General features: G+C 45.0%; 1 protein-coding gene across 1 annotated transcript; it reads right to left on the bottom strand.

Moving 5' to 3' along the window:
• Positions 1–22,827: 22,827 nt before the first annotated feature.
• On the bottom strand, positions 22,828–65,684 carry HSD11B1 (hydroxysteroid 11-beta dehydrogenase 1). Its single transcript, XM_080941477.1, has 7 exons — positions 65,535–65,684; positions 43,095–43,205; positions 42,266–42,396; positions 41,033–41,144; positions 40,738–40,923; positions 25,083–25,226; positions 22,828–23,336 (listed from the first exon to the last, which is right to left on the bottom strand). Exons 2-7 carry the CDS (start codon positions 43,177–43,179, stop codon positions 23,119–23,121), a joined length of 876 nt encoding a protein of 291 aa, XP_080797603.1. The 5' UTR covers positions 43,180–43,205; positions 65,535–65,684; the 3' UTR covers positions 22,828–23,118.
• Between the last annotated feature and the right edge of the window lie 1,430 nt (positions 65,685–67,114).

The raw sequence follows: 67,114 nt of genomic DNA, 5'->3' as shown, positions 1-67,114 counted from the left end.
GATGGAGATAAAACTTCCCTTGAAGGGGCATGAGCCTTAAAAGATAACACCCACACTATATACCCAGCACATGACATATGATAAACAGCTTTTAAAAAATATCAGATATAAAAATATCGTAGTTATCATGGCTGGCACTGGATACTGAAGACTTGGTGATGTGAACCAAACATCCTGGCAAAGCCAGACTCCAGGACTGAGAGTGTTCAATTTGCCCTCTGATTCCCCTACTCCCTTCTCTCAGTTCTAAACAGGCCTTGTAGCTCCATCTTGGAATAATTTTACTGCTGTGGTTCCTGTAGTCTCTGGGTTTGGGTTACAAGGACAAAGCACTTCTCTGTGGTCTGGATGCAATCTCTGTGGTCTGGATGCAACCATCAACTCGATTAGGTCAGACAGGAAGGCAAAGAACACGTAGGTGAAGGATGGAGATGCCATTATAAGTGTGAGGGCTTAGGCTCCCTACTGTGGGGCTTCATACTAGAGGGAGCTCCCTGGGTTACAGATCCTCCTGCCTTCCAGATGTGAAGAAGAAAGGTCTAAGGGGCTGAGGGCAGGCCTGTTATTGATGTCTCTCCTTGTTCTCCATTGAGCTTGTTTGTAGCTTCACTGAAATATGGCTGTTTTACTCTGCATCATTAGGAAGTTGCAATGGCCCCCTAGAAAGAGGAGTCTCCAGACCCATAGCCTTCTACACCTGCTGGGGTGTGACATGATCCTTGTATGGAATGACACAGCCTTCTAGGATGTTGGAATCACACTGGCTTGCTTAAACACAAGAAGCCCTGTAGAAGGTCTGATAGACAGGGACAGGTTATAGAAAAAAAGGAACTGGCCCTGTAGTTCAGAGAAAGGTCACAAGCTACTGCCCAGGATTTCTGTAGTCTCTGAGGTACCCCTTGCCAACAGGAAAGGGCCTAGTTAGAGCTCGGAGGAAGGGCTGGCACTGGCTAAGGAAGGCTCTCCTTCCTGCACAGGGAGGCAGTAGGGCACTGCCCCTCACCTACAGACATGTTGCTGGCTTTCCACATTTTTGCACCTACCTCCTGGCTGTGTATGAAGAGGAAATGATGGGCGGCTTCCTGCATGGATCCGAGTTCTCAGCAAGTGCTAAAGGAGGAGGGCCTGTTACAGGGATCCTTGCATTGAAGGGATTGGGTAGGACCATCTAATTCATGTTACGGATGCGGAGCACACCAACACCAAGGCATGCGACTCACACCTCATCTAAGCCAACAGACAGAACAGAGTTGGGAGCCTGGGGACTCTGGCACAGGACCCTTTCTTCGTCATCCAAACCCCAACAAGTAAATTCTCCTGCTGCTACGCAGGAGACTGGCATGGTAGAGCATATTCTGCCCCACCCTAAGTCAACAGACCCAAAACCTGAATCCCAAAGCATCTTTCTCCACAGTTACCTCAGGTCCCAGGTTCTGCCTTGAATGTCTCAAGAGAGCCTTCAGCCCTTTCTAGGTCTCTTGGGTCTCCGATGGCTGGGGAATCTGCCAAGCCGAGGTTCTAAGCCCCCTCGTTTTCTTCTTATACTGAATGTTCTTTTCACACAGCAGTCTACTGAAACAGGAAACACAAACCACAGTGCTTACAAGCCTCAGTTCCTCTCCTTACCCTTAGCAATTTGAGAGGGCCCCTGCACCCTTGGGGCCTCCAGGGCTGGCGAGGAAGTCCACCCAGGCACCCACTCTCCAACTACCTGATTGGTCTGCTCTCTGGCAGTTTCAACTCAGTGTTCATTTCCTGTGGTTGGTGTTGTAGCTCAGTAGGTAGAGTGCTTACTTGCCTAGCAAGCACAAAGCCCTGGTTTTAATCCCCAGCATTAAAAGCCAGCCCTGAAATCCCAGCATTGAAGAAGTAGAGGCAGGAGAACCAGGAGGTCAGGATCATCCTTAGCTATATATTAAGTTCAAGGCTAGCCTGAGCTACATAAAATCCTATTAAATTTTTTTTTTCAGGGATGAATTCTGGGCTAGAATTCCTTGCCACTTCCCTGGATAAGACCCAGTAGGGATGTTCCACATACCATTGAGCTGTTTGGAGTCTCTCTTTCATTTAGGTACCTCTTCCCGATGTTGACATTGGATAGTCTCCTGTGGTCTGAAGGACTTGTATGATTTGTGGAGTTTCAGATCCTTGAGGGCATCCTGGATTCATTTCTTTATGAGGCAGTGTGGAGGTGTGTAGTATGGGTGGCTAGATGTCAGAAGGCAGATAGCCAGAAGAATCTGAAAAAAATCCCAGTGAAATCGTGGAGAAGATCAAAGGGAACTGATCCATTAAAAATAAGCTATTACAAATGGGAAATTCCAGAGCAACTCAGGATCGATAATCAGGAAACTGAGTTGGTGCAGATTCATGGACAGCTCTGGAACCTTCTGAACAAGCCACTCGGATTGGAGGTCAGATGGTTGAGGTGGTTATTGTGACTGTTCAGTTTGACATGTGTGAGGCAGGCGTGAGGCAGGTGTGAGTTAATGAGATGTTCAAGTAGCTAGGACAAGTTTGGTTAACCTGCAGATTTACCACAGTCCTCTTCATGACTGCTACCTTTTCATTCTCTGAAGAGAGAAAGGCAAGAAGCAGGAAGGAAGGAAGCACACAGTCAGAGGATTCTTACACTAGAACCCAGATCAGGGAGGTGCCTAGGGTGAGAGGGAGGCAGGAGATTGTATCAGAACTGCTATAGATTCTCTGGACTTTACTAAAAACTATATAGAAATGTATACAGAGATCAACATCTTTTTTAGGGCTTGGCACTCATTGGGTGCTACACCCATGCTACTGTTTACCATAATATGTTTATGCTTGCTCGAAGTCACGTGGCATGGGTGCATGACTGCATGGGTGCATGGATACATGAGTGCATGAGTGTATGGATACATGGGTGCGTGGGTACATAGGTGCATGGGTGCATGGATACATGAGTGCATGGATGCATGGGTGCATGGGTACATGGGTGCATGGGTGCATGGATACATGTGTGCATGGATACATGAGTGCATGAATACATGGGTGCATGGATACATGACTGCATGGGTGCATGGGTGCATGGATACATGACTGCATGGGTGCATGGGTGCATGGGTGCATGGATACATGAGTGCATGGATACATGGGTGCATGGATACATGACTGCATGGGTGCATGGGTGCATGGATACATGACTGCATGGGTGCATGGATACATGAGTGCATGAGTGTATGGATACATGGGTGTGTGGGTACATGACTGCATGGGTGCATAGGTGCATAGATACATGTGTGCATGGATACATGAGTGCATGGGTGCATGGGTGCATGGATACATGACTGCATGGGTGCATAGGTGCATGGGTACATGACTGCATGGGTGCATAGGTGCATGGATACATGTGTGCATGGATACATGAGTGCATGGGTGCATGGGTGCATGGATACATGACTGCATGGGTGCATAGGTGCATGGGTACATGACTGCATGGGTGCATAGGTGCATGGATACATGTGTGCATGGATACATGAGTGCATGGGTGCATGGATACATGGGTGCATGGATACATGACTGCATGGGTGCATGGATACATGGGTGCATGGATACATGACTGCATGGGTGCATGGGTGCATGGATACATGTGTGCATGGATACATGACTGCATGGGTGCATGGATACATGGGTGCATGGATACATGACTGCATGGGTGCATGGGTGCATGGATACATGGGTGTATGGATACATGACTGCATGGATAAATGGGTGCATGGATACATGACTGCATGGGTGCATGGGTGCATGGATACATGAGTGCATGGGTACATGGGTGCGTGGGTACATAGGTGCGTGGGTGCATGGATACATAAGTGTATGGATACATGACTTCATGGGTGCATGGATACATGACTTCATGGGTGCATGGGTGCATGGATACATGAGTGCATTCTAAGCCCAAGTAATTTATTCTAGAATAAAGCTTCGGGTACTTTTATTAGTATATTAGTGGTATCTGAAGTATTTGATGTAGTTTGGATCCCCCAAAGTCCCACAGCTCAGGGCCTGGCTCCTCACCTCAGTACTGCTGGAAGGTGCTGGAATCTATGGGATGGGCTTAGTGGGAGGCAGTTAGACGGTTGGCAGCGTGTCCTCTGAGGGGAGAGTCCATCCAGGCTCTTCTCTCCGCTTTCCATTTCCTAGTCATGAGGTGAGCTTTTGCCCTGCCACGAAGTTCTGCTGTGCTGTTCACCTCACCACAGGCCCGGGAATGTCTGAGGTAACTGATCATGGACTGAACCTTCCAAACTCTTCTCTCTTCATAACTGATCTTCTTGGGAGTTCCTTAAGGTGAGAGAAAACGGACTGACAAACCCTCAGTGTATCAGGAGGTCTGGGGTGGGCAGGCTGCTGTTAGTCTGTCGAAGATGTTGCTCTTTGGTCTTTCAAAGGCTTTGCTGGTCACGATTTAATCAGATATCCACACACCTAAGCAGTGGTCCAGCATCCACTCACCGGGAGGGAGGTAAGGGTCTTCCTCTCCTGTATTGCAAGGTTTCCTGATATGTTACACGGAGTCAGTTGCATTTCACATCTGTGGCAGAACAGACACTCATCCCTCCATGTGGTCTATGTGGGCCTTGTTGGTGGAGTGCCATTTAGACCTAAAAGTCTCAGTTTCTACGTAAGTAATGTTCACCGTAAGTAAGATCTGTGCCTGTTGTATAAATTCTCTGAGGTGCCTGTTATAAAGAACTGTTTACTATCCACCTAACATGCAAGAGGCCAAGATTCATCTGTAGTACTATGTAAATTGGGTGTGGTGGTGTATGCATGTAATCCTAGAGCTCTGGAAGTGGAGGCAGGAAGATTAGGAGTTCAAGGCCATTCTCTGCTATGTAAGGAGTCTGACGCCAGCCCACATACCCTACATTAAAAAAATTACACCAGAGCCTGAGCTACAATCTTGCACAAAGCTCACTGCAACTTCACACACAGTCATACACATACCACATACATATATACATCCAGTAACACACACACTTGGATGCATGCGTACACACATGTACATGCACATGTATGTAGAAACACACACACACACACACACACACACACACACACACACACACAGTAGCTTCTGCAAGGGCATCTTCCCTGTTTAATCTTGGTTAGATTCCACCCTTGTCATTAACTTTTGCCACTGGAATAATTTAAGAGATCTTGTCTAATCTCCATTTTGTTTTTAAAGACTCTGCTTGATTCACTTCTAATTGCCTTGAGTTTTACTGTGGTACATGTGTTCCTGCTTTCTAACTAATCTCTCTCTGCTTCAGTGCTGAAGAACTGAAGTCTTGCCATAATGCCCCATGACAGGATCTGCTCTTAGGGCCTAGCATTGCAAAGGGCAAGTTACTTTTTGTCCTAGGCTGATAAGAGGATTTGCTGGTCACTATTTAATCAGATGTCACTAGGCTTTAATTTTAACATTCTTCGAGATAAATCCTCAGGCCTAGGGAGGAGTTTATCACGTATGGATGGGTCTACACATATGTAGTAACTGACAGAAAAGTGAGGTTAAGGTAGGCTGACAAAGGAGGCCTTCCAGCCAACACAGGACAAACTGCTCTTAGTTTTTAGAGCAGCTCAGAGTCTTTCCTCTCTCCTCTGTTGCCAGGAAGTCACGAGTTAAGATTTTCCCTCATCCCGCAGGGCTGTTTTCTACACTGGAAAGTGTCCGACCTTTTCAGGGTGCAGCCTAAGCTCCCACCTCTTCTTCCAGGCAGTGTGAGCTAACATAAGGCAATATCATTCCTTACTTAAGGACATATTTATATAAATTACCAAGTTAGCAAATCATCCCTTAATTATCATCAAAGGTATGAAGTGCTTCTGCTTGTTTGCCTCGTAAAAGCCATTTATTCCTGCAGTTTTTGAGATCAGAACCCCCACTGGTGGCTCAGAGTCCCAAGGACTCAGCAGAGGTGACTGCTTGTGTACTGTCTGATTCTAGAGACCTGGGCTCCAGAGTAAGATGGTTATTTAGTAGTGTGGTCACTATTTATCTGAGAGGCCCAACTTGGGTTAAACTATCCTAAGTATGTTACAAATGGTGCCCCACTCTGGAGGGGGTCTCTTCCTCCCAAGAGCCTTTTCTACTTTTTGACACACACCTTTCAAATCTGTTCTTATTCGGCATGCTCTGTCACAGATGTCAGTGCAGGGGAGTTGTTCTAAACCGACCCACTGAAGGAAATGTATACTGCACTGTCAGCCTATGGGAGAAGGCCACACACAGGAAACTGAGTATAACATAGCACCATTAAAACATTTCTTCTGATAATCTCATATAGTTCAAGGTGGTCTTAAACTAAACTTCTGGTCTTGCCAAGCAATGGGATTATAGGTGTCCACCACCACGTTTGACCCTAAAAGATTAAAAAAATTCTATTGCCCAACACAGTTAAGTTCCCTTCCTTTCTTGTCCTGTTAGTTTCTGTCTACAGTTACCCACTTAAAAAAAAAAAAGTGGGACCCATCATTGTGTGTTTTTTTTTATTGTTGTTGTTTAAACTTGGTACCAAGTTATAAATATATTTCATGTCTCCATAATTTCACCATTAGGGCTGTTTAATGATTTCTTTATTATTGGAAAGATGTCATGTGCCCCAGCATCAACTTGTGGTAATTATTAAGCACTGGAAAATCCAACACAAACAAAGCTTAGTTCACACCGTTAAGGTGAACATGAACTTTGATATCCTAAGGGTACAGAATTTTCCCTGTATAGTGTAGCAGGATTCATTTACAGAGCACCCCTGCCTCTTGCTCTCCAAGTCTCTCTTCCACAGCAGTGGCCCGGGACGTAGATCGCTGGAGAGTTGTACTATTTCAGCCGGACTAGCTTTACCACAAATGCTCGTTCAGAGGGAAAAACATTCAATCTCTCTGCTGCTTAGACTCCTTCACTGCTAAGTGGTCATATCAATAACATTGGCATGGATTGGGGTATACTTTTGGGGCAGGGTGGGCTCAGCCCCAGGTCTGGGGAGACTGTATTTTACAGAGATTATAAGTATATACCACCATGTTTGGCACTAAAAGATTTTAAAATTCCTACTGCCCGACTACCTTAGGTTGCTACTAAAATGATGCCAGCACACTCAGTAGAGGCTGGGGGAACATTGCAAGTGAGTAGTGCTTGTCCAACCTGCATGATGTTCTGGTTTTAGTCTATGACACCACCTGAGCTGATATCACCACATAGCCTATGACCCAAGAGTCTAGGAGGAAGGAGGATCAGATTTCAAGGTCATCCTTAGCTACAGAGGGAATTTAAGGCCAGCTTGCTCTTCATGAGACCCTGTCTCACAAAACCAGCCAACCAACCAACCAACCAACCAACCAACCAACCAACCAACCAACCAATCAACCAACCAAAAAGCAAGCAGCAGTCAAACACAATACCACTATAGTGATACCTGCAGTTGGGACTGTTGGCTTGTGACTTAACAGTCATAGTGAGAGAGGCACCCTCCTTCAGATCTCCAACACTGCAACAAGGAAGGAGCTACCCAAGGAAACTAGTGCATTTTGTCTGTACTTTTTAAAAATTATTTTTTAGTTACCTCATAGAGAAATGGTCTGATTATGATACACACAGATAGATGTGTGTGTGTGTGTGTGTGTGTGTGTGTGTGTGTGAGAGTGTGTATGTTTGGTTGCTTTTTACTTGATACAATGTTGTAAGTATATAGATAGCAGATAAAAAAGAGAATTTTAAAGCGGTCACCTGAAAGATTAATAAGCAGGCAGCCTCTCACTTCATAGGATGATGACAAAAGTTAAAGCGATTTTTTTTTAAAGTTCATCTAACACAACTCAATTAACCACGTTCCTTCTTTTTTTTCCTAGACAGGGCCACATGTGACTCGGTCCAGCGTCAAACTCACTGTATCACCAAGGAATTGAGTCTACGATTCAAATCCTCTCAAAAATCAGATTGCAGGTGTGCACATGACAGCAGGCTTTATGTGGTGCAGGGGATGAAACCAGAGCTCTGTACTCTACCATCTGAGTCACCCCCCTGCTCCCTGGCTAAGATTTTTAAAGGACATGTGCCATATGATTGTATAAAAAAAAGAGATATTCCTAGTGTCCCAGTGTCTAGATTTCTAGATTCCAAGTTTCTCCTGTAGAACTTGTCTGCAGGAGTCAGATGAGGTAAAGCTTGGGAATCTTGACAGGAAGACACACAAATAACTGTTGGGCAGGCAAAGGGAGTGAAGAGTACTTTGGCCAGAAGAGGTGGGGTAGGGGAATGTGCTTTGTCCATGGGAAATGGCACTATTAGGAGGTGTGTCCTTGTTGGAGGAAGTGTGTCACTGTGTAGGTGGGCTTTGAGGTCATCTCCTAATGCTCAAGCTCCATGCAGTGTGGAGAAAGAGTATGTTCCTGGCTGCCTTCAGATCAGTATGTAGAACTCTCAGCTCCTTCTCCAGCCTCAAGTCTGCCTGGATAATGCCACGTTTCCCATCATTTTCATACTGGACCAAAACCGTAAGCTAAGAGCTGCCTTAGTCATGGAGTTTCTTCACAGCAATAAAATCCTAAGACAAAGATGCTGGCAGAGGAACGCAATTCCATGTCCTTTGAGAATCATAAGGAGAGCAAGGGGCCTGGGATGTGCCTACAGATACCCAAGGTCCCCTTGTCCCCAAGGTTGGTTTTCCCAGCAGAGAACTTGTCTCTGCTCTATCCCTCATCCTTTCGCCAGGCCCAGTGCCTTTCTCAGAGTGCCAGTAAAGATTGCTATTAATCAGGACTAGTTCCCACAGCTCCAAGCCAATCTCCTGGGTGGCTGGGACAGGGCAGATCAGGGTATTGGGGCTGATTCTTCCTCCCCAGGTCTGGTTGTGGCCCACAGACCATGATCTCTGCTTGGGCTCTGGCTTGAATAGTGATGATGGCCTTTCCAGAAAGCTCTATATGCTGTGATGCTGCCTACCTGCATGCAACCACTGGGTGGTGCTGCTGCCCCTGTCTGCACGCAGGAGGCCAGTGATAGACCAGGTAGTTAAGGCCTTGTGCTTTGGGTGTGGTGGTACTCTTGGGGGTTCATTCTTGAATCCGTTGCCTGCAAGTCTATCCAAGCAAGAGAGCCTTGAAATATTCTAGCCAGTCACCTAGCAGAGACTCAGGAATACTATTGTTTGCTCTGTCATTTGTAATACAGTGTGGGTGGTTGTAGGACTTTTTGGCACATCCTCAGTTTAAGAATCCATTTGTAGTCATTGTTTTTAATAGCTGAGTAGTATTCCATTGTACTCAGCTATTAAAAATAATGACTTCATGGAATTCTTAGTCAACTAGTAAATATCATCCTGAGTGAGGTAACCCAATCACAAACACACACACACACACACACACACACACACACACACACACACACACACACACGGTATGCACTCACTGATAAGTGGGTATTAGCCCAAAAGCTCAGAATACTCAAGATACAATGCATAGACCACATGACGCTCAAGAAGAAAGACCAAAGTGCAGATGCTTCAGTCCTTCTTAGAAGGGGGAACAAAAATATTCTCAGGAAAAAATATGGAGACAAAGTTTGAAGCAGAGACTGAAGCAAAGGCCATCCAGAGACTGCCCCACCTGGAGATCTATCCCATATACAGCCAACAAATCCAGACAATGTTACTGATGCCAAGAAGTTCATGCTGACAGAAGCCTGATATAGCTGTCTCTTGAGAGGCTCTGCCAGAACATGACAAATACAGAGGCTCACAGCCAATCATTGAACTGAGACCAGGGTCCCCAATGGAAGAGTTAGAGAAAGGATTGAAGAAAATGGAGGGGTTTGCAACCCCAAAAGAACAACAATACCAACCAACCAGAGCTCCCAGGGACAAAACCACTATCCAAAGAGTACATATGGATAGACTCCAACTGCATATGTAGCAGAGGATGGCCTTTTGGGCATCAATGGGAGGAGAAGCTAAATGGGAGGAGGTCCTGCTAAAGTTTAATGCCCCAGTGTGGGGGAATGTCAGGGAGGGGAGGTGGAGGAGCACCCCCATAGAAGCAGGGGAAGGGTGATAGGATAGGGGGTTTATGGAGGGGAAACCAGGAAAAGGGATAGCATTTGAATTGTAAATAAAATGTATCCAATTTAAAAAATCCATTTGTATATTGGGTGAGGATGTGGTTTAGTTGGCTGAATGTTTTCCTAGCATTCAAGAGGTCCATCCTGAGCACTGCCCAAGCCAGATGTGAAGATGCTTGCCCATAACAGCATCCGCTCACAAAAGAGCACAAGCACACAGGCATATGGTATCTCCACCCAACTCTTTCAGTTAATACACTTTGAAACCGGCTTGGGGGATGCTCTAGAACCCCTTGACCCTGGTGTTTTTCAACCTCTCTTCCTTCCAGGGAGTTAGTTTTGGCTTTCAGTTTCCATGCAGTCACTGTATGCTCTCCTAGCCCCCGTGCCTTTTTTCTAAACATTAGTTACAGTTTCTGTGCAAAAGTCAGATCACCTCTACTGGGGCTAAACTGCCCCTTCCAGGCACAGAGGAAGATCTTGGGAAGTCATACAAACCAGACCAATCTTGTCATGTTTGCCCCCCCCCGTACTTTTCTACCCCATTAGAGAGGCCCTGGTGCACATTGTACACTCTCCAGTCAGATAATGTTGTTAAAGCTGGCTTTCCTTGTAAAGGTACCTGCACAGGCAGAGTCTGTACTAAGTACTGGTATGTGTTTCTTCTGTGAGTCTGCCTCCCTCATGTCCCCAGCAGAGATCCCAAGAACTCTGAGGTGTAGTAGCTTTCAGGCTTGCTCACCCTGCATGACTGAGGTCTGTCCCCCTTGACTTCCACCCATGTCAGTCTGGGGCTAAACCGAATTGCTAGGCAGAGGTTCACATTGAATCACTATTTATACAAGTCTGTGGCGACCTGTGCAAGTCCATGTTTCTCCTGCTTGTTTGCCTGTCCTTGTTTGCTGTTCAAGTTGACAACAATGGCTCTGCTTTGAGTCATGTGACTTCCACGGCCCTTACCTTTTTGATCGAGACATTTTTCTGTGGACACATGACTGTTCTCTGTCCTGTCGTGAGGGTCTGTTGATTTCCTGTTGCACCTGTCCTGGGTGGTACAGTGGGTGGGTGAGGTTGTAGAGAGACCTGCAGACCACCCCACCTGCCCTCCAGTGCAAGGCATAGGTAGGCAGAAGACACTTGCTTGCTACCTTGCCATGCAGTTCGGACTGAAGATGTCAGGGGCCTACCAGCCACGTGAGCAGCCTGCAGCAGGAGCCACCACAATGTGAGTATGCGGTGGTCAGCCCAGAGAGAAAGAGGTGGACCTGGAGACTTGAGGGTGGACAGGAGAAGGCTGCTGTGATATGGCCATCCCTGCTACCTGGGACCGTGGTGAGGTCCCAGCATGAGCTGCCTCAGAGAGCCATGCCTCCATCTGTGGCTACACAGCCAGCATAAGCAATGTCAGGGGTCCGTGTTGTTACCACTAAAGAACATGGTCAGGGCAGCCACTGGGGATCACGTGGATGTCCAGGGACTTTGCATGACTGTCCTTGTTCCTTACTGGTGACTATGCTCTGGAGTGTTGGCTCCATCTCTCAGTGGAGGCCGCACACCTTGCTTGGCCAGGAGAGCAGAGCTGACCCAGGATGTTGGGGGCACAGGTGAGCCAGCCCGGAGGGCGAGAGTATGGGAAGCTGGCCCCACCACTGTTCTGCCGTGAAGTGTCATGGATGTGGGTTGATGACCTCTCACGCCTCTTCCCTCACCACCTGTGGCAGTTGGAGGAGATGACCCTGGGGTCATGAGAGCAGGTGAGCTGGCCCTGCCCCCCACTAGCTGCATCACTTGAGAGAGTGGGCCCTGCATCTTGTCTGGGCAACACAGTGGAGCTGGCTCTGGAGGTATGGGTGTGTATGCGCTGGCCCCGAGGGCACCACCATCTTAAGAACAGAAGAACAGGAGGATGCATCGGGTGACGTAGCCTGAGCAATGCCAGAGAGCTCGTGCTGGTGGCGTGGACAAGGGAGAGCTGGCAGGCTCACCAGCTTAGCAGCCATCCAGGCCCGGATCCAGGGTTCCGAGTTGGGCCACCCCAAAATTGATATCATCTCCATGACACAGGGTGACAACAGGATAACTGGGAGGAGTCCTGGCGAGGATCCAATATTGATGATGTGACAGAGGCCAGAGGTTTCTAACCAAACTAATGTCTCATTGCAACAAACATTTACGAGTAAAGATGTGTGGGCAGAGGAATATACTGTGGGGCAGTCACATGGTGACATACTACAGCTTCTATGATGAGATGTTTTCTACGGTGTGCGTGTGTTTGCACGCACACACGCTTTATTTGGGGGTAGTTATAAAGGCAAAGGACAGATATGAGGGATTGGGGAGATGAGCAGGACTGAACTTCATGATGGGGAAATCACAAAGAATCAATAAAAAGATTCCTGGGGTGGAGGGAATAATTTTGAACCAAAAAAATTACTTTTTTCTACAGCAATACCAATTCTTATCGAAAGTAATCAAAGAAAAATCCATATGTTTATAAAATAAATCTAGTTCTACCAGGGAAACTGTATTTGAAGAGTATTTATTGGTATTTTAAAAAATGAATTCGATTGTAGATGTTTCAAAGAAAAACCAAAACCAGATGACAAAAGACTTTGAATAACTTTGAGGAAAATTCTTGACAGATCTTCAGCAACTACAAGAAAATAGTTATTTTCATGACCTAAAGGACTTTTTTTTTTCTCTTAAGACTTATTTATTTTATTTATATGAGTGTGCTGTCTTCAGACACACATCAGAAGAGGGCATCAGATCCCATTACAGATTGTTGTGAGCCACCATGTGGTTACTGGAATTGAACTCAGGACCTCTGAAAGAGCAGTCAGTGCTCTAACCACTGAGCCATCTCTCCAGCCCTGACCTAAAGGGGTTTCAGGATAACAGGGATGACCAACAGCATTACCTCAGGGCTGTCAGACTTCTGCAAATTTTATGTGAACTTTACATTGTGTTTTACCTAAACATTTATGTCAACAACCTAGGTCTTGCCTCGCTATAACTTTTATTTATATTTAACCTTTATTTATATATTTTTTATTTATGCCACCAAAACTTTTATTTAAAGTAGATCAACGTTAAAAAAAACTTGTTCATTGAGACATGGGGAACTAGACTCCATGATCTAGGCTTACATCACTGTCGCACTATTCAGCTTTTTAGAATATTTTAGACTTTGCTCTGATTGTAGCAATGTTTACACATACATCCCCCCCCCAGGACTCATCATCCTCTGCCAACTTCTCAGAAGGCATTTTTTTTTTTTGAAAAATATCTCCAAAGTTAAAAGATCAGGTTGTGCGTGCGCATGCAAGTTGTGCCTGGGTGGGGCACGGGGATTTGGGGGTGAGTGAAGCCGCCTTACGTGGTGGTGTGGTGGCGTACATATGTCACACATTTATTGAGACTCATAGAACATATAACAAGAGAGTGAGTCCAAGTGTGAGTTTCGCCTTTACGGATGTGCTGATAATCTGTGAGACTTAATAAAAGGGAAGGCTTGGAGTTGGGGTGTATGGGAATGTAGGGTTATGCTGTAAACCCCAGCCTTAGCTTAAGGCAACATCTATTTACAAAGACATAGACTCTCTGACATCCTTGGGTCCTTACAGACCTTACTTACCAGTTACACACAGGCCAATTTCGAGCTACTTGGTCCCTCCTTCCTTCCTCTCCTAAATCCTGGGATTACAAGAAGGAGTATAGCCTTGCCATACTTGAGGCAGTTTTAATACAAGGGCTTTGGAGACATATTCAAAGCGTAGCAGCTGTGCTGGGGGTGGGTCTGAGATGGTGGCCTAGAGCAGTCAATTGGAGAACAGTGGCCCAGAAGCTCTAGGGAAAGGTTGGTGGCTAGGTGAGAACTCAGGGTCCTAAGGAGTAGCCATTTGTGAGAAGCTGGTGGGAAGCTGTGAGTCACCCCCTCAGGCTCCCCTTTTACCCAATGCACATGATCTTTGATGCGTACTGTTTATTCAGAAGAGGGAGGAGCCACAGTTTTCCAAGAACAGGCTGAGACCCAGCACAGCCCCCAGCATGTGCTGACAGCTGGTGTGTTGAACATGCTAGGATCCCGAGAACTGTCCTTCTCGGCCTGTATCTCCCCGTGCTTGTGGTTGTTATGAAATAAGTCTCAGTTTATTATGAGTTGGGCATGAAATGCCCCCGTAGGCTCGTGTTGACAGCCTATGCTCAGCTGCTCGTGCTTTTTTGGGAAGTGTTGGAATCTTGAGTAGGCGAGGCCTCGTCGTCGGAGGGAGCTGGTCATTCTGTGTCATGCGGCAGCGTCAGATGTAACCCAAGCTGAACTTGCTATGTAGCCAAGGATGACCTTGAATTCCTGACCCTCTGGCCTTGACCGCCCAATGTTGAGATGACACTTGTGCCTGGATTGAAGGGCACCTCTTGTCCCTGGCCTCTTTTATGTATGGTTTCACGGTGGGTGAGCAGCTTCACTCCAACGTGCTCCTGCCATACCGCTCCGTGTCACCACAGCCCACTATCAAGGGCCAGGTGCTGTGGATATGAACTTCTGAAGTTGTGCATCAGAACAGCCTCTAGCTCCTCCTCCTGAAGCTCCTCCTCCTCCTCCTCTAGTTCCTTCTCCTCTAGCTCCTCCCCCTCCTCTAACTCCTCCAACTCCTTTCTTCTCCATTCTCTTCCTCTGTTTCCAGCTCCTCCTCCAGTTCTCCTCCTTGAGCTCTTCCTCTTCTTTTCTTTTATTTCTTCTTCTTCCTTCCCCTCCTCCCACACCTTCTTCTTGAGACAAGCTCTCACCATAGCCCAGCTGGCCTTGAACTCCTTGTGTATCTGGAGTGCCTTGAACTCCTGATCCTCCTCCCCCACCCCGCTAATCCCCCCGTCCCCCCTCCCCTGCAACCCCCCCCATCTCCACAACCCTCTCCCCTCCTCGCCCCCCTCCCCCTTGAGTGCTAGGATTACCGGCATGTGTTACCATACCCAGTTTTCTGTCCTGTGCTGTGTCACATCGATGAAAACCCAAACCTAGGAATGCTTGCACCTGTACAGCTGAGCCTGGGAAACTAGAGCCAATGAGAAGGAAGCAGGCTCACTCACGGGCTAGCATTGTGGAAAAGGCTCGGAGGGCCTGCTAACCTTTTAGGTCCTCTTTAAACTCCATGGCACAGAGGTCTTTTATTCAAAGCAAATGTTACCTTTAGTGAAACTGTTATTTCTTTTGTGTCTCTGTGTGTAAAACTATCATTTTTCTTTATTATTAATGATTATTAGTATTTGCTATTTTATACATGTGCACAATGAAATATAGTGATACCCTATTGATTTCCAACTCCAATTACTCTGTATCTTACAAAATGTTCCCCTCGTTATTTCTTTGTTGTTGCAATATTGAAGCTTTAATTAAAAGGTTAGTTATCAAACATGTCTCAAATTAGCAAGACTAGCATACAAAAATTCTAGTAATTTCTTACTTTTTTTAATAATTAGTAGCATGACTATGTTTGGCTGACCTATTATTTCATTTTCTAGATCTCTTACTTTGCTTTCATTATGAAACTGTTATTTCTTAATAGTTAACGTAATTTCTTAGTACAAAGAAACTTTTTGTTAAAAATATATGGCCGGCCTTAAGGTACAATCAGCCTTGTACATGATAAGTGAGGGGAAAAGGAAAGGGAGGCTCTGAGAGATGGGGTCAGGAGGGAGCACCGTGGAACCACGAGACCATCTCCCAATGTCTCTCATGAGCAGCCAATGTGAGACTCACCTTTTCTTTTCTCTGAAATAATAATTAGATGCTGTGTTGCTCACTGATATTTTCAGTGGGAAACAAATTACTTCTAGAGCCCACAGATCGAGGTTGAGCTTTTGTACCAATTTCGGTGAGAGTTGAGTGATAAACATCAGGGTTTCATGTGACATGGGAGGTGCAAGCTGGCATCTTCACATACAGGTCCCTATGGTAACACAAACTAGGAAGGACAGGTCCCTTCAAGTAGCACCTGTTCTGTGACAAGGGCTTTTGTGGGCTGGTACTGATGGAGCTCTCACACCCACACTGAGAGATGAGGCTGATAGCTAAAGGGCTGGGAAGCAGATTAAGAACCGAATAAAGACTCCGAAGAGGATTTCTCAGGTGGTATATAGTTCAGATGGTAGAATCTTGTCTGACATTCGAGAGGTCATGGTCTTGATCCTTAGCACCACACACATAAGACATGGTGGTGCACCATGTTGGAGGCAGGAGGATCAGAAATTCAGTGTCATCCTTAGCTATATAGCCAGTTTGAGGATATAATGGTCTAGAGAACCTGCCTCAAGAAGAAGAGGAGGAGGAAGGGAAGAAGGAGAAGGAGGAGGAAGAAGAGAAGGAAAGAGAGGAGGAAGAGGGAGAGGAGGAAGATAAAGAAGAGGAGAAATAAGAGGAAGAAGAGGAGGAGGAATAAGAATAAGAGGAAGGAGAAGGAAGAAGAGGAAGAGGAAGGAGAGGAAGAAGACAACCACCATCCGACTGCCTCCTGTGGGCTACCTGTTTCCTAAGTGACTATCCATCAAACATAGCTGATGTGTAGCTTATACAGGCAAGAACATGCCATGCGAGAGTTCAAGGCCAGGTTTGGTCTTGAGGCTCTGTGATGGCTGGATAAGATCACAGTGGAGTAGATTGGGACTGGTAAGCCCAGGGCAGTCAAAGCATTGGGTTTAATTAGCTTTATTCTTTGACAATTTCATATATATATATATATATATATATATATATATATATATATATATATGTATATATATATATATATATATATATATATATATTTTTTTTTTTTTTTTTTTTTCATGAGCCACCGAGTTTAATCAAGGTTGCCCACATGGGCATGGCATGGGTGTGGAGCTCTGGACTTGAGCACAGTGTGCTCAGAAGTAAGGTACACCACTGAAGACAGTGCCCTGTCCTTCCTTCAGCAGCCATCAGCAGCCAACAGTTCCCCTATGACCCATCCCCTATGAATCTTGAACGTTGATGGGCCTAGTTCTGTGCAGGCCCCATGTAGACAGCTGCCGCTGCCAAGAGTCAATGAGGGTAGTAGCCATGTCATGCCCAGAAAAATGGCGTTTCACAGTCCCCTTTCCCATCCTCTGGCTCTAACATTCTGTCTGCTCCATTTCGCATTGTGGTCCCTGAGCCTTGGAGGAGGTAGAAACACCCCATTTAAGGCTGAGCATTTATCAGTCACTTATTTCCACCACTGGCTAGTTATGAGTGTGCCTTACATGTTGCCCTCTCCAGAGAAGAAGCTTTCACTAAGGCTAAGATCACCACTAATCTATGGCTATAAACACTTAGAAGGATGTTTGACAACATCTTTATTTCAACCCCCCCCCAGCTGTGACCTTTAGACCAGCTTTGGAATTACCAGGCATGGATTCTCTCCCATGGACCAGGCTTCAAATCTAATCAGAAAGTGATGGGTTACCTTCACAATTGTCCTGCTACAACTACACTGTTGGGCACATCTTGCTTAGCAGGTCCATGTTATAACCTGCAGGGTTCATAGCTGGGCAAGGGTATTAATGATTTTCCCTCCACAGCTCTGTACACAGCACCTTCTTGCACTATAAAAATTCGCCAGTAGGGAGGAAGTTTCTAGATCAGTTGCGGCTTGATTTTTCTAAGCGTATTACACAAGAGTGTGGTGTCTTCAGCAACAGAATCTTCCCTTCCGATATAGTTCTGGTGGGCAGCATAAGCAATGGGAACAGGCTGTGTTGTTTGGGGGAACTTTGGGGGTATCCCTGAGCAATAACTCATAGGGAGGTGTCCTACACTTATGCTGAAAATTCCAGATCTTCAGGAGCAACAGTCATTCGTTGCTTCCCACTGAAAAGTCGAGCATTTGAAAATGGGCTTGCAACATTGATCTTCCTGGACAAGAGTATCCTGCTATGAGAGAAAGTATGCTGATAAAGATGGTGGAATTTTAATGGCATGCTAATGAGAAAGGCAAGCTGTGGGGTGTGGACAGTTTCATTCTCAGACCTACTTTTTGACCCTTCCTTCTATATTCTAGGGAAAAGCCTCATTAAGAAAGGGATTAATTGCTTCTGTCAGGTGTGGGGCAACACATCTGTTAGGGTTCAGAAGACAAAGGAGATAAGGTGGGGAGTTAGAGACCAACTCAGATTACAGATATAACAAGACTCTGCTTCAAACAAACCACAAAACAAGCAACAAAATAAAGCAAGGGGCTGAAGAAACAGGTAGTGTTTCTCAGTGGTTAAGGTAATTTTTACTTGCTGTCTGTCTGTCTGTCTATCTATCTATCTATCTATCTATCTATCTATCTATCTATCTATGTATCTATCTATCTATGTATCTACCTATCTATCTATCTATCTATCTATCTATCTATCTATCTATCTATCTATCTATCTATCCACTGTAGCTGTTTTCAGATACACTAGAAGAAGGCATGGGGATCCCATTACAGATTCTTGTGAGCCTGCTGGGAATTGAACTCAGAACATCTGGAAGAGAGCCATCCCTCCAACCCCACTTGTTACTCTTGAAGAGGATTGACTCCCAGAACCTGTAGCAGCTTTTAACCATTTGTAACTCTAATTCCAGGGGATCTGATGCCTTCTTCTGACCTCTGTAGGCACCAGTGGTACATATACAAATATTGGGTCTTGTCTTTTATCTTCTATTGTCACCCTAAGTGCAGCCCCCAAGACCTGGAGTCTGTGCATAGCCTCTGGGACCCTGTCCCCAAGTTAATTCTGATTGGTGAATAAAGATGCTGACAGCCAATAGCTGGGCAGAAGAGACATAGGTGGTGTTGAGTTTTCACGGGCTTAGAGAGAGAAACCACAAGGAAAGGAGAAAGAAGAGAAAGGAGCTGTTATGGAAGAAGAAAAACATGCAAGAGGGGAGAGAGAGAGACAGACACAGAGAGAAACAGACAGAGAAAGAGAGAGACAGACAGACAGACAGAGAGAGATAGAGAGATATATAGAGAGGAGGGGCCCCATTATGGTGTAGGGATGCAGGGAATGTGGCCCTGCGGACTGGCCAATTGAAGCTAAGAGCAGCCCAGATGAAACATAGTAAATAGTAAGAAATACATCAGTGTTATGGACAGAGAAATGGATTCTAACAGCACGAAGGGTGGGCAGCTGCCCAGCTCTAGTGCTGCAGTCTTAGTTAGGGTCTTACTGCCATGGACAGACATCATGACCAAGTCAACTCTTCTAAGGACAACATTTAACTGGGGCTGGCTTACAGGTTCAAGGGTTCAGTTCATTATCTTCAAGGCAGGAGCATGTGGCAGCATCCAGGCAGGCATGGTGCAGGCAGAACTGAGAGTTCTACAACTTCATCTGAAGGCTGCTAGCAGAGTACTGGCTTCCAGGCAGCTAGGATGAGGGTCTTAAAGCCCATACCTATACCCACTGCAACAAGGCCACTCTTCTAAATAGTGCCACTCCCTGGGCCAAGCATGTACAAACTATCACAGCGGACTAAGGAATATTTAAAAATATAAAAGGCTGTGTGTGTTTTTCATTTAGGAACATAAGTGGTTAAAGGTGAGGAAGAAACCCTGGGCCAGGATTTTTAATATTTTCTACTATACACACGTAGCAAAATATACACATAAAGTAAAATAAATAATAAAGGGTTCCAGGGAACTGAGGAACACTTACTGTTTTTGCAGAGGGTCTGAGTTTGGGCTTGATTCCCAGCACACACACACACACACACATGCACACACACATGCACACATACACACTCATGCACACACACATATACACACACATGCACAACACACTCATGCACACACACACATGCACATATACTCATACACACACACACACACACACACAATGGCTCACAATCATTTGTTACTTTGGTTTCAGGAAATCCAATACCCTCTTCTGGCCCCGGAGTGGACTACATGAACATATAGGCAAAATACCCACATACATAAATAAGTGCTCCTAGAAATTGCTTTTAAAAGAAAAGACTTTTCGCCTACCTCCAAGCAGATTCTGTCCCTGCTTGGTCTTGACTTCATCCTTTAGGAAAGGAATCTGTGCCTTGCCTCCTTGCTGTGAAGGGGAATCCTCATCGACCCACGAGTTTCAGGACTGATTGGTGCAATGGTGTCAGTTCTGTTACTGGGATAAGCAATCTCTTTCTGATGGGATTTGGAGCCCACATCAAAGGTGGGAATTCATGATGTCTGATTTCGTAAGCGAGTCAAAAGTCTGTGGCTGAGGAGGTCACAGGTCCTAGTGGGGGAATTGACAGCTGTGTTTTGCTAAGTGGATATGATGCACCTACTGAACTGCCTCCTAAATAACCATGTTTATCCTCACAGACCTGTGCTGTTGCCGATTGGTTACCGTCGAGACTTGTTAACTGGCCAAAATGCTGTGCCACTGCTCTGGTGCCCAGAATATCAATGAAGAACGGGCAGGAACGTGGTTAGAGCCATAGCGTAGCATGGAATGTTGTAAAATGATGTCTTTCAGTGGTGACATGGCTGTGGTACTCTTGAATTCATAGCAGCTGCCATTTCCTACAGGATACATGACTGATACTGGGCCTGACAGCATCAGCCACGGAAGGAGGAAGGGCTTACAAGAGGAGAAGCATTTTTTTTTTAAAGTGGGAAGAATTGAAGTGGGATGACCAGTAAGATGCGCATGCTCCTGCAAATAACTCTTCCTCACAGTTCTGTAGGCAGCTCTGATGAAACTCACTGGTTCATGAGAGAGAGAGAGAGAGAGAGAGAGAGAGAGAGAGAGAGACAGACAGAGAGAGACAGAGAGACAGACAGAGACAGACACAGAAAAAAGAAATGAAATCATAAAGGGGTAGTTAGAAGGAAGAAGGCAATTAGGGGTGGATATGATTAAAATATATTATACACACGTGAGACCATAGTGTGCTGCTGTGGGCAGTTTGTGCTTGTGGATTGGTACATGATCTAATCAGGACCCAGACTTTACATTGGTCCACTTCTTCATACACAGTGCAGTTGGAGCCTTCCTGCTGACTTGCACAGACAGGACCTCCCTCTAAGAAGAGACCATCCCTATGCATCCTCTCTTCTCCCTGTCACTGGAGCTGGCAGGCTTAGTTGGTTTCTCTTCTTCCTCCTCCTTCATACCTCCTGCTTCCATCCTTCTCCTCCTCTTCCTCCTCTTTCTCTTCTTTTAAATTCAGCACAAGTTCTTACTGTGTAGCTCAAGATGACTTCCAACTCACCGTCCTCATGGCCCCATGTCCTGGGAGTTCAGATGACAGCCACACTTGACTTTTGATATGCTCTGAAATGTTATTCTGTGTAGGCATTGGAATTTGAAGGTAGATGAATGGAATTTCCCCCAAGCTCTCAGATTCCAGCATCCTTTACCAGGGAAGCCCCAAGTTTGGGAGAGTTGCATTTTTTGCTGAGTGTATAAGCCTTCTCACTCCCCTAGTACTTTAAATTACTCACCAGCCTGCTTAGCACCCAGGGAGGCTGACCTGAATGTCCTACAATCGTCTATTCTTTTGTGTCGCCCACGAATGGGGAAGCACTGTCCAGGGGTGACAGGGAGAGGAAGGAGGGAAGTCATGTCTTTGTGCCCCCAGCTTCGAGGACCTGAGTCGGTGACTGATTCCTCCTGGGACTATTACAGATCCTGTCATGTGACATACTCCAATCTTTCTGTCCCTGGGACACACTTCTCCTCTTGTTTCTACAGGTGTCTCTGTGGAAGGTGCTGGAGCTGACTGTAGACACTGCGCAGTTTGGACTTCCACACTTCTTTATGCTTCTGTGGGTTACACCCCCTTGAAACTGTTAAATCTTAAAACTCATGTGTGGTGTGCCCGCAAACACACACCCACACACCCACACCCACACCATAGCTCCTGGTTGCCCTGAAACTTGATCCATAGACCAGGCTGTCCTTGAACTCAGAGCTCTACCCACTTCTGTCTTCCAAGCACTGGGATTAAAGAAGTGCCAACACCACCTGGTCTGAGAACAACTTTTGAGTTTTCCTCTTTTTATTATGGTTTTGGGGTATTAGGATAAGGTTGTGATGCTTGTATGGTAAAAGTGCTTATCAGCCAACTGCATGGCCCCTGGGACCCTTTTATTAAATGCCACAGAAATCATGCATCAAGAGGTACCATCTCTTACTTGTTGTGTCCTGACCACTCAAAGGGCTTTGTGGAATGGTAATATGGCTGGTGTTTGTTTCCCACTGCACTGCTGTCACATGATGCTCAGCAGTTATTTGGTGAGTATTTGTCAAGTGAGTGACAGGGTCTGAGCTCCGATTCCTCCACTCCATCCTTCAGATCCTCACCTGAGCATACTGGCCATGCATGGGTGCCAAGTGAACCCTCGGGACTGTTAGGTTAAACAGCATAGAGCAGGCTAAGTCTGTGACTTTGTATTCCCAGGAGCTCCAGCTTTCTGAGCTGCCTCAGTGGTCCATGCCCAAACGAGCAATGTGTGGATGTGTGAGGAGCATCTGAAATACACAGAGACAGTAAAGACAGGGTGCTTGCCAAAAAGAAGGGTGATGTCATGTCTCTAACTCATAATAAGTCCAGACCACAACACAGGAAATAAATGTGGGAACTTTTCGTTTGTTTAGATTATGGTTTTAAAAGAAGCATGTTGAATAAACTCAATACATAGTTACCAGCTTTGCATTTACAAAGTTGATATTACCTTTATTATACTTAATGTTACATTAGGCAGGATTGTTTTATCCTGTATGAGGTAAAGTTGATATGACTACTGTGTATGTCTATCCATAGTTACAATCAAGTTCACAACCGCAGGCTCCAAAGTGGTTTGTGATATTTATTATAGTTACATTTTCACTGTGTAAGTGTTGCAAGAATTCCTCATAATGAGGTGTACCTCCAAAATTTGTGTATCGCTGAAAAGATGCTTTTGTGGGTAGGGTTCACAGAAATATCAGGCAAGAGTGTTTCAAGACCCTTCACCAGGCCTCAGGAATTCCTAGTTGCTTACAAACAGGGCCCTATCATAACTCCGTAATGTAAGAAATTCCATGATCTTCCTTCCCGGGTTTCCAAGCAAGACTGGGGTCCAAGACCAGCTGTCATAGTATACCTCATCTTTGCGAAGAGCTGTGCCTTTGATGATCTCCAGGGCGCACTCCTCCTTGGGAGCAGCTGATTTGCGGAGTATCCCAGAGACTTCATTCATAGCTGTTTCTGCAGGCCACAGGAAGGAATGGGTTAATCCAGGGTTAGCGGAGCTTGCGTAACAGAGACTCATAGACCTTTACACGCTCATGTCTGAGTCCCACAGTCCCTCTGAAGACCCTTAGACAGCTGGGTACGTTCAGTGTTGACAAAAGAAGACTGGCTGGCAGAGGTCTGCCTCCCTGGATGGGGATCTGCAGGGCAGGTGACATATTAGGCGTCCAAATGAAATGTTCTCTGAGTGTTTTGGTTGGGGTGGCACATTAACATGGGGTGCAGAATGGGGACTAAATAGCTGATGTGAAGTGTAGATGGCAAAGAACATGTTTTGACAATGACCCACTGCTTTGCAGAAGGCAAAGTAGAACTAGGCTTTGAGTCCCTGTCAGCCCTGACCACAGCCACAGAGAAAGGGCTGCTGGGAATTGTCTCTTCCTGTGGGTCACATCTTTCAGATGCACCCTCCCCTTTATCTCCATGTCACCTGGGTTCCAGTTTGTTTTATAATCACTACTCAGTTATTCCTTTAAAAAATAAACCAAAGCAAGCAAGCAAACAAAAAAACCCCCCAAAAAAAACAACAAAACAAAAAAAACCAACCAAACAAGGTCTCATGTACCTCAGGCTGTCCTTGAACTCACTATATAGCTGAGAATGACTCTAATCCTTTTGTATCTACTTCCTGAGTGCTGGGATTACAGGTATGTTCTGTCTTACATAGTTTATGTGGTGCTAGGAATTGAACTCAGTTCCACATGAGTACTAGATGAGCAGTCTACCAGCTGAGCCACCGCCCCAGATCCTCAGCTACTCCTTAAACAAAAGTTTTTCACAGTCCTAGATGAGTGTTTTAGATAAATGTATAAATGCTGCACTCACTGTCTCATTTCACCCCTCACCTTTTACCCCTCACCTTTCACCCCTCACCTTTCACCCCTCATCTTTCACCCCTCACCTTTCACCCCTCACCTTTCACCCCTCACCTTTCACCCCTCACCTTTCACCCCTCACCTTTCACCCCTCACCTTTCACCCCTCACCTTTTATCCCTCACCTTTCACCCCCTGCACTCACTGTCCCATTTCACCCCTCACCTTTCACCCCTCACCTTTCACCCCTCACCTTACATGAATCATCTCATCATTCATAACCCTGCACAATGCCAGAATTGGGCACCATAGATGCAGTACAATGTCACTGGCTGTTTTTGTTTGCTTGTTTGTTTTGTTTACCAGCGTCCCCTGGCTAGTGCCCAAGAGCACACTCAGTACTAATTTCTCCCACTTATTCATTAGTCTGCGAAGGTTCTTTTCTTGCTTCTCATGGCCTTGATTCTTTGAACAGAACCAATCGTTCTTTCTAAGGAACACAGTTCAGTCAGATGTACACCCTTCTCAGTGTATCACATTGAGAAGCTCATGAAATCAACTTCTGTAGAGTCCAGTAAGAAAAGTTCGTGGGTGGGTGTTGGGTATCATTTATAGGATAGCAGTGGTCAGGGGGAGGTCACATGGGCATAAGGAGCTCAGAGTTCAGTATGCCCCGAGAATGCAAAGAACAGAAAGGAGACTCAAGATTGGCTCGACTCCCCTAGTGACAGAAGTGCATCGGGGAGTGATAGGGCTGACACTTCTAGCTCTGGTCGCTAATGTCTTGCCACCGAGAAGGTACCCTCAGGGAGACGGGACCCTTCTTTTCCATGTGGTAAGGTTGACAGACCAACTTGGGGTCACTTATTCCAGGGTCTTTTCCTTACCTGTGTCTATGAGGCCAAGGATACAGAGAGTGATGGACACATTGACCTTGGTCATTAAGTGTTCTTTTCTAATGGTGGAAAAGAATCCATCCAGAGCAAACTTGCTTGCAGAGTAGGCAGCAATCATAGGCTGGGTCATTTTTCCTAAATGATAGATTTTAAAAAAGTGTGTTATTATGGCTCTACTTTGCCCTTAGACAGAGCAGGGCTTGGCTAGGAGGAGTCTGGCAATCTTGAGGAGCATATTACCCACGGAGACTCCAGTTTCTCATGATTCTCTAAGTTATCCTATGGAATTGCGTCTCTGAAAGGATAGAAATTAAGTATTTGGAGGTGTGGTAGTTTGAGTGAGCACCCACCATAGGCTCATATATTTACATACTTGATTCCCAGTTGCCAAAATGCTTGGAAGGATTAGAAGGTGTGGCCTTGTTGGAGTAGGTGTGTCACATGGGGTGGCCTTTCAAAACCCCAGGCCAGTCCCATTCCCCCTCCCCCCAAGTTCCCACTCCTTTCTTGCCTGAGGATTGGGGTGCAAAGCTCTTCAGGTGCTACCTCTCCAGCATCATGCCCGCCTGCTCCCCCACACAGATGATAGTGGGCTAACATCTGAAGCAAGCTCCCAATTAAGTGCTTTCTTTGAGAAGTGTCATGCTGGTCATTGTGTCTCTGAATAGCAGTAGAATGGTAACTTTCAACACCTGACAGCTGTACTCAACCCTCACTATAGATGGACCATGTAAGAGAAGACTCCTGGCACTGCCATGACTCCATTCTTTTTACTCAGGACCACTGCAGGAATGGGCAGTTTGGACCAATGAGATGAGGGAAACTGTTGGCGTGTCTCAGAGAATTCTTTTCCCTTCTGGGGTTTCTGGAGGGTGACAGTCCTCTTTCTTTCCCCATGGGTATGTCGTGCATTTATCTGGGACTAGAATTGCTTCAGCTAGCTCCTTGTCTGCTGAGGGGGACACACACACAGAGGCAAGAGGGGCCAAGAGGCCCGTGGGGACACAGCCCAAAATGGGTCAGCTGCGAAGCCTGCCCTACGTCGGAACTCCAATTTTGTCAATAATCTTCATAAATGTTTAAGAAAAAATAGATCCAGAATATTCCAGGAATAGTACATGCTTAAGATATGAGCTTTAGAGAAGGTGGTCTGGGTATAAATCCCAAGTCTGGTATTGCTTAGCTACAACTTGTGGATAATTATTGAGCTGAAATAACCATGTAATACACTTAGCACAGAATCTGACTCATCAGGAAAATGCTGTTGTTGTCAACAGAATTAGTATTCAGATCTCCAAGAAATGTATGAGCTGTTCAAAAAGTCATGTTGGGACAAATAGCTAATTACTCAAGAGAACAAAAAATGCCACTCTAATAAATGGATTCAGACTATGATGTGGGAAGTAAGATGTCCAGTAAGAGAAGGGTGAGTGAGTTCTCATCTCAGGGTATAGTTCAGCAAAACAGGCACACACAGCGAAAGGAAGAACGGGAGAGTGGATGTAAGACTTGAAAAACGGCCAGGTGCTGGAAACACCCACCTTGTCTCTTTTTCATGCTGGTCTTTCCGAGGCTTCCAGCCACAGGCAGTGTGTATACCAGCTTGAACACATGCCACAGCCTCTTTCAAGAAATCGGAATAAGTAACAAAAGGATTCCAATTACCGCTGCTTGGTTCTGAGCAGAAAGGTTATATAAGGCTTGGACTGAGAGCTGCACTTCCAGGCTCGGGAAGGGTAAGTCCGTAGAGGCTGCTGCTCTTGTGGAAGGCAGGGATGTGGAGCAGAGAACCACAGAAGCTGGGCTTCAACAGGTGCTAACTTTCTTTAAAGCTTATTGTATATCTCATTTTAAAGTTCAAAGGCTGAGTAATTGCTCAAGGTTGAAAGGTTGGTGAAAAAAAGAAACAACAAGATTCAGATCTGTTTCTAGGGGCCCACAGTCTGACACTTGGATTACAGCTTCTGTACAGTTGCCTCTATTTTTCTTTTATTATTGTTGTTGTTGTTGTTGTTGTTATTGGCATTGCCGACACATTTTCCAGAAATCATGTGTCAAATCTAATTCCAGCCCCATAGTATTGTTAAAGGTCCCTTTGATCTGATGTTTAGGCCCCAGATAGGCCAACTTTAGGACTACAGTATTATTTTCACTTTCAGTCTGACAGATGAAGGTGTCCAGGCTTGTGACTCTTAGCCCTTTAGATTTGCTTCCCAGGGCATTGTAACAAACCAGTCACCACAAGCGGGATGCCATCACAGTCCAGTCCAGTGGTTCTCAACCCAATGCTTTCTAATTCTGCAGACCCCCAACCACACAACCGTTCCTTTGCTACTTCATAACTGTAATTTGCTACTGTTATAAGTTGTGATGTGAATGTCTAATATGCAGGATATCCGATAAGCAGCCTGGAATACACTGTTAGGCAATTTCCCACCCACAACCCGTACCAATAGGATCGATATTACACAGACATGCCCAGAGGCTCCTTCGGCAGGTAATTCTAGATTCTATCAAGGCAGTGACTAACATTTACCATCACATGGATATAAGGTGCCTTTAAATGTAAAATAAATTACAGAATTATTAAGCAAGGGTAAGGGCAACTGGAGCACAGGAACAAAAGCAAGGGAGGGTGAGCATTGTCATAGCCCCTTCCCTACATTTGGAGCTTAGAAACACCTGGAAAGCCAAAGTTATTATTTCTGCACTTAGAAAGATAAAAGGCCTCACTTCAGCTTAATTACAGAGCACAACCCTTGATTTTCAGAGCTTTAGTCCCCCCACCCCAGAGATTCCTGATTTAGGAATTGCTGTTAATGATTATGAGCCAGAGGACCATAAAAGAAGGAAATCTGGAGCAGATCACAAAAGCAGGAAAAAGAAGGCAATCTCCTGGCTTCCAGCACATTCCAACACAACCTTGGGTATTTAATTAAAGTCTGCTTCCTATGCCAGGAATTATTCGTAAATATTTTCCCACACGACACATCACATAAACCACACATAGTAGCACACATGAAATCCCAGCACTCTGGAAGTAAACCAGGAGGACAGGGGTTCAAGGTGCTTCTCAGCTACATAGCAGCACAAGGCCTCCCTGGGTCACACAGAGAACCTGGATTTTCAAAGGCGTTTGCCCTTCCCAGCTTTCTGACATGTTGTAATATGTTACTAGATACAAATGTGGAAGCTTTGTCACATAAACTGATTAGCATTGTGTGAGAAAGTCTTTTTGCTTAAGTTAAGCTGCACATCTTGACATTTTAACTAGCCAAGTGAGAGCATTCGTGAGACAGGAAGCGGAAAGAAAAGGGTTGAATCATGTCAAAGTCACCAAGTCACACGCATGTTATGAGAAGGACAGGTTCCCACAGAACAGGGTTGGGTAGGCAGCATAGGAAAGGGTCACCTTGCTCCTAATAACACCCTGTAGGAGCTACTTGTCTAACTGCCAGTCAAACACCTGCCGGGATCAGAACCTCATTAACAGAGGTAATTTGTAAAGAGATTGTCCTGATATGCATGAAGCAGTTCTAACAGCGAGGGGCCGAGAAGCCCTTAAGTTGTTAGGCTCAAGGTCAATTTCTAGTTAACACAGAAGCAGGACACATGCAGCTGATGCTCTTCCAGGAAGGTTTAGACACAGGTAGAGCCACAGCGACTATATTTTCTAGAGCAAACTAGGGACAAGGAGTCTGACATGCTTGAATGCAAATGTGATCGTGAATGGGACAAAATTCACGATTAGAACTATCCCCCAAACACTGGGTTCCAGTCACTGCAGAGTAGCCAGAGCTGGGGAGAGCTGGGGAGAACTGGGGGGAGCTGGGGAGCTGTGGAGCTGTGGAGCTGTGGAGCAGGGGAGGGGGGAGGGGGAATGGGTGGGGGGGAGAGCAGGGAGCTAGCCAGCGACAGGCTGTGCACACAGGCTCCGTAGAACACCAGAGGTCAAAGGGAGGCTTGGAGTGCAGTGTCTAGGAGGATTTATAGCTCAGGCCATGGAAATGTGGTAGACTTCAAGCAGGAACTTGCCTAACCAGTGATGTGGTTCCTTTGCTTGGGTCCCTCTGAAAGTCTGAAGAAAAGCAGGAGTGTAGCTTTTTAGCCTAGGTTGCTTTGTTTTTTTTTTTTTTTTGAGTATCCAATTAAAGCAGTTGAAAAATGTACCTTTGAAATGGAAATCATTTGAAAATTCAGCGAGGAAGCTGAGGAAGGAAAAGACAGATGCAAAGCACACCTGGAAACTACTGGGGATTGGAGTGTTTACCACAAGGATCATCAAAGAGCCTAGAAGAAAGCCCATAGAGCTTATCACCACGACTTCCACTCACTGGGTACCTGGGGCAAACACTTTTTTCTTTTGAAATAATTTCAAACTTTTAACAAAGTTGAAGGAGTGTGCACACGAGAATTGCTTTTTCTCTGAGCCCTCTTTTAGACAGAGTCCCATATACTTCAGGCCTGAAACTATTACGTACTGGGGTGTCCTCTTGAACTCCTGATCCTCCTTCCTCACTCCCAAGTCCTGGGGTGGCAGGCCTGCACCACCACACATGGCCTCTGTGAGCCCTTTGAGAGTAATCCCCGTAATTGAGGTCAGGACCAAAGCCGTGTCCTGCCACCTTGAATACTCCAGTGTCCATTCCTTCTACACAGGGACATTATCCTGATTGGTCATACTCTGAGCACGGCAGGGAAGTTTTCCATTCAACTCTTAGGGCTTCTGAAATAACTAGTAACAATGTGGGTAGTTTAAGAGAGCAGAAATTCTCACCCTTGTGGGCTGGAGATGTGTGAAATCCGAGTCCGGAGAACCATTTCCTCTTCAAAAGCTCCAAGAGAGGATATTTTTCTGGATGCCATCATTGCTGCTGGAACCCCCTGCTCTGGTCTGTGACTGTATGTTCATATGTCTTCTCTTCCCTCAATCTTTAGTCTAGCGTCTCTCATGGGGTGACTTAGTACTAGGGTACCTAACCCAGGGTGATTCCATCTCAAGAGTCTTCATTCAATGAAACTTGCAAAGATTACGTCTATAGGATTCAGATGTCTTTCCAGGGGACACCATCCAACCCACTGCAGGAAGGCTAATAGATTCTTGCTCTGTAATCCATAGACAGCCATGAGTGTGGATGCTTGTCTCTGCCATAGCCTTTATTTACCCCAAAGAACGTGAGTTACGTTGCATGTTGGGATTTGTTAGTCTACTATATTTGAACTAATTCCTAAGTCTGTCACTGATGTTCACTGACACTGTTGGGAAGTGTAGGTACTCACCCTGTACCGGCCAATATTGCCATGACTGGTTCTTGCCATACATGAAGATCTGATGGCTCAGTGTTTACAAATTTTGCAGGAAGCCTATGGTGAGTGCGGACTTTACACTATAGAAATGCTAGCAATCAAGTTTTTAAAAACATTTCCTTTCTGGGAAGCCAGCCATCGAACACACACCAGCACACTTATGGTGACTGTTGTGCCATTTGGATTTGTCTGATATTCTGGCATGACTTGATTTCAGTTCTGGTAGTCTCAGGAGTAATTCTGTGTTCCTCATATCCAATCTCACCAGATCTACATGCAGGGGTTGTGTTCCAGTCCATTCTGTGGCTGGTGATACTCACAGGTCACTGGACTCAGGAGGAACACTGAGATTGCTCTCTTGTGGAACTGTTCTTTCCCCCTTGTAATCAGTAATCGTGTTAAGTGAGTTATTTCAAAAGTTTATGAACCACCCTTAAACACACAGTTCAATGGCATCAAGCACATTTTTGTTGTGCAATAGCTTCTCCCATCATTTCCAGAACAGTTTTAATGTTGCAAACTGAACTCTTCACTTATTGACTAGTAAGTTCCATTTTCTGCCTCTCCTGGGCCCAGTTGCCATTATTGATAGATAGTTCAGCATCTCACTCCTTAGTTTGTTTGCAGCCTCACAGTGTAAGTCAGGATTTCTTCCTGGTTGGGACCACATACTATTCTGTTGTGCCTGTGAATTCTCATCTGCTTGTTGTGGATGCTTAGGTTCCTCTTAGGCTTTAGCTGTTTTCAAATCTCTCTCTGAGACGGATTCTAACTCCAAGTATCTACCCAGGAGCAGAGCTGCAGGATTGTGTTTTTAAATATCTTGAGGAGTGGCTGTGTTTTTTAAACCCCAACACAGCTGTACCATTTTATATCCCTCCTCTGACTATACAAGACTTTCGTTTTTCTGCATTTCTCTCCCTCACTCTTTCTCTCCTCCTTCCCCTCCTTCTTTCTCCTTCTGTCATCTTTCCTTCTTTCCTTCTTGCCTGTCATGATAGCAACATGCTAATGGGTGTGAGTTGGTTCTTCCTCAGAGTTGGGGTTTCCCTCGTGGTTAGAGATGTTGAACATGCTTGCATGTTTCCATTGGGCATTTGAGTGTCTTCTTTGGGGAAGTATCTTTTCAAGTTCTTTGGCCAATTTTGAATTCAGTGTGTGTGTGTGTGTGTGTGTGTGTGTGTGTGTATGTATGTGTGTGTTTGAGTAGATGACACTTTGAGATTACATAAATACCCTGTTTCTTAAAACCTTCAGCCTCTGGTTTTAACATTCATTAATGTGTCCTGGATGAATGATTACCATGGTGGTTGCTAACTGGCAATTCTCCAATGTCCCTTTTCTTCCTGTTTATCAGTTTTGGCCGTCCGTTATGTGGGGGAGACGCCTCTTCCCTCCATTTGTTTATTCGAGTGATTGTATAATCATGAACTCATTGTTTTCTATGGCAGGTAATACATTGCAATCCATTTTGTTATGGCTATTTTAATGTCAGAGGATCCTCAGATAGGGCTAGTGGAATCCTTTTGAAGTTAGCCTCTGTGTACCTATTATTCTTTGACCATTTCTTTACTCACCAACGAAACAAGATTTTTTTTAAAGATAGCTTGATCATCTTTCCTTTATCACTTTTTTTCCCCCAGTGCTGGGGATCTTACCCAGGGCGTCAGAGCCAGGCAAGCTCTTTGCTGCTGAGCTGTAGACTCAGGAGCCTCTTGTACTTCCTGTCTCTGCCCTGGAGCTGCTGTGTCTAGAGGCTTTGGGTCTTTATAGTGGCACTGAGAAACAAGATCTGGGACCCACTGCAGTCTCTCAGGGGCAGCAAGGGAGTAAATGTGTGCATGAGTGTGTGTGTGTGTGTGTGTGTGTGTGTGTGCGCGCGCGCGTGCGTGTGCATGCACATGCACTCGGCCTCCATTCTCCTCATTATGCATCAGGTATCCATGGATGCCTTAGTTTGGGGTCATTCTCTCTTTGCCCTCCACCTTCCACATGGAAGCCATTGTTACTCATCCCAGCCTGGCCACCCACACCCTGCCATCCCTTGGTTGTAACACCCTGTGCCCACTGCTATGTGCACTCCCTCATTAGGATCTGGATCTTCTCCCCTTGTCTCACTCTGTCTCTAGTTATCCAACTGCCACTGCTGCTTCCTGACACAATCCTGATCCATCTTGCTTATGCCTGTCACGTCCTCCTCTGCAAAGACAGCTGCCTCATCCCTTCCATTTTCTCAGAGTGGCTCTGTGCTGAGCTTTCCCACAGCAGGGCACATTGTCCCAGTGATGATGAATTGTCCTACCCTGAGGCCAACAGTGCCCCCATCAGCAAGTCCTGCCATGAAAGCCTAGGAAGAGAAAATAACGGGAACTTAGTCCTGCGTCCTCTTTACAGTCTACGGAAAACCATGGAACAAGAAGTTCAAACACTAGCAAGATATTTTTTACCATCCATTCAATCAAAGGTAACATTGTTGCTAAATTTGTTAGAGCTGTTACCTAGAGATTACAGTGTACCTGCTCTTCAGGTGACACCCTTGTCACTGTGTTTCATCAACTCTGAGAGGCACAAAGTTGTAAGATGCATCTTTGTTCTATATACCAAGAAAGAAGAGCACAGTTCTTCCTGGGATTTGCACTCTGCATTTGTTGAAGCAGTTTCTTTAGATTTATGTATATATAGTTTTATTTTATTCAAATCACTCACCACTCCTGTGTACTCAACAATGCTTTTCAGACACAGCCATCTTCCTCTATGGCTTATTGTGCTATATATGCTGTGCAAAATTTCTTTAAGCTTATTTATTATTATTATTATTATTATTATTATTATTATTATTATTAATGTGTGTGTATGTCTCTGTGTGTGTCTATGTGTGTGTGAGTGTGTGTTTCTGTGTGTGAGTGTGCATGTGTGTGGAGACATGTGTATGTCTGTGTGTGATTGTGTATGAGTGTATGTATGTGTGCATGTATGAGTGTAGGAGTATGTGTGTGTTCATGTATGTGTGTTTATGTGTGTGTGTGAGTGTGGGAGTATGTGTGTGTTCATGTATGTGTATTTATGTGTGTGTGTGTGTGTGTGATGCCATGACATGCTTGTGGAGGTCAGAGGACAATTTATGAAGTCAGTTTTCTCCTGCCTTAATTTTCAGGACTGACTAAATTTAGGTCTTTGGGCTTACATGGTAAGGGTTTTGCTCATGTCTTCCTGGCCCCACAGTGCAGCATTTCTTAAAAGAATGTTCTCAAGTCACCGACACCAGTTGTTAACTTCTCTAATCTTCTAATCATATCTTATCAATATTGTACCAGATAGAGTGAAGATCACAGTAGAATTTATTTATCTGTGTGGGAATTCCTTTTGCCTTAGTTGTTTTTCTGGTGAAATCTGTTTCATATTCTTAGTAACAAGTAACAGAGTGTTCAGAGCCTCATGAACTTCTGGGTATTATCTTCAGTTCCCATGAATCCCTGGACTGGAAACAAGAGTGGGGCTAATCCTATTTAATCAATATTTGCTTCATTACATTTTTCATTTTTACCAGGGTCCTCAGAGTCTATGCATTTCTATGATTGCAGTATAGCTGGTGCTTGTTTTAAGGATGAGTCCTGGTATATTTAAAAATCTGACATATCAGCCAGTTATGTTGAAACACCAAGCATATAACTTAGTCTGAAGCAGTAGCTGCAGGGACAGCTGTGGATGTGTCTGTAGGGACAGCTACTGAGCATTGATGGTTCCAGTAAGACCAAGGTTTTATTCAGAAATCCCTGATAGAGTCTTTAGTTCCCTCTGAACTCCCAGGCCAGGATTTTATCATCTGCATCTCTGTGTTCTTATCTTCTAAGTCCCCACAACAGAATGTTAAAAATCCAGCCCTGAATACGCCACAGCGTTCCCAGCCCAGAGTTCTAAAGACCTTCCACAGTCCTTAAAAATGTGGTCGGGGCTGTTGCAGCAGTAAACTCTTTCATAGCAATTTCTGCCTTAGTCAGGATTTCTATTGCTGTGATAAGACACCATGACCAAAAGCAACGTGGGAAAGCAAGGGCTTATTTCATCTCACCAGGGAAGTCAGGGCAGAAACTCAAGGCAGGAACAGATGAAGAGGCCATGAAGGAAAGCTGATTATTGGTTTGCTATTTTTGGCTTACCTAGCCTGTTTTCTTAACCATAATAGCTCAGGTGTGGTACCAATCACCAATCAAGAAAATGCCCCACAGGCCAGTCTGGTGGGGGCATTGTCTCAACTGAGGTTCTCTCTTTTCAAATTACTCTCCTTGTGTCAGGCTACTATAAAGCAGCTGTCACACTGTCCTTACCTCCCCACCCCTATTCCATTCTGTGACTAAAGAAACTCAAATTATGGCAACTAACATTTTTTTTCCGCTTCAAAATAATAAGTTCTAACAATGTTGTTGACTTTGCAAGTTGTGCGGTTAATGTTGTCCTGAGTTAGTGTTTCATCAGTTTCTTTATAGCACTGGAGGTGCTCCCTGTGTTTGGAGAAGGTGTTTCCTGTGACTGTAGAAGGTGCTTCCTGTGGTTGTAAAAGGTGCTCCCTATGATTGTAAAAGATGCTTCCTGTGATTTTAAAAGGTGCTCGCTGTGATTGTAGAGGTGCTCTCCATAATTGTGATTATAAAAGGTACTCCCTGTGGTTGTAGAAGATGCTCCCTGTGGTTATAGAAGGTGCTTCCTGTGATTGTAAAAGGTGTTCCCTGTGATTGTAGAGGCTTCAAGGCAACCCTTGACTGCTTTTTGCAGCATTAACACACCCTTCTTTTTCCACATGTGCACACCATTACTTTCATATTATAGAAACAGCTTTGAAAGTAGGCGGCATTCCTTTTGCCCTTGCCTTCTCTTCTTAATCTTTCATGAGACATTCATCTCAGAATCAGTCATTTCTCTCTGCTCCCTTTCTGAGGACAGTCTTATTTTACAGCATATGCTTTGTCGAGAAATTCAGGAGGCAGATTTTAAACCTAAATACGCATCTGTGTTGACTCTAAACTAGGCACATGAATCTTCTACCTCTAAGCCGGCGTTTTCTGTGTACTTGCTGGGAGTATTATCACACTCCTCACACAAGAGGTGGAAGTTGACATTTTCATCTAGAAGTGGCCTTGAATAAAGCCATGGCCAGCAGTGAGGCAACTCTGAGGGTTCCAGCTCCACTACACTTGAGTTTGTTTTCACCTTGAACCTCATTGTGTTTCAAAGCAGAGCCCACACCCTGCCTCCACCTCCCAAGGTCTGGGATTACAGGAATGTGTCACCATGCCAGGCCACCTAGCCTTGTAAAGAGAAAACTTGAAGTGGTTGTCATGGATAATATTATGTTGTCCTCAACCTGAAAAAATTGTTACTGTTTTCATCAGATAGGCTTTCTGAGTTCAAATCTTCATGTCTCCTTCTAGGGGAAGATAAAACATGGGACAATTCACCAGGTACTATCTCAGTCCTTACCCAAGTCATTGTCTTAAGGCCTGTCCTTAGCACCCCCTGCAGGCTTTAGGTTCCTGGTGGGGTTCATGTTCACCCCCTTGGCATTCTTCAGCTCTGTATAGTACATAGCTGCATACACACCTCCTTTTATGTTTCTAACCTTCACAACACCCCAATTCCAGAACACCGCATGTATGAATTACTTCTGGGTTAACTGGATTGAAGAGTAAATGGGAACAGTTTCTTAGAGCAATCAGAACAGGTTGGGTGAGGGGTGAACATGGTACACACCCTTTCACATCCACCTTCAGACTTCTAACACCTCCATGAGCTATAGCATAACACTGAGACTCTGGCTAACCACTCGAAAGCCATAGTACCAGAGCTGAAGGTGATTAACATCTGTACATTCTTGTCTTTATGCCAAAAATTATGGAGATTCTGAATCTTGCTAGTTCATCTGTGTGGTTGAAAAACCTGTTTTTTTCCCCCTCCCTTCTTATAATGTTAAATTCTTAAGTTCAGTTTAGACCACACAGGCATCCCTCAGCTGAAATGAAGGTTACAGTCCAACAAGTGATTTCATTCTCACTAATGTACTACCAGCTTAGGGAATATTTAACCTTGACAGTGTGCCTGAGGTACTGTACAAATCCATTAAAACATTGTTAAAATCTCTGTAGATGGTGGAATAAGCCAGAGAACAAATGCATTCAGATAGGATGGAAAATTAGATTTGTCTCTTCATCTATCCATCCATCCATTCATCCATCCATCCATTCACCCATCCATCCTTCCATCCATCCATCCATTCATCCATCCATCCATTCACCCATCCATCCATCCATCTATCCATCCATCCTTCCTTCCTTCCAGCTATCCTTCCATCCATCCATCCATCCATTCACCCATTCATCCATCCAGAGGATCTTTTAAAAGTTGCTGTTTTAAAAATTAGCAGTTAGGGGTCTTTGAAAGAAAAAGAGGTCTGAGTGTTTAGAGGCCATTGACAAGGTACTGTGTTCTTTCAGTTTTCATTTTGATCTAGAAGACCCAGTCCTTTATTACCATACATAGTTTCAGTTCAAACAGTTTTCCTTGATAAGGAAGAACTTACATCTACCCAGGTATGTACTCTTTGTTCTATGGTTAGAACTACTGGGGTGAAGGTAAATGCAGTTTACTTTATTTAAAGTTCTCTGGAGTTAGGGAGGAGGAGGGGGGTAGGTTCATCATTGACTCCTTGGAGGGGGCCAGGCATTGAAGAGGGGTGGAAGATCTATATAGATACTCGGTTCCTATGCCATGCATGTGACTGGTACAATGGGTCATAGTTACAGAGCCAAAGAACTAGAGGACTCAAGAGTAGAATCAGCATTACCACCTGTGATGGTTTGTATATGTTCAGCCTAGGGAGTGGCCCTGTTGGAGAAGGGGCGTCACTGTGGGTTTGGGCTTTAAGACCCTCATCCTAGCTGTCTGGAAGCCAGTATTCTGCTAGCAGCCTTTAGATGAAGATGTAGAACTCTCAGCAACTCCTGCACCTTGCCTGCCTGGATGCTGCCATGTTCCCACCTTGATGATAGTGAACCTCTGAACCTGTAAGCCCCAATTAAACATTGTCTTTACAAGAGCTACCTTGGTCATGGTGTCTGTTCACAGCAGTAAAACACTAAGACACCATCTAAAATGAAGCATAGAAGACCCATTTTAACTAAAGGCTGATGGGCTTTTCCCAGATATTTTCTTCAAATTCAGTGTTTTTTTTTTTTTTTTTCCCAAGTACTAGCATCTTGTTTCAGAAATACCAACTGAGCCTTCCCCCTTTCTCTTCTTTATCTTCTTTTCTTTCTTTTTTTTCTTTTCTTTTCTTTTCTTTTCTTTTGAGATAAAGTCTCTATTTATAACCCAAAGTGGCCTGGAACTCATGACAATCTTCCTGCCTCAGTATATGCTTGGATATGTCTTACAAATATGCTTGGATCATTTTCTTCTCTTAAGGGTTTCTTGGCACGGATGACATGGAAGGGAGTAATTATAACATTTGTTACATTGTAACATTTGTTAGTAACATTTGTGTTCTTTTGTAGAAGGAGAACCCCTGAGTTTCAGTTTTGAATATAGACTAGATTCTATAGCCCATTGTGGTTGAAGGTCATAGGTTTCAGGATGTGTCCTTCATTTTCTATAGCTTGGATTCAGTTATCCCATCAAGCCTTCCTGATGGGAGAGTCCTGACACAGCTGGTTTTCAGACAGCTTCATAGGGTGTGACTACCCTATCAGCCTGGTCATAGGACCAAATGAATTTAGACTTGCTTAAGGCATGATAAATTCAGTTTCAGTTATAGGAGCTAACTACGGGAAAGACAGAACCTGTTCAGTAGGGCCAGGAAAGGTTCTGGGCTGTGGCACAGGCATTGATTGGACTAAGGAGAGACTGAACCCGAGGAAGACAGAGCACAAACACTCTGTGAAGTGTGAAACCTAGAAACGCAAACAAACAAACAAACAAACGAGCGAACAACAATTGCTCCATGCTGAAACCCAGCTAAAAAAATCTCCAATGCATTGTAAGTGATCGCAACTCTAACTCAACAATTTTTTTTTTTTATGATCTTAGGGTCAGTTTGATAGTTAGTGTCCCATGTTTGTGAGATTCAGATTTTTAGAGGTAAAAGTTAATGAACATACTTCCTGATTGCTGAAAAGAAGACATCAGGGCTGGGGTGATGCTCAGTCAGGAAAGTACTTGCCATTCAAGCAACTTGAGCTCAGGCCCTCAGCACTACATTAAAAACAAACAAACAAACAAACAAACCTCACAAAATCCAGGCATACATTGGACAGGATAGAAAGAGACAGGAGGATCCTTGAGTCATGTTGACCAGCCAATGTAGCCAAATCAAAAGATGTGCCTCAAAGCAAGACGGCTGAACTCCAGGCTACACAAATGACAGATATAGGGACAGCCACATAACCCTATTTCCCAGACCCTATGGAAATTAGTAAATGTCATTCCATAGATCCCCGAAATGTATAGGAATATAAGCCATGGTAATCCTTGCTCCTTCTAAGCACATTTAGATCACATACGTTATAAAAGTTAAATTACCTAGGTATAGATGAAATAGCTTTTGCTTGGACTGCACTTGTTTATCCAGAGAATCAGAAAACATTAAAGCCACCCACGCCATGACCACTGCACAGGTTTTGGCCAGTGCAGGGGATTCACTGGGGATGTGCCCAGCACCCTCCCACTCAGTATGCATCTGGAAGCTCTCTTTGGCTTTCAGCTCAGAGCGTCTGTGGGTGAGGAGGGGCCAGAGTCTGTGCTGCCTGGAAGCACAAGGGCGCATATCAATCACCCTGCGGGCGGGCGGGCGACAGACACACTGTCCCTTTCAGTCACCACACAGGTCTTTCCTGCACCAGAAGGGAGAACACTTTACCACATCTATGGCATTCGAGGAGAACTGACATTTGTGAAGTATTTAACAGTCCCCCGTTTCCTAGGTCATTTGTTATTGTTTTTATTTCCTAAGAACTGAGTTTATAAGGCTGATCTATATTCCTGTGTTCTGACTTTCCAACCACAACATTGCTAATCAGCAAACATGTGTAGAACTTCTGTTCTGAATCCAGGAAGAATCCTCAACTCTGGAGACTCTTGGTGGTGCCTTTGGGTGGTGCCATCATACAGAGCATGGGGGGTGGGCAGAGGGGACACACTACCCCTCTCCATTCCATAGAACTCTATCCATGAGAGAGTTTCTTTGCTCATATTTCTACCTAGTTGGTTGCTTCAATTTTAATATTTTTTTTTTTTTAACACAGGGTCTTACTATATAGACCAGACTGACCTGAAACTTGTTATGTAGACCAACCTGGTCTTGCACTCACAGAGACCCGTCTGCCTTTGCCTTCCACACGGTGGGATTAAAAGGCCATGTATCACTTAGCTCAGCCTAAATTTCACTTTTAATGCTACAAATTGATATTTAGAAGAATACCCTCAGTACACACTGCTGTCACTGTCCCCTCTCCCACAGTACTGGGGATTAACACCAGCGTGGGTGTTGGTTAAGCAATGAGTAGTGTGCCCCACACCCCCGAGCAGTGGTTCTCAGCCTGTGGGTCTCGACCCCTTTGGGGGTCAGATGATCTCTTGGCAGGGGTAGAATGTCAGATGTCCTGCATATCGGATATTTACGTTTTGATTTGTAACAGTAGCAAATCCAAAGTTATGAAGTAGCAATGAAATAATGTGATGGTCGGGGGTCACCACCACGCAAGAAACTGTATGAGAGGTTCCCAGCATTAGGAAGGTTGGGAACCACTGCCCAAGAGCAGTCTTCTTCTCCACTGTCATTGTTTAGTTCCTTTCTCCACCGATGCACCACCCTTCAGCTCTCGGTTACGATGGAAGCAAAGTCTTCTCTGTCCATTACGACCGGGTCACTCTTGTGAGACCAAGACTGGAACTGGCTATGCCTCAGTGGCCTTTCCTATCTCTTTCTGCTCCCAGGCATGGCTCACACATCAGGTTTCCCAAGGGCATCCCGGCCTGTTGCTTTTTGTCTGTTTATTCCCTTCAGGGATTTTGTGGTCCTGCTTTGACCAAGCCCGACTGTTTTGGAGCCATTCGTTCCTCACAGTGCTTCTTTCCTTCAACATTCACATCCCCCCCTCACCGAGCGTACACCCCAAGTCCCTTATGAGTGAACCTGTCTGTACATTGCTAGCTTCTGTGTAATACCACCATGAGCATTTTAGGTCCATGCACTGTGTGGAAACCTAACACAAACAATTGCCCAGCACAGAGTCCAGCTTAACCCTAGCATTATTCTGTTCTTGACTTCCACCCTGCCCCCTGCCCCACTCACCAGCCATTGAGGAGACTATGGCAATGCTGCCATTGCTCTGTTTCAGCATGGGCAAGGCTGCTGTGCTCAGGACCACGTAGCTGAGGAAGTTGACCTCCATGGTTCTTCGCACAGAGTGGATATCCTCGTGGAAGAGAGACAGGGAGGTTTGGGTGATGTGGTTGAGAATGAGCATGTCCAGTCCACCTGTGAAGAGACAGATGGGCTAAGGAAGACCACTTGGAGTCAGTCCCGTCCCCTTTCTCTCCTGAAAGCTCTAAATCCAGAGAAGGAGAAGAGAGAGGGGGAGCCTTACCCATGAGCTTTCCTGCCTTGATGACGAATTGCTCCGCAAATGTCATGTCTTCCATAGTGCCAGCAATGTAGTGAGCGGAGGCTGCTCCGAGTTCAATGCAGCGAGACACCACCTGTAGAGGCAGAGCAGAGACGGTGGGGCCAGCGTGGTTGTAGGCTTTCATGTGCAGTGTTTGGAGTAAGTGGGGTTTAAATGAAAGTGTGATCCAGAGCTGTTTAGACAAAAAAGGTCTCTGTCTCTGTCTCTGTCTCTCTCTCTCTGTCTCTCTCTCTCTCTGTCTCTCTCTCTCTCTGTCTCTGTCTCTCTGTCTCTCTCTCTCTGTCTCTGTCTCTGTCTCTCTCTCTCTGTCTCTGTCTCTCTGTCTCTCTCTCTCTCTGTCTCTCTGTCTCTCTCTCTCTCTGTCTCTGTCTCTCTGTCTCTCTGTCTCTCTCTCTGTCTCTCTGTCTCTCTCTCTCTTCTCTCTCTCTCTCTCTCTCTCTCTCTCTCTCTCTCTTCTCTCTCTCTCTCTCTGTGTGTGTGTGTAATATTCTTAGATGATGCCACGTGGTGGTGGCACGCACCTTTGGTCCCAGCACTCAGAAGGCAGAGGTGGGCAGATCTTTGGTCTTCAAAGCCAGGTTGCTCTACAGAGTGAATTCCAGGCAGCCAAGACTACACACAGGAACATTCCTCTCTCCCCTTTCCCTCCCTCCCTCCCTCCCTCCCTCCCTCCCTCCCTCCCCCCCTCTCTCTTTATCTATCTAAGATGACCATAGTCCTCTGAAATACATTAATTGGGTGAATCACCATTGTGTTAGAGTTTAAGTCCATTCTTTTTATCTGCAGGGTTTATAAACAGATGTTTCCAAATGTATTGTGAGTGTGGGTGTGTGTTTCTATTACGGTAGATTTGAGTCTGCGAGTGTTTGTATGACCCGAGGCTCTCATATTTGTGAGTCTATGGGGCATGACAACATAAATGCATGAGCAGATACAGAAATCCCAGTTCCTGAGTACATGTCTGCCCGTGGCAATGTGTGTGAACAGGTACAATCCGTGCGCAATGTGTGTGAACAGGTACAATCCGTGGGCAATGTGTGTGAACAGGTACAGTGATGAACATATACAATCAAAGGACTCTGTGGCTGACAACACTGAGCACGTGTGTGAGTGTGTGTGTGTGAATGTACGTAAGTGTGAGACTATAAACTGGACACAGGAAGGCACACTTATCTGTGGGTACAGAACACTCACCTTCTGGAGACCTTCCTCTGACCTCGCAGTCAGTACCACATGGGCTCCCATTTTTGATAGGTGATATGCCATTTCTCTTCCAATCCCTTTGCTGGCCCCAGTGACAATCACTTTCTTCCCCTGAAGCATTTCTGGGGAACCACAGAAGCCTTGAGTATCCCCAAAGCTTTCTCTTGCTTTCCATACATAAAGGTTTTGAACTCATTTTGTCTCCTGCTGTAAACCACTGAAGCAACCCTTGTGGTTATTCATAAACAGGCTCTCAAACATGGCTTTGGCCTTCCTGCTTTCATTCTTAAAAAAATCTCCATGTACAGAGATCACAGAGACAAGGCCAGAGAGGTCAGAGTTTGGCGAAACTACCCAAGTTCGACCCTTTTGGTACAATTTAATTGTGCTAACGTGAAAGAGAATTTTAAAAAGCATCACAGAATGTGTTAGAGATTTCAGCCCCTCTACTTAGTCATCAACTTCATAGCCCTTTTTGTTTTTTATATCAGCTTCTCGGCTATCAGTAAGTATCTCCAAGGAGCATGGCTATCTGGCTGAGCCGTGTGTCTGGCTACTACCTTCACCTCTGTAGATCTGACATTGCTTTCCAGGCTGCAGGCCAAGCAAAGCAGGACCTCCTTGGCTGTATGGTTCACCCCTCCCAGTCCCCTCCTGTGGAGTCCCCCCAGTCTGTGGCTGGGAGATACAGGATTACAGACTCACATGAGGGTTTCCTCTTTCTCAGTGATGTAGGGATCAAGAACACAGATCTTTAGGAACATCCCAGCACCCTTGTGTTCTAAGCCTGTTCCTCCAAATGAGACACAATGGTACTCACCTGGTCTGAACTCTTCATTTGTAGCATAGTAGTAGCCCACAAAGAGCACCAGGATGGGAAGGAGGTATTTTTTCATACCCGCCATCAAACAGAGACCTGGCTCAGGGAGCCCTGAAGGACACACAAAAAAAAAAAACCTGCAGAGCTTTCTACAACCTCCCAGGCAGGCAGCAGCCTCTGAATTGTGACATCAGGGACGGGGGAGGCTGGAGTAGTCTCAGGCAGCACTAGCCAACTTCCCTGTCAGAGCAGCGATTGGCTTTGGGTGGGATCCCATTCGTCCTTGGCAGCTTGCGTGGTGGATTTCATAATGGACAATGTTTACTCCATTTCATTGAGTAAGAGGCAACTTCCAGATGGCCAGGCTCATGACTGTGCAGGGCTGGGTTCCTGAGCATCTCCTACCGAGACATCCTTTGTACAAGGCAGCAATGGCCTTGCAAGAGTAACTTGTCAGGGAGGGGGGGAGGGGGCAGAGGAAGGGAGGGAGAGAGGGAGGGGAAGAGAGAGGGAGGGAAAGAGAGAGGGAGGAAGGGATGGAGAGAAGGAGGGAAGGACACACACACATATATATACTCTCCCCCCTCTGAATACGCACTCACACACACCCACACCCACTCCTATACCCACATCCATATGAACAGAGAGAGAGAGAGAGAGAGAGAGAGAGAGAGAGAGAGAGAGAGAGAGAAAACAGTACCTAAGAGCTCCTGAGCATGTGGGGGCATTTGGGGAAACATGAATGATACAAATAGAGCCAAACTGGAGCCAAATCTTACCTTTGCCCCTCCACTCCCCAGTCAGAAGCAATTAAAAATAACAGCACGGAACAGCAAAATAAGCTCAAGGGGAAAAAATGTGCATGTCTTAGGAGGAAAAAAAATAAAGCAAACAAGCCATATAAGCCCCACACTCCAGTTCAATGAAAAAGCATTACAACATCAAAGAGAAGTTGCAACTCAGCCAGACCCAGATGGCGGGAAACCCAAGCTCAGCTCAAGACTCTCAGGCAAGTGCAATGGAACGTGCCCTTATTATTTTAGCAGGGAATAAAGAAGGAACAATGGGTGCCAAAACGGGAAGAAAGGCAGCAAGTTGTTAAACTGGGTTATGTAAATGCTGTGGAGGAGCGAGGAACATATGAGGATGCTGGGAATAGGAGGTCGGACCAGATCTAGACCACCTGCGGCCATCGCTAGACTGCTCTCTCATAAACTGTAGTGTTAACCTTCTTTTTACCTCTACTTTGAGACTGGGTCTCAGAAACTTGATCAGGCCAGCCTTGAACTTGCACTGTAGCCTCAGACTTGTGATCCTCCTCTCTCAGACTCCCAAAGAGTTGGGATTTCACACCTGTTGCCAATAGGATCCTAAGGATCCTATCCGATGTACTTGAAGCAAACCTAGCATAGAGCATCTGGTCCCAGGTAAAAATGATTCAGTGGAAGGATCAAGAAGGGAGAGGTTCTAGCAATTAAAAATTTATTATTATGACAAGTCAGAGATAGCCACCTTCATGTATCTGTAGCAGGATTTTATTAAAGAATAATCCTCAAAGAATTTAAGATGTAACCACAGTAAGCTTTTCAACTTCAAGCCAACCATCCAAATCATGAAAATCACCCAGGAAAAATCAAATCCTGAACTGTGAGTTTCAATAGAACATGCAGAGAAGCTGGAATGTCAGGAATGAGTGTCTGGCCTCTGAAGAGAGATGGGAATCAAGGATGGGGAAGACCTGAATCATTCGGAATCCAAATTATGACCCCGAAACAGTCTCCAGAAAGATCCAGTGACTCTTCACTCCAGAGCAAGAAAAAATAATTTAAAGCCCAGAGGAGATGAAAGAATTTGTCAACAAAGACCGCAGCTGTGCCGGCTGCTTCCAGAAGACAATAATGGTTTGAGAACAGCAGAGAGCTGGAGCTGAGGGCGCAGAAGACAAAAATAGAAAGGGTGAAATGTAAGCGGGAGGTGTAGTCATGTTGTCGGGGAAGCTTTCATTCCACCAAGACTCATGACAGACAGGACTCCGTGTTCTTTCACAGGGGGCAGAAAATAAGACTGTGTTCTTAATGAACAGCGAAATCATTGACTTCATGCAGAAAATGAGATGATATAGGTTTTTTTTTTTTTTTATTTTTTATAATGTGCCTTGTAGCAAAACTATGGGGAACAAGAAAGAGTTGTTTAAAAATGTCATGGTGAAGGGCACAGAGAAACAAGAGAGAGAAGAGAGGAATGATAAAAAAGACTCAGAGGAAAGAGAATGGGATGAGAGAGAGCAGGGATGGGCAGAGGGCTGTAGTTCCATGGAGAAGACACAAGCTTAAAGCACAGATGTCTGTGATGAAAGTGGGCTGCATGCAGCAGGCTGGGGGCAGTGGAAGTCAGATTTTTGCAGTGGGAGCTGCTGATCGGTGTCCCAAGTCAGTGACAGTCCAGCCCTGTTTCTCAGAAGACACATTAAGACCCCAAACCAACCACCATCAGATGGTCAGAGAACTCAGTAGCTTCCCTGCTGTTCAGACAGAAACACACCCACTGCCCTAATTGCGGAGAGTCAGAACAAAGAACTGTCAAATAAAATGCACTAAGTAGATGGGTGTGTAATAGTCGGGGTACATCAGCGGTTCTCAGACACTTGTGTCTCAGAAGCCTTCCCCCCCCCACCCTTTTTTCTTTTGGTGTTATCTGGTATTTTGAGATAAGGTCTTGCTATGCAACCCAGCTGACCTTGCTAAGTTGTGATTTTTTTTTTTTCTGCCCCAGCTTTCTGAGTGTTGGGATTACAGCTGTATACCACCAAATCTAGTTCCAAAGAATTGTGTGTGTGGTGTGCTTGTGTGTGTGTAAACACATGTGTGTGAGGGGTGTGTGTGTGTACACAAGTGTGCCTGCCTGTGTGTTGTCTCTGTGTGAGCTTATGTGTGTGAGATATGTGTGTGTACACCCAAGTGTGCCTGTGTATGTGGTGTGTGTGTTTGTGTAAGCTTCTTGTGTGAGCACATGTATGCTCAGTGTACATGTACTCGAGTGTGTGTGTGTGTGTGTGTGTGTGTGTGTGTGTGTGTGTAACAGTGCAGGTGTGCATGGAAGCTAGAGGGCTTTTTCAGGAGCTGTCCACTTTGCTTTATGGGACCAAGGTTCTGCTCTAAACATGAAGCTCACCCATTTGTCTAGGCTGTCTGAGCAGAGAGCCTGGGGACCCAGTTGCCTCCCCAGCTCTGAGATTACAAGCACAGGCCACCATACCAAGATTTTTATGTGAGTTGTGGGAATCAAACTTGGGTTCTGATGCTTGTACGGCAGAGCATTTTACTAAGTTCCTGGTGTCAAAGAACTTTCACATGTGTTTTTCCTATTGGTACCAATGTAGAGATTTAGTCAGTGTTGTTTAAAATTTAAAAAATAATGAGGCTAGCTTCCACCCACAGTCAGGACGATAAAAAAAATGTTACACATCTCTCAGCCTTTGAAAGTGAAGTGTCTCAGCACTGTAACAGGCCCCCAGACCTTAGCACAGCTGACTCCAGGGTGAAAGTGACATTGGGCATAAAACTCAGCATGTGGACAGCACCACCCGCAAAACGGAAGACAGAGACCTCATCAAAGGCCATCAATCTGGGCAAGTCCCTAAATGTTCTAACCTTGCTAGTTTTGCTTCTGTAGTTCTGCTTCTGGCTAACTGTTCTTGTTAGCTCAAATATGTCAGCCCAGGATATGGTTTTTGTGTTTAAAAGGTCACCTTGAGAAGGGCTCAGTGCTACACTGGGATCCCAAACACCTAGTGTTGTAGCCAGCTGGCTAATGAGGACTTTCTATTGGTTTAAACCCATGTTCCAGTAGGCTTCTTCAGTGAATACCCTACAACATTTCTGGAGGTCCCACCGAGATCCCCAGAGACCAGACTTTGGGACACCAGGAGTCTCAGAGTCTCCCCAGATTGAGAACAAGTGTGATGGGTGGGTACTCCTAGGGAGTGAATAACCTGAGAGCTTTCAGGTCCCCAGGACCCCCTTTGACCAAACGCCCCTTTAATGCTTCAGACGAGTCTGATATATCTGCCCCAAAGGGAAACAAACAGGAAGTTTCTTGTTGTGTTTGGTTAAGATGCCTTCTGTTTGGACACACAGGATCATTTGGACTCAGTCACTGATCAAGTGTCCAAGATCTCTGTAGACATCACTGGAATCCCCCTGTTTAGGTGCACAAATGCATCGTGGCCACTCCTGGATCTCTCTCTCTCTCTCTCTCTCTCTCTCTCTCTCTCTCTCTCTCTCTCTCTCTCTCTCTCTCTCTCTCGCCCTCTCTGTATCTCTGTATCTCTCTGTCTCTGTCTCTCTATCTCTCTTTCTCTCTCTGTGTCTTTCTATGCGTTTCTGTCATTTTTTCTGGTGTGAGACCCACTCTAGTTTCAGTCTTGTGTTTTCTTGTTTGGCATTCAAATTCTCTTGGCTCTGCCAGGCTGCCCAGAAACACCCCCAGCCCTGCATATTTATGTATGATCTATAGGGAAGAGGGCCTCTCACCACTAGGGAAAGGGCATTACAAACAAAGAAAATCATGGCCCTCCCAGAGTATTTATTTGGCTTAACCTACAAATTGCTATCCACTATTGCTGAGAACATCACAAAAGATGTCTTCAAAAAACCAAGAGCAGTTGCTGACCTGGCTGCCCAAAAAACTGCCAAAGACCAGTGGGACCTACTGATATTCTGTGGGCATACTGAGAGTCCACAGTACAACAACAAAGAGAAAGTAGAAGATGAATGAATGAATAAAGAAGAAAGGCCAACTCAACCACAAGTTGACAGAGAACACCAAGTGATCTCTGTGTGGGTTAAGCAGGTTGCCAGAGTGTGCACTGGAACAAACCTGGAAATGACCATACATAGTGATTATCTCCACTCCTGTGGCTGTGATGGTAGCTGGTGGTACACCATGGATTCACCACATCAAGACTAAGAGAGCAGAAGCCAAGGAGGACAGTTACCTGGACTTTGGACCCATTAAAATTAAGGTTTCATTGGTCCCTGGGCTGTTCTACCCCCTGTCCACTCTGCTTCTTCCTGAGTTTTATGTTTTGGTCCAAACTTTGTTGCCCTCAGGCTGGGACCTGGGAACTGATGAAGATAGAAATGTGGAAGGTATTAGCCAGTGTGACTACAGATTAGAAACCCATATAAAAATGTCTGGTTATATTGGAGAAAGGAAAGATATGGGGATGAAAGCTCCCTCCCAAAAAATGCACAATTGGAAAAAAATGTAACCCAAGGGCCATAAAGACTTGGGAAACATGGAAAACCTGAGGAATTAGATTATATGCTACAAGAAGGGACCTTGGGAATAAAGTTAATCATTTCCAGCCAGAAATTATCCAGGGTTGCTGGTTAGCTTATATACCTGGCCCTTGTATTACAAAGGATAGGAATTAACCATACTGTTAGCTTGTTTACTGACAAAGCTCACTGTGACTGAGTGTAGCCTAAATAATGTTAGAAGATTTATGAGAGGCTTAAGCTTGTCTAATATCCCTGTTTTAGTCTTGCCTCTTCCTTTTATGTAGTCTAGGACCCAAGCCCAGGGAATGGCACTGCATCCATCAACCCAATCAAGGTAATCCCTTATAAGCATGCTTAGAGGCTAGCCTAGTCTAAATAATCCAATGAAGGTGTGTCTGGAGCCTTGTCACCTGCAAGATTTCAGATCCTATCCAGTTGCAACACTAAACCATCACATATAGTGACTTCTGAAGTCACCAAATAAAACACAGGACACCCAACTAAATATGGGTTTCAGATAATTAGTGACCAACATTCAAATATTCCTCTTTCCATAGTTGAGATGGAGCAGGCTTGGTGGCTAAAGGCAACTTCTACAAATCCTGACAATTCAAGTTTGAACCACGTGGTAGAAGGAGAGAAGTGAGTCCTTCAGATGGAGGTACTCTGACCTTCACAGACATGCTATGACATGAATTATGCATATGTGTACTTGTTAGAGACTAGTCCTATAAAGATATATAATGAAAATGTACTTAAACAAGGGGACCATGTACCAGACGCAGCAAGTAGTGGAACTTGGTAGCTTCAGCTACATGATGCTGGCTTTAGAGTCAAGGATACAAAAGCAGAAGGGTATGGAATCTCCCTTCATGACTAAGGAAAGCTGTTGAGGCCAGGCATATGTCAGGGATGTCCCTGCACAGAGGCCTAGAGAGGCCATGTGTGAGACTGTGAAAATGGAGCCTGGGTTGCCTTGGAGACTCCAAGATGTTGCAGATCCCAGAGTCTTGCTGAGGAAAGCTGCTAACAGGAAGTGGGACCAGCTCATGAGAAAGAAGTGTGTTGCAGTGAACAAAGCTGAAAGGAATTGGAGATCTGAAGAGTGCTTTGATATCAGATACGGAGATGCAGAGTTTGGAGTTTGTCCAGCTGAGTTTTGGTCTTGTTTTGGTCCAGCATTTACTCATCATGTTCTCCTTCTTCCTTTTGGAACAGAAATGTATTTCCTATGCTACAGTATGTTGGAAGTATATAATCTGCTTTTTATTTTTGATTTTACAGGAGATTAGAGTTAAGAGATTGCCATGAGTCTCAGAAGAGACTTTGAACTTTGGAATTTTAAATGAGGTTGGGACTGAAAGACTATGGGGACTTTTGAAGTTGGTCTAAATGCATTTTGCATTATGATTTGGCTACAAGCCTAAGGGGGCCAGGGAGTGGAATGTGATGATTTGAATGAAAATGGCTACATAGGCTCATAGGCAGTGGCACTATATGGAGGTGTGGTCTTGTTAGAGTAGATGTGGCTTTGTTGGAAGTGTATTACTGGAGGGTAGGCTTTGAGGCTCAAGTCACACCTAGTGGATCACTCTCTCTTCCTGATGCCTAATGATCCAGAGGTAGAGCTCTCAGCTACCTCTCCAGCACCATGTCTACCTGTATGCCACCATGCTTTCTTCCATGATGTTAAGAGACTAAACCTCTGAACTGTAAGCAAACACCAGTTAAATGAACAAAAGCTTATAGCCTTCATAAAAGAGAGAATACTTGTAGTACAGATGGTGATCCTGTGCCAACAGTATGAGACCCTGAGGGACAGGACCTGAAGAATGTAAGTGAGCTATCAGGGACCACTGAGTGTAGCTCCAAGATTGGAGCTAGTACAAGTAAAAGGAGGGAATGAAGGACCCTGGACACTAGGGGCTTTTGCCAGCCTTATACCCACATGCCTCAGGTCAAGATCAGGTTAAGTTCCATTGTTTACTCACAGTTCTCAGGAGAAGCAGGAACATTCTTGAAAAACCACAGAATGTACTGACTAATAAGTCACCTGACCCTCTGGTCCCAGACAGAGTCCAAATGAATGTCATAATTTGCCCATGCTTGATAACCGATAGATTTAAAGATCAATATGCTTAGTCTATAAGTTTAAACTGTAACCTTGTTGATATAAACTGTACCTCTAAAAAGTATAAAAACTGTTTGTTATAGCCATTTGGGGTCACCTTCCAGTCACTCAGCATGAGGGGCTGATGAAAATAAACCTCTTGCATTTGCATTGAACTCTGTTCTTGTGTCTCACTCGGGGGGAGGACCAGGGGGGCTCCCAGTAGTTAAGACTCACTTTGAGTCTTACACTTTTCTTTTTAAGAGTTGCCATGGTCATGGTATAGAAACCCTAACTAAGTCACCATGGGTCAAGTGCTATGAATGAAAAGACCAGGCCTTACAAGAATGTCAAGATGCAGAAGTCAATAATAAATGTATACACTGTGAGAAGTCTACAGTGTCAAGAAGGAAGCAGATCATCCATGTGTAGTGTGGGCATGCAGGAGAATCTTGGAAAGAACTCATTCTTGATCCACACGGATCTGTGATTAAGCAAAGGAGGAAGGGTGAATATGAACACTGAGCTTGCTTCCAGGAACGTATGGGGTAGATGGGAGGCTTGTTTTGGGAACACTTGATGTAAAAGAAGCTGTGGGAGAAAATATAGGGAGGTGTGAAAGAGAATCCTGTGTTTGGGGGAACTGCAAACAGCACCATATGTTGGACCATTAAATTTCACACAGTGGTTTCAAGATGAGAAGCCAGATTGGAAAAGAAGGCAATGGCCACACCTTTGAGAATCCTAAGTAGCCACTGCTAGAGTACATAGTTCTGGCCATTTATTTCCAGTTAGGTAGATTTGAACTCAGTGCCTCTCCATCCCCACACCAGGGGGGGATTCTAGTTCCCTTTCCCTTCGTAGCCCCTCATTGCCTGAGTAGAAAAGCTTAAAAGTTCTCAGCTCTTCAGGATCATCTATCCCTACCTCTCCTCTGGAATTTTACTTTGTCTGCCTGACATTCTCACATGGCTAAAGTCACTGAGGTATGTAGTCCCCTGGAGCTATGTTCAACCTCATGACCAGGATCCTCAGGTTCCACCAAATTCTTCTGCCACACCTTCCTCTGTTGTCTGACTCTTGGTAACCCTTGCTGTCTTTCTCTCCTCCTTTCCCTCCTCTCCCTCCTTTGGCCTGGGTCAGTTTTTCTGCTGTCTCTTTGTCTCTTAGCTTGCTCTGTAGACTTCCCTTTCTGATTCCTTAAAAGTCAGGCTTCTCCTTGAGTCTATGCATCCCCTTTTCTTTTCTCTTTCGTTCCCGTCATGCTTCACTCACTGTCATTTTCCTCATGTGTGCTTTCTCATCTCTCCAGAACATGGCCCCCATCACAGCTTCTCCATTAGACTGCTTCATGAAGACCTCTAATCCAACATGCGGAAACTGACCTTTTAAATTTTATCCTGGTATTTATGTGTTTGTTTATTTATTTAGCATGTGTGCGTGCGTGTGCCGTAGCGCACATGTGAAGGTCAGAGGACAACTTACGGGAGTCAGTTTTCTAAAACGGGTCTTGCTGATTGAGCTCAGGTCATCAAGCATGGCAGCAAATAACTTGCTGAGTGTCTCGATGGCCCAAACTACTTCTAACAGTTCTTCTGCTGAAGTGCTTACTAGAAAACGACCTTGATTTATGTGTATGATTGGATGACTTTCAATAATGTGTGAGTGAGGAAACTATCATTGCAACCCACGTTTAGAGCATCTTTATTGTCCGACAGACCCTTTCCTGCCACCCGCCATCAATTGACAGCTCCCAGGCTGGCTCTGATGGTCACTGCCCCTCTTTCCACCTTTAAGAGGTGGCCTTTTCTGGGCCTTGCCCGGCAGCAGGGTCACCTGACAGGTCCCTGCCATGCTTGAATTCTTTCACCCTGTGTGGTATTCTGAGGTTGCAGGGCTCTGAACCTTGTTTCTTTCCACTATGGTGACACCTGCTTTTGCTCTTGCCCAAGAGAGAGAGAGAGAGAGAGAGAGAGAGAGAGAGAGAGAGAGAGAGAGAGAGAGAGAGAGAAAGCACAAGTGGCTGGAGCTATCCAAGTTCTGTGCCAGAAACAAGCCAAGAGGGAATTGATATTGAGCACATGTGGCCATTTTTTTTGTCTGCACCTGGGAGTGATATTGTTGACCAACTTACGTTTTATGTTTTAAGGTCAGTGCCTGTTCACCATGACCTTGTAGTTATCTTTGCCCCAGGGACATCTATTGTGACGGATGGCTCCTCTGTCATACAGCTAATAATCTGGATTTCCTTTTCTGGATCTTCCTCTTCATAGCCCCATGTTCCTTCTTGGCCACTCTGGTTCCTAAGTATCTCTAGAGCCATCTCCCAACCCTGCTTCACAGTGATGGTTCTAGCTCAGGCTACTGAGCTCTCTGCTTAAGTAACCCATGCTGCCCGCTGACATGGCATCATTTCCAAGTTCAACCATTTCTCTTCTTTGAAAGATGACTGCGAAATACTTGGTGGGTGCTCACGAATACGTGAAGACATAACATATGAAGTCTAAGAATACATTGTCAACTTTCCACAGGGGGACCATTGGCTCCCTCATGTCCCTCCCACCTCACGCCATGACCAATCAGTGTGTTTCTCATGTGGGAGGATCCAGTGGTTCCTTGTGATTTTAAAGATGAAGTCGAGAAGACCCATATCCTCTCCACAGGAGCCTTTTCTCTGCTTGAACCGATCTTGTCCTTCAGACACTGCCCTTCCAAGTCCTATGGGGAGGCCTGCCTCACCTTCCCTGGGACCAGACAAGGTGTACCCAGAACTGGCCACACCTCTTCCCAGCCAAACCTCCTCTTTTTTTTTTTTTTTTTTAAAGTGAAGTCAGTCTTTATCTTCAAGGAGTTCACAATGTAGTAGGGAAGACAATCATATAAACAGAAAATAACAACACACTGTATATTAGTTAGCATTCTCTAAAAGAATAAAACCTAAGCCAGGCAGTAGTGGCACATAACTTCAATCCTAGCACTCAAGAGGCAGAGGCAGTCTCAAAACACAAAACAAAAGTATAGAACCTATACAATGAATATATATATATATTGTGTATTTAATATATATTTTTATTATTCACCCATAGTGTGTGTGTGTGTGTGTGTGTGTGTGTGTGTGTGATAAGAGAATGTATTCAATCCAACCATGGCTGGCTGGCCGACTATCTAACACTAGAGAGGCTGAGAATCTGGAAATAGCATGAGGCTGAATGTCTCAGCAGTCCCAATCTGAAGCTAAAGAACTAACAGATTTCTGGAGAGCTGCTGATCTTCAGTCTACATTGGAACTCTGAAGAGGAGGTTCTAATACCAGTGGAGGAGTACCTTAGCAGCAGCCAAACCTCCTTTCATTCCTAGCTTTCCTTCATATTGATAGCTGAGTTTCTGGGAGGGCCAACAATGGTCAATGCCCAGCCCATCGTGCCCAGCACTGTATCTCCAGTGTTAATACCTTGCTGAGGCTTCTCAGGCGCTCAGTGAGCATCTACGGTGTAGTAAAATGGGACATGGCTCAGATGCAGGTATCTGGTAGATACTTTGAGTTTAGCAAAGGTCCAGGCTACAAATACGGATTTGGAAAAAATTAGACCAGTTGAGATTTAAATGTATAGGCATACTTAAGACTAAGCAGGAAGAGAGCAAAGGCTGAAGGGTTTATTACATGAACACTTAAAGTCATGGAGGAAAGCCAGTGAAGGAATAAAGGGGAGAGTCAGTAGCAGGAGGACTTGGAACACAGAAACCAAAGGTGACAGACAGATCTTGAGTAGTCACAGAGCTCAGGCAGAGCAGGACAGGACAAGGACACAGATTGTCACTGAGCATCTGTGAGGAGAATTCTGAAGGCACTGAAGTAGTAACCCCGAGGAAGAGTGAAGGGGTGTGAGCCAATATGATGTATGAGTTTGTGTGTGAGCCTTGTATATATGTATATGATTATATGCATGTTTGTGTACTGTTTACATAGGAATGTGTGTTTTGTGTATATGTGCATGAACATGTGTTTGTGTGTGTGTGTTGTATGTGTGTGGCTTTGTGTGTTAGCTATATATGAGCATGTTTGTGTTGTGTATATGTGTGTATTATGTACATGTATGAGCATGTGTTTATGTGCTATGTATGTATGTGTATGAGCATGTGATTGGGCATGTGTTGTGTATGTATATTTGTGTGTATGTGTATGAGGAGCATGTGTTTGTGTGTGAGCATCTGTTTCTGTGTATCTGTATGAGCATGTGTTTGGGTGTTGAGTATGTATGTGTATGTATGTATAAGTGTATATGCTGTGTGAACATGTGTTTGTGTGTGTGTGTTGTTTATATATTTGTAGTGTGTGTGTCCTTTTAGAACCTTCAGAAGCAAGAGGCAGCAACAGCTAAGCTTTCATTCCAATGTTTCTGAGCCACATGCTGCTTTGCTGAGCATCTCCTAAGCTGAGAGGATGATCCTGTGGGGGAATGTGATTTACAGAGTCTGACTCCAGCCAACATGGCACATGCGCCGGCAGAGAAACCCACTTCTAAGTGTCAAGGAAAACAAGTGAGTGTAGATTTTGGACCCTCTGCTTCTGCTTCCAAGCCCAGGGAGCTTCTTGGCATAACTCATTTGCTTCCTTCTATTTGTGGAAAGTAGATGAATGCAGCTTCCCCAGATGCTCATAAATCTTGGGAGAGGGTGAAGAAAAGGGGGTGGGAGGGAAATTCCTTCCATGTGTCCTCCCCAGCCCTGACCACCATCTTTCAGTCTCATCTCTGTTGTGTCCCTTACCTTCCTGATCTTAATGTGCTATATCTGAAGAGAACGTCTTTCCCGTGCTTAATTTTCCATTTTATGTCTGACAGAATAGTTCATGGAGTTTGAGGGCTTGGCTGCAGCCCTGAGAAGTAAGCTAGCGGGGAGGGAAATGGCTGCAGTCTCTGGGCTCTAGAATGCTGAAGAATTTTAGGATTTTTTTGCCAGGGTTGGCATATGAAGAAATGGGTTTCACTGGGTGTATTGGCTGGTTTTGTGGGTCAACTTGACACAAGCTGGAGTTATCACAGAGAAAGGAGCCTCCCTTGAGGAAATGCCTCCATGAGATCCAGCTGTAAGGCATTTTCTCAATTAGTGATCAAGGCGGGAGGGCCTATTGTGGGTGGTGCAGTCCTTTGGCTGGTAGTCTTAGGTTGTATAAGAAAGCAGGCTGAGCAAGCCAGGGAAAGCAAGCCAGTAAGTGACATCCCTCCATGGCCTCTGCATCAGCTCCTGCTTCCTGAACTGCTTGAGTTTCAGTCCTGACTTCCTTAGGTGATGAACAGCAATGTGGAAGTGTAAGCTGAATAAACCCTTTCCTCCCAAGCTTGCTTCTTGGTCATGATATTTTGTGCAGGAACAGAAACCCTGACTAAGACACTGGGTCATTTTTATGCATGTCATAATACTTTATTCTTATCTGCTTCCCTCCTCTGCCCCTCCCCCAAATGCTGCCTTCTGCTTTCATGCATATATTCCATTACCTTCTTCACTCATCTCTCCTTCCCTTTAGCCCTTCCTGACTCTTCTCATAGTCCCCTTTCTATTTACATGTCTCTCACACATGCGCACTCACACATGTAAACATACTCACACACATCCAAATACACTACACACACATTCACACACATATACATGTTCATATACATACAGAAGTGTGCACACACACACGTACACTCTCCTGTGCACATGTACACATATACACACATACATATGGACATACACTATACCTGTTCATACACATGCACATATTCATACATGCACACACACACAAACACAAACACCTCTTTTCCCTTCCCTCCCTCTCTTTTTTACTCTCTATTCCACATATAAGATTTTTATAACCTGTTGTCCCTTTTACGATTTATTTTGTATAGCACAATGCTCTTCTGTAGCCTGGTCTTTGCTACTTTGTGGGTTCTTCTTTTTTCCCACCTTTTATTCCCCCAGTTTCACCCCCTAACACTAGATAGAAGAGAAAGAAATATAGGAGAGAGAAAGATAGAGATCTCTGAATCCAATTTCTATCTTTTTATTAGGAGCATACCTACTAACAAACTGCAAGACCACCAACCCCACCTCTAAGCATTTGCACACCTCCTGAAAAGTTTTCAGAATTCTAAATGTCACACAATCTCATGAGTTACCTGCACCTGGTAAAACGAGGTAAATCAGGTCAGCTGCTGTGGACACTCGGAAGCCGCCCCACACCCGGGATTAAAATGAAAACGCACTGCTATAATATTTCTGTGTTTTTAAAGGGACCCCAAATGCCAGAATCGTCACTATACTTTTCCATGCATTTCCCTGAATGTCATAATTTAATTTCCCTTATGGATGAGAAAAATTCCTTCATGTCTTCATCCATTCATCATGGACCTAGGCTGGCTTGGGATATTGTGAATGGCCGTGACTATGAATAAGTGACAGTCTCCATGGTATGCTGACTTAGAGTCCTTGGGTAAACTCTCAGGAGTGGGATGGCTGGAGAAGTCCTGTCCTGTGACGTTTTGAGGAATTCCCACAGTGACTACCCTAGTTTACACTCCACCTTCTTCACAGCATTTATTGTCAGCTTTTTTTTTTTTTTTTGTGGTAGCCATTTTGATCAGAGTGAGATGAAATCTTAATGCAGTTTTTAATTTGTATTTCCCTCATGGGCAAGAATGTTAAAGACTTTTATATTTTTTAAAGATTTATTTATTTTATGTATGAGTACACTGTTGCTCTCTTCAGACACACCAGAAGAGGGCATTGGATCTCATTACAGATGGTTCTGAGCCACCATGTGGTTGCTGGGAATTGAACTCAGGACCTCTGGAAGAGCAGTCGGTGCTTTGAACCACTGAGCCATCTCCTCAGCCTGAAGACTTTTAATAGTATTACATTTTTTTGGTGTTTAAAATTTGTAGTTCTTTATACAGCCTAGATATTAACTCCTTGCCCAGTGTGCAGTTGGCAAAGATTCTCTCCCATTATGTCTGCCTTCTCTTCGTTCTCCTGATTATTCTCTATTTAAAAGCTATGTGGAAGCTTTTAAATTTCACACAATGTCGCACGTCGATCTTGGAATTATTTCTTGAGCAATTAGAGTTATTTTTAGAAAGTGCACATATCTTGCCTGTGCACACATCACCGAGTGCTTTGTTTATGACTTTTCTTGAACATTTTTGGAGTTTTGGGTCTTAAATTAAAGCCTTTAATCCATTATTAAGTCTTGTGCAGAATAAGGGAGAAATCTATTTAACTTTGTTCTCCGTGTGTGCTCTCCAGCTTCTCCCCTGCCTGGTTGTTGAAGAGCCTGACTTCCCTGTGTATGCTTTTGGTGCCTTCGGCTGAGTTGGTGCGTGTGTCTTCAGTGCGGGTCCACTGATCTGTCTCTGCGTTTGTGTTGGGTTGTCCTTGTGGCTCTGGTGTGATTTGAGACTGGGTGTTGCTGTCTCTAGAGCTGCTCTTTCTGCCTCGGTTTGCTTTGGCTCTCTTTTGAGTCTTTTGTGGTGCCGAACGAGTTTGAGTTTTAGGATTTTTTTCCTATTTCTGCTAAGGATGTCATCAGGATTTTGATGGGATCACATCGAATCTATAGATTCCTTTTGGTAAGAGCCATTTCACAATATTGATCCTGCCAGGTCATTTCTAGGATCTTCAAGTCCCCGTTCAGTGTTTGAAAGTCCTCAGCTATTTGGATAGGGTTGTTCTTAGGTGTTTTATGTTTTGGAACTATCGTGAATAGTATTTTCTTTTTCCTGATTTTTTTTCTTAGCAAATTTATTAGTAGTATATTGAAAATGATTTGGTTTTTTTTTGTAGGTTAGTTTTGAATCCAAAGATTTTAACAGACTTCTGGCAGGAGAGGGCGCCCAAGGGTTGGAAGAAAAAAGACTGCAGCCATTTAAAGGCAGAAAAACATGGAGACTCAATTTCTGGCAATGTTTCTTTAATCCAGAGGGACCTATGGGTTAAGTCAGGACAAAAGAGGACAAAGAAGATGGGAGGAGAAAGATTCATAAACACTGACACATGTCTAGAAAGAGCCACATACAGGGAGTAGGTGTCCCTGACTCCGCTTACACACACACTATACATACACAGCATACACACTACATACACCACACACACATACTACACACATACCACACACACTCACATACTACATACACACACCCCTACACCACACACACATACACACTCACACATTCATACTCACATACACACACACATACTACAGACACACCACACAAAACACACACTCACACACTACACACATACATACCTCTACATCACACATACACATACACACACTCACATTTACTCACATACACTCACAATTACACACATTCTACATACATCACACAGTACACACACACTTACACACATACCACACACACATGCACTGACAACATACTACACACACTACACACAATCACATACTCCTACACCACATACACACATACACACTACACACATACACTACACAGATATACATACACTACACACACACTATACATACCACACATGCTACACACATACATGCACACACACACTCTACACATATTACACACACACAATACATACACATCCCTACACCACACACTCCATACACTCACACATACTACACATACACGCACTCCTATATCACACAAATACACTGCACATACATATACACACTTCACAACACTACATATATACACACACCCCTATACCATGCACACATACACACTACACACACACACACACTACCAGCACATCCCTCCACCCACCCACCATACCACACCAGAAAGAGGAGGACAGTTCTCAGACCCCAGCAGGCCTGATAAACAATATTACTCAGGGGCAGGACTCAGGATATGCATTCCCCCCCAAGGTTGCTGACAAAGAGGTTCCTGTTTGGCCCAGTAGGCTCTTGGACCTTCTGCAAAGCTCATTTGTGTACACCTCTTTGCAAAATCCAGCTTTAGCAAGATCCTACTAATTCAGGTCGGCAAGAACCCTCCCTGCCTCAGCTCCCACTCAGTTATCTGTTTAACCTCGATGTCTGATCAGTCTCCTTATCTTCCCCCATCCCAGCTGATGGCAGTCACCTTGGCCAGCCTTCAGTGAGATCCCTGCCAGGTCAGTCCCATCAGAACCATCTCCTTCCCTCACCCTGATGTTTCCTCTTAGTGATTTTCCATCTACCAATTGCCTCCGCAGTTGGGCTGCACATCCTCACTTGTCTGATCTGTATTTGGAAATAGGCCCAGTTTTGTGCCGAGTTCCCTGTGGCAACAGGCCTGTGGGGGGGTCTGACTCCTTTAATCAGGTTCTAGTTCTAGCTCTAGCTTCCTGTGATCCTATCCAAAGAGGTTTGAGGAATCTGTTCAACAACGTGAATTCTGCATTAGCTAATTAGACTGCTAGTTGGAGGCTTAATTTAGTGACTCCAGGCACCAATGTGCGGCTGATAGAACACAACTGAGCCTCTTTTAAATCTCATTCTCGATGCTGGCAAGATGGTCTAGTTGGTAAAGTACCTACTGTGTAAGCATGGGGAATAGAGTTCAGTCCCCAGCACCCACATAGAAAGCTGGGTGTGATGTGTGCCTGCAATTCAAGTTCTAGAGAGGGAGGCACAGGCAGATCCCTGGGGCTTGCTAGCCACCCGGCCTCACCTAGCCATCAAGCCCCAGCTCTCGGTGACAGACCTTGTCTCAAACAATAAGATGAATAGCTCCCGAGGAACCACACAGTTTGATCTCTGACTTCTACTGAAATGTACAAACAGAATGGTCCATACCCACATTAACACACATGGACACACACATGCATGCACACACACACACATACACATGCATGCACGTGCACACACATACACACGTGCATGCATACATACATGTGCATACACCCGCATTCACACACATGCACACATTAGTATAATACACTAAATAAGTTTGTATACCTATCAATATAGTGAATTGGATGTTTAAAAGGTCTCATGATTTCTGAAGGATCTCAAAGTCTCTGGGCCATATAGTCCTACTCATGGACAATAAATAGTTTTTAAAACCTATCACACCCCCTGTCCCAGGAGGGTTCTACTATATATTGTTAAACAATATTCTTTTAAGGATTTTTAAAAATTTTTCTAATTTAGAGGTCATCTACTGATTTCCCATAAAGAACATGTTTTTTTTTTTTTTAAGATTTTTTATTTTATTTTATATGAGTGCACTGTAGCTGTCTTCAGACACACCAGAAGAGAGAATCAGATTCCATTACAGATGGTTGTGAGCCACCATGTGGTTGCTGGGAATTGAACTCAGGACCTTTGGAAGAGCAGTCAGTGCTCTTAACCACTGAGCCATCGCTCCAGCCCCTGGATTTTTTTTTTTAAACAACATTTCATTTTGTGTCTTCCAGGTCCCAATACTGTAGCTTCACAGCCTCCATGGGATTATCAGTCAGTGTCCACGTAGTTAGGGCGAGCCGAGGTGATACCAGGGCTGTGGTTCCCTTTCTTCTCTTGTGTCCTTTGCCTCTCCTTGGAAGTTAATAAACATCTTTATTTTTATTTCTCTGCCTTCTGAGTTGCTTGTGTTCTCCTGGACTTCTGATAAACACGAACGAAGCAAACGGGTCACACGCGTGGGTGTTAAGTCTGCTTGCTTCTTGTACATCTTGGACAAAACTTTACCGACTGGTAGCGTGGGACGCTCCCTTTGCAGTTACCTGGGGGATCCCCGTTTTGTTTTTCATCTTTCTTGGTGTACCTCCCCAGGAACACCAAGGGCTTTTTAATGTAAAAAGGACTCATTGTGGGGGAGTAGTAGTTTACCTTTTAACGTTGCTGTGTGGCCTCTCCCATCAGCCCACCGCTGGCCCTGACTCCCCCTTTACTGTATTTAGCTGAGCAAGGAATTCTGGGTTAGATGTTATTTTTCTCCCAGCTGCAGGATACTGCTGTGCTGCTCCAGTTTCCAGCTTGTGCTGTCAACACTGAGCAGTCAAAATGCTTTTTGGATCCCGGTTGTTGGTTCATGGGCTGTTTCTCTCTCAAGAGCTTCCCAGTCCCATTCATTTAGGGGGTCAGACATTTCCAGTATTGTGTTTGGAGGGGATTTGGATTCTGTTTTGTAGGGTGCACTGAGTACACTCCTGGCTGTTCAAGTGGAATCTCAAGTCCTTCGCCCTGGGAAACTCTGGAGAAAGTATTTCTTGGCTAGTGGGTTTGCTTCTCCCCTCTTACTAGAAAATTTCAGAGATTCCAGGCTGATCTTTGATATTCATCTCCCCACCCCTTTTCATCTCTTTCTGGGAGAATTCCATAATTTTATTTTCATGTGCTTCACCATAATTGTGTGTCATGTGGGTGGGCATACACACATGTAGGTGTACATACATACATGTGGGTGGGTGTGCATACATGTAGATGGGTTACACACATGTGGGTGGGCATATATACTTGTGGATGGGTGTACATATATGAGGGGGCATACATGACTCCAGGTGGCTTCCTCTGTTGCCCTCCACTTAGTGTTTGTGACAGGTTCTTTTAATGAACTAGGAGCTTTCTGATTCAACCAGGCTGGCTGGTCAGAGGGCTCTTGAGACCTGCCTCTTCCAGCCTTTCAGCATTGAGAGCTGAGTATGTGCCACAGTGCCTAGCTCGTGATGTCATGCTGGGAATTGACCTCAGTTTGTGTGTGTGTGTGTGTGTGTGTGTGTGTGTGTGTTTGTACAGAGGTGCGCTACTGAGCCGCCCCCCCCCCACTCAGTCTCATCAAGGTAAATTTTTCCAGCTGTACTTTTTTTCTTTTCTTTCTTTCTTTCTTTCTTTCTTTTTTTTTTTTTTTGTTCTGTGTACTTTTAAAATACGTCCCTGCAGTCCTCATCTGTAGATGTTCTGTCTTCCCTAATGTCAGAGAACATTGATGTTTCTGGGGCTGATCTCCGTGTGGTTTGCCACCCTACCTTGGCAATCGTCACCGTCACTGTTGAGTGGGTTGCTGGCCAAGTTTGCCCACTCGCTGCTACTGCGCTGTGGGATAGTAAGGGTGCCTGGCAGTTCCACAGGGAGACCCCCATGTGCCAAGGTCTCTTGTATCTTCCTCTTTCACTGGGTTCTTCCTGCAGGCATGACCTTTATTCATTGCTACTGTGGGATAGGGTAAGTCTGTAGAGGCACACAGGCCAGACTGTGCTCAGTCTAGGAGCAGAGCCAGGAAAGGGGGCTGGCAACCTCGTCTTTCATGTAGGTTTTGTCTAATCCTGCTGTTTCTAGCCCTCCCGGGGTAGGGGTAACATGTTCCCACTTCTCTTCCGAGGCTCTGTAGGGCATCCAAGGCTCAGACCATCTTTAGGAAGGGGGGTGGCATTTCTTAATTGCTGCTGTCTCTGTCCCCACTTCTCTCTTTGCCCTTGTGGTGTACAGCAGGAGCATTCTTCCCCTGTGACCAGAGCATTTTGTAAGGAGGTAGGAATCTTTATTCACGGCTCTGTGATTAATCCTGAGTGGTCTCTTCTGAGTGTTCTATCGGGCTCAGGGGGAGGGCAAGTGTGTAGAGCAGCCCATAAATCAAGACTTTGTGACAAAAGAGGAGAGGCTGTGTTTCACGTTCAGGCTACCTGGGACTTGCTATGTAGCCAAGAATGACTTTGAACATCTGATTCTTCTGCCTCTACTTCCCAAGTGCTGGAATAACAGATGCACACCACTGTGCCCCCTCTATGCTGTGATGGGGATCAAACCTGGAGCTTTATGCCTTCCAGGCTTAATTCCTTTTCTTTTCTTTTTTTTTTTTTGGTATTGAAACATTCTTGAGTGCTGAGATCTTTCTGAAACTGTGGTGGTGGGAACATAAAGACTCTAATACATGGTGTCTACCCCAAAGTACATTATAGTCAAGTGCCATGGAAGTGTGTGAGTGGCCCAAGCTCACTGGGATAGCAGCCTGTAACAGTCCTCACAGTGGACAGTAGCTCAGGCCAGCCCAGGGTGGCAGGAGGAACTTGTGGAAGGAAGGTGTCCCCAGAGCTAAGGTTCGAAGGGTAAATGTGAGTTCTGGATGTGAAACTGGAGGAAAGGCATCCCAAGAAGAGTGACCTGTGGGTGCAGAACAGGAGTCTAGAGAAATGAAGGCAGTCAGAGCAAGAGAGAGATGTGGAAAAGCCACTGTCCAGGTTAGGACAGCGTGTGAGCCAGGGTCTACCAACACTTGATCCAGAAATAATAGCATCTTGTTCTCTCTGCAAAGCTGAGCCAACTCAAAATATTATGAAATGAGCCACTCAAAGATTGCAGAGAGAGGAGACATGCGGAATGCTGGTTCAGTGACAAGAATGGGACCATTCTCGATCCCACATGACAAGCCACTTCCTGTCCGATTCCATCCTCTAGTGTCCAAACGGTTATGAAACAGGCCCTGGAAAAGTTCACATTAGTGAAATACTGTTCTCCTGTTCCTGCCAAGGATTGTTTACATGTTGTAGCTGAGTCTCTGATCCCACCAGCAGATGCACTGCTCATGAGCTCTGGGGACACCCAGTATCTTCCTGTAAAGTCTGGGTGATTTTCATCCTCTATAAGAAAAGTTGAGGTCCAGTCGTCCCGATGCTACAAGCACAGACGTGGCTTTCAGCAAGGCACTGCCATGTCTTGGCTCCCAGTGCCTCACTTGGCAAATGGGACGAATTAAATTAGATTACCTTTAAGGTTTGTTCCCAAACAGAAATTGGATGCAGGCCGCTTTAGCTGTACCCAAATGAGTGTTCAAGAAGATTTCTTTTTTTTTTTCATTTTGTTTTTACATCATGCTAAAGAGAGACAATTCCTGACAAGCAAGCAGAAGAAAGATGGCTTCATCTTTCCTTACCTCTCCCACCATGTTTATAGCTTTTGAATCACAAATCCCAGAGAGAAATATGTCACTGAAGACATACACATATCACCTTCCCACATACACGTGCTACGCACCAAAATACAATGCACCGACCCCTACCACCACATACCCTAACATGCAACACATACATCACATTTGATCCACATCACATACAACACAATAAGCATACACAGCACACACACACACACACACACACACAAGTTATAACGTGTATCAGATTCTGTTACATTCTTGCTGAGAGAAAAGCCCCTTTTAAAAGCCAACTGCTCTGAAAACAGTGTTGCCCTGTCTGGATGTTTTCTGAAGCACTTAGCTATTTTGAACTCTCACCCCCAAGTTGGTAGGGCAGTAGCTGAAGCCCTTTGCACTGGCTGCCAAGCAATGGCCAGTGAGTCTGGGCAACCGTGAGTCAGGAATAGTGTTGCCTTTTCCCGTTAGGGTTTCTCCAAGTCCCTGATAAGAAAGAAGTGCCTTGGGATGCTCTCTGAGCAGGCAGGCTGCTTGAAGCCTCGGATCAGTGTCCCAAGCAGAGGATGAGCTGGGATTTTGGGGAAAAGGGTAACACAGAGAGATATCATTGGGAGGCTCCAGCCTCCCGTGGCCATGGGACCCACATTCACGCAGCTCTGATCTCAGACTACTGACACAGAAGCCCAGTTCGTTGGCTGCAGTGGGATGCCCGCAGCCCTTTCAACAAGTCTCCAGAGAAGATAGGGTATAGTGCTCATGTCTGTGGTCAGTTCAGAGTGCTCAAGCCCTGCGAAATTCATGCAACTCCAGAAGAACTTGAGAATTCCATGACTCCCCTCGGTCTTAGCAACTTTTTATTCCAACTAACAGTCTACAGCCAGATGGTTGGCTACTCTTGGTGCCAGCTTCAGACCCTTGTCTCAGCTGCTTTTATGGAATCCCTCCCACAGCCCGGAACCCCTCAGCATTTTTTATAGCTTTTATAGCTTTCTTTCTTTCTTTCTTTCTTTCTTTTTTTTTTTTTTGACCAGCAATTGAAATTGACATAGAAGCTGGTTTCTTTTCAGACCTGCTATCCTGTGTCAATAGACCCCACTATCTCAATGAAGGTGTGTGTGTGTCCCTACTATGTATAGCCCTGAGTGGGATAGTGTCACACACAACATACAATTTCATAAAGTCTTACCTTGAGGCTTCAGATAAGTGCGGCTCCTTTTTATTGGCTGCCTATTTCTGGCTGCTTCTCTCTTCTCTCCTCCTCCTTTCTATCCTTCTGCCTCATCTCTCTTCCTCTGATTTCCCCCTCTTTGGGGAGGGGCAGGATTTCCTGCTCACAAGTTGGTTGGTTTCTGGGAGGAGCCAAAAGACCTGATTCAAGACTGAAACCAGCTGGCCTGCCACCTGATACAATGTATGTGAAACCCAGGGCTAGGAAGACAGCCTTTTCTGAGGACCTAGCCTGCAGCCAGGAGACGCCTGCAAGAGGAGCCAATCCAGTCATAAGCACTGGGCTCCCCAAAGGACAGGAGGACCCTAGGCAGCCTGGCGTGGAGATGTTGGAAGTGGTCCTGGTTGCCCTGGAAACTTTCCCATTACTATTGTTAGCTCTAAACTCAGTGGAAGCAGACCAAGCAGAGCCATGTTCCCCCCAAGCAGGTGCTCACTTCGGTCTTGGCTTTGCCTCAGAGGAAGTTACTGAAACAAGAACCACATTTGGACAGATTTTCCTTCCCCACAAGGAGAGACTCTAGTGAGCCAAAGCTTTCTGTAGGCCTGTGTGCCTACCCACACTGTAGGTGAGTTTCAAATCATCAAGATGACCGCAGCAGCAAGAAAGTAAAATAGAAGAAAAGAGAGACCTGGAGCAGCGGGGCCTCCATTAGTGGAGACAAATAACCCAACTCCGGTTCATCCGGGTCTGGAGTAGTGGATAAAAGATAGTATACACATGCACGTGTGTGCACAGATGTGCTCACAACACATAGGCTCACACATGTACACACACATATACATGTGTACACACAGACAGACACACGCACACACATGCACACACAAACACATAATGCAAACACAGACACATACACGTACACGCACATACTTGCACACATACATGTTCACTTTTTTTCCTATTTATTCACATGTTCAGCAGACATTGAAAGGGTATCTTCTCCATTCCAGCACTAAGCCATGTTAGGATCAGCTTTTCTTTGGAGGCTGAATTGACACAGTCACACACTGAGCAGGGAGTTAATCAGCATGGTAGCACACACTGGATGCTGGGTGTGGGGCCCTGACTTCCCTGAGAAAATGGGAACTTTGCCCTACCTTCCTTTCAGAAACCACTGACTTTCTACAAAGAACTCCGAATTCTACTGAGTTTTCCCTTATTGTCTAAAGTACTCTGAAAACTTCTAACTAGATATTAGATATTTTCCATCTGAGTATCTTTTATTAACTTCTCTTATTAATGTTTGAGCCAATTAGGAGAACATGGGTTATGGGGCAGACCAGCCCTCCTTTACTTAAGTTGTTGGTTCTACTCCAGTATATTTTGGAAAGTTTCATAAAGCCTATTTTTGTTTTCATTTAATTGTTCCTAATTTCCTTAGGGCTGATCTCTGGTTTAATAATCGTGGTTGCTCATTTCCGGGGAAGTCTCTGAAGAAATGGGTGACTTGCCTGGAAGGTCAGGTAAAGCCCCATGAAAGACAGAAACGGGAGAGGAGGGTGGGCTTCTGTGATAAAACACCTCTGTTGTGGATAGCC

This window comes from Micromys minutus (assembly GCF_963924665.1).
Source record: "Micromys minutus genome assembly, chromosome: 1".
Lineage (NCBI taxonomy): Eukaryota > Metazoa > Chordata > Mammalia > Rodentia > Muridae > Micromys > Micromys minutus.
The sequence above is the reverse complement of the archived record's forward strand: the minus strand, read 5'-3'. Positions and strand labels throughout refer to the sequence as shown.

Bases quoted from the DNA above. Each gene is read 5' to 3' on its own strand.
- HSD11B1 (XM_080941477.1), bottom strand. From the start codon at position 43,179: ATGGCGGGTATGAAAAAATACCTCCTTCCCATCCTGGTGCTCTTTGTG. The intron at 42,397-43,094 runs GTGAGTACCATT...GTGGTTCCCCAG, and splicing joins AAATGAAGAGTTCAGACCAG to AAATGCTTCAGGGGAAGAAA. The intron at 25,227-40,737 runs GTGAGTGGGGCA...TCTATCATTTAG, and splicing joins CATAGTCTCCTCAATGGCTG to GAAAAATGACCCAGCCTATG.